Source organism: Lotus japonicus, unplaced genomic scaffold (genome assembly GCF_012489685.1).
Source record: "Lotus japonicus ecotype B-129 unplaced genomic scaffold, LjGifu_v1.2 AP026983.1".
NCBI lineage: Eukaryota > Viridiplantae > Streptophyta > Magnoliopsida > Fabales > Fabaceae > Lotus > Lotus japonicus.
This window is the reverse complement of record NW_026645414.1, coordinates 612984-685072: the sequence shown is the minus strand read 5'-3', so window position 1 is coordinate 685072 and position 72089 is coordinate 612984. Positions and strand designations below refer to the sequence as shown.

The 72089-nt window shown below is 40.4% G+C and overlaps 4 protein-coding genes across 4 annotated transcripts; 1 reads left to right on the top strand and 3 right to left on the bottom strand.

The window, feature by feature from the left end:
- Window positions 1-19190: 19190 nt before the first annotated feature.
- On the bottom strand, window positions 19191-20668 carry LOC130727315 (uncharacterized). The gene is made up of 3 exons (XM_057578421.1): window positions 20023-20668; window positions 19427-19830; window positions 19191-19280 (listed from the first exon to the last, which is right to left on the bottom strand). The coding sequence occupies exons 1-3, from the start codon at window positions 20666-20668 to the stop codon at window positions 19191-19193; spliced, it is 1140 nt and encodes a 379-aa protein (XP_057434404.1).
- Window positions 20669-31344: 10676 nt separating this feature from the next.
- Window positions 31345-32113, bottom strand: LOC130727317 (protein AGENET DOMAIN (AGD)-CONTAINING P1-like). The gene has a single exon (XM_057578423.1). It carries the CDS (start codon window positions 31988-31990, stop codon window positions 31556-31558), a length of 435 nt encoding a protein of 144 aa, XP_057434406.1. The 5' UTR covers window positions 31991-32113; the 3' UTR covers window positions 31345-31555.
- A 10449-nt stretch (window positions 32114-42562) lies between these two features.
- LOC130727314 (uncharacterized) lies at window positions 42563-42979 on the top strand. Its single transcript, XM_057578420.1, has one exon. The coding sequence runs from the start codon at window positions 42563-42565 to the stop codon at window positions 42977-42979; it is 417 nt and encodes a 138-aa protein (XP_057434403.1).
- Window positions 42980-45556: 2577 nt separating this feature from the next.
- Window positions 45557-46316, bottom strand: LOC130727316 (protein AGENET DOMAIN (AGD)-CONTAINING P1-like). The gene has a single exon (XM_057578422.1). It carries the CDS (start codon window positions 46222-46224, stop codon window positions 45784-45786), a length of 441 nt encoding a protein of 146 aa, XP_057434405.1. The 5' UTR covers window positions 46225-46316; the 3' UTR covers window positions 45557-45783.
- Between the last annotated feature and the right edge of the window lie 25773 nt (window positions 46317-72089).

Genomic DNA, 72089 nt, shown 5'->3' with positions numbered 1-72089 from the left:
TCAGGACAAGGATTGGATTCTGGCCATGGAAGAAGAATTGAATCAATTCTCCAAGAACGATGTTTGGAGCTTAGTGAAGAAGCCTGAGAATGTCCATGTTATTGGAACGAAATGGGTATTCAGAAACAAGCTAAATGAGAAAGGAGATGTAGTCAGAAACAAGGCAAGGCTAGTTGCTCAAGGCTACAGCCAGCAGGAAGGAATAGACTACACTGAAACATTTGCTCCAGTAGCAAGACTGGAAGCAATCAGACTGTTGATCTCTTTCTCAGTAAATCACAACATAGTTCTACATCAGATGGACGTAAAGAGTGCCTTCCTAAATGGTTATATCTCAGAGGAAGTCTATGTTCATCAACCCCCAGGTTTTGAAGATGAGAAGAAACCAGACCATGTGTTCAAATTGAAGAAATCACTCTACGGTCTGAAGCAAGCTCCCAGAGCATGGTATGAGAGACTTAGCTCATTCCTTCTGGAGAATGAGTTTGTAAGGGGTAAAGTAGATACAGCTCTTTTTTGCAAGACTTATAAAGATGATATCTTAATTGTGCAAATTTATGTTGATGATATTATATTTGGTTCTGCTAATCAATCTCTATGCAAAGAATTTTCTGTGATGATGCAGGCTGAATTTGAGATGAGTATGATGGGAGAATTAAAGTACTTTCTGGGAATACAAGTTGATCAAACACCAGAAGGAACATATATCCATCAGAGCAAGTACACTAAAGAACTTCTGAAAAAGTTCAATATGCTGGAATCTACAGTGGCCAAGACTCCAATGCATCCTACATGCATTCTGGAGAAAGAAGATAAAAGTGGTAAAGTATGTCAGAAGCTCTATCGTGGCATGATAGGTTCACTTCTATACTTAACTGCATCTAGGCCAGACATATTATTTAGTGTTCACTTATGTGCTCGTTTCCAATCAGATCCAAGGGAAACCCACTTAACTGCTGTTAAGAGGATCCTAAGGTATCTGAAAGACACCACTAACCTTGGCTTGATGTATAAGAAAACATCAGAGTATAAGCTTTCAGGTTATTGTGATGCTGATTATGCTGGAGATAGAACAGAGAGAAAAAGTACTTCCGGAAATTGTCAATTTCTGGGAAGCAATCTAGTCTCATGGGCAAGCAAGAGGCAATCAACCATTGCACTATCAACTGCAGAGGCAGAATATATCTCAGCAGCAATATGCAGCACTCAGATGCTCTGGATGAAACATCTACTGGAGGATTATCAGATCCTTGAGAGCAATATCCCAATCTATTGTGATAACACTGCTGCAATCTCATTGAGTAAGAATCCTATCCTACATTCAAGGGCAAAGCACATTGAGGTAAAGTATCACTTTATTAGAGATTATGTGCAGAAGGGCGTACTTCTTCTGAAGTTTGTTGATACTGACCATCAATGGGCAGATATCTTTACAAAGCCCTTAGCAGAGGATAGATTTAATTTTATTCTGAAAAATCTAAACATGGACTTTTGTCCAGAGTGAAGATGGATCAGAACCTCTGACTATGATACTTCTTGATCAGAAGATGTCTAGTCCAGAAGGTAACTCAATCAGAGTGTGTGTGCCCACTGGTACTGACTCTGAAGCTGAGACAACAACACGTGCGTCAGAATTTCTGATGCATAGTTCCTTGTGCCCGTGTGACAATCTGTTATGATTGCGTGTAGATATGCTTATCTCCTGTGTGTGATTGTGTATTTTACTGTTACTATCTATCTTTAATTTTCAACCGTTGATCTTAAAGTGCTTTTTGAATCAACAACGGTTATTTGATAAAACCCACTATACACACACGTTTTCGTTCACTTCCGGTTTTCACTCTCGCACTCTCTTTTTTTCAAAACCGCTCTTCTCGATTTCTCTCTCGATCTCTCTTCATCTTTCAACCTTCATCTTCTACCTCAAACCTTCAACCTCTTCAAAATGGTGAGACAAACCAGAAGATCTACTGCAGATGCACCTCAGTTCCCTCACATGGTAGTTGGTTTGGCAACGGGTCAAAGGGGCTCTGAGAACCCGGCACAAGAACAAGTTCAAGCTCAAGAGCAGTTTGTTCCAATTGCAGAATGGGGCTGTGCCGTTCACTGTGTTTATCCTCCTGAGGAACTCCAAGTCCTGGCAGAATGGAGATTCAACCTCGACAACTTGGCTGCAAATGGGTTTGATCTTCGTCCTGAAGTCCAAGCTCAAGGTTGGGGAAATTATTTCAACCGACTTTGAGGACCGGTGTATGAGAAATTGGTAAAGGAATTCTGGAAGCACGCCGACTGCGATGATACTCAGGTGGTCTCTCACATTCTTGGAAGGAAGATCATCATCACTGAGAAGTCATTCGTGAATCTGCTAGGTGCAGAAACTGCTTATGGGTATCGGTTCCAACTGACGGAATCGAAGCTGAAACCCAGCACCAAGGACATAGTCAACCAGGCTCTGTACACCACCTTCAAACCGGGCAAGACGAGTTACAAGGTGATGGATCTTCACCCCAAACTCAGGATCTGGCACAAGATTCTGCTCAATTGCATAAACCAGAGACCAAAGGGCAGTTCCCCAGACTACATCAACTTCAACCAGAAGGCGATGTTGTTCTTCATCCAAAATCAGGAGAAGATCTGCCTTCCCTACTTCCTGTTCTCTTACTTGAAGGAATGCATCCGGAAGTCTCGCACCACCGCCTCCATCAAGTCTGCAATCAAATATATCCCTTTTGGGAGGCTGCTCTCAGACTTTCTAATTGAAAGCAACTTGGTGCAAGATTTGATCAATGCTGGTTGCACAGAGGATTTGAGCACAATTGTCAGTGATGTCTTCACTGCAAACTCCCTGAAGAAGATGGGTTTGGTCCAGAAGAAGATTGCTCCTGCTCATGAAGACACATCTACTGAAATCAGAGGAAGAAGAATGCCTCTGAATGACTACCCTCTGTGGACACAAGCGGACAATCCTGACGCCATCAGATGCTATGTTGAAGACCTCAGGGCTCAAGGTTTCGAAATTGACCTTGATGATTTCGTCAGCAGACTACCGCCAGCTCCAGAGTTTCCTTCTCCTCCAAAGAAGAAAGCTCAGAGGAAGATGGTTCTGGAAGAATCCTCTGAAGAATCTGATGTCCCTATGGTCAAGAAGACAAAGAGAAAGCCTGATGATGGTGATGATAGTGATAGTGAGGATGGTCCTCCAAAGAAGAAGCAGAAGAAGGTCAGAATCGTGGTGAAGCCTACTCGGGTGGAACCAGCTGCTACAGTGGTCAGAAGGACTGAACCTCCTGCCAGAGTGACTCGATCATCAGCACATTCAAGTAAGCCTGCACTTGCTTCTGATGATGATTTGAATTTATTTGATGCACTTCCTATTTCTGCCTTGCTTCAACACTCCTCAAATCCCCTCACTCCTATTCCTGAATCCCAACCAGCCGCACAAACCACCTCTCCACCACATTCCCCAAGATCCTCCTTCTTTCAACCTTCTCCTACTGAAGCACCACTCTGGAATTTGCTTAAGAACCCAACCTCTAGGTCAGAAGATCCAACCTCTCTCCTTACCATTCCATACGACCCATTATCTTCTGAACCAATCGTCCAAGACCAACCTGAGCCCAACCAAACAGAACCACAACCGAGAACGTCTGATCACTCTGTTCCCAGAGCATCAGCACGTCCTGCTGCCAGAACCACGGATACAGACTCTTCAACAGCCTTCACACCTGTATCCTTCCCAATCAATGTTATTGACTCTCCTCCCTCCAATACCTCTGAATCGATTAGAAAATTCATGGAGGTTAGAAAAGAAAAGGTATCTGCCTTGGAAGAGTATTACCTTACCTGTCCAAGCCCTAGGAGATATCCTGGCCCTAGACCTGAACGTCTAGTTGACCCAGATGAACCTATCTTGGCCAATCCTATCCAAGAGGCAGACCCCTTAGTTCAACAAGCTCACCCTGTCCCTGACCAACATGAGCCTATTCAACCAGACCCTGAACCTGCACAATCAGTGTCTAACCAATCCTCGGTTAGATCACCTCACCCTCTGGTTGAAACTTCAGACCCTCACCTTGGAACCTCTGAACCCAATGCTCCCATGATTAACATTGGTTCTCCACAAGGTGCCTCTGAAGCCCATAGCAGCAATCACCCAGCCTCTCCTGAACCCAACCTCTCCATAATTCCCTATACTCACCTTCAACCCACATCTCTCTCTGAGTGCATCAATATTTTCTATCATGAAGCCTCTTTGAGGCTCCGCAATGTGCACGGTCAGACTGATCTTAGTGAGAATGCTGAAAATGTGGCTGATGAGTGGAACAATCTGAGCACTTGGCTAGTGGCTCAAGTTCCGATTATGATGCAGCTCCTGCATGCAGAGGGCAGTCAGAGCATTGAGGCTGCAAAGCAACGGTTTGCTAGAAGGGTGGCTCTTCACGAACTAGAACAGAGAAATAAGCTTCTTGAGACAACAACACGTGCGTCAGAATTTCTGATGCATAGTTCCTTGTGCCCGTGTGACAATCTGTTATGATTGCGTGTAGATATGCTTATCTCCTGTGTGTGATTGTGTATTTTACTGTTACTATCTATCTTTAATTTTCAACCGTTGATCTTAAAGTGCTTTTTGAATCAACAACGGTTATTTGATAAAACCCACTATACACACACGTTTTCGTTCACTTCCGGTTTTCACTCTCGCACTCTCTTTTTTTCAAAACCGCTCTTCTCGATTTCTCTCTCGATCTCTCTTCATCTTTCAACCTTCATCTTCTACCTCAAACCTTCAACCTCTTCAAAATGGTGAGACAAACCAGAAGATCTACTGCAGATGCACCTCAGTTCCCTCACATGGTAGTTGGTTTGGCAACGGGTCAAAGGGGCTCTGAGAACCCGGCACAAGAACAAGTTCAAGCTCAAGAGCAGTTTGTTCCAATTGCAGAACGGGGCTGTGCCGTTCACTGTGTTTATCCTCCTGAGGAACTCCAAGTCCTGGCAGAATGGAGATTCAACCTCGACAACTTGGCTGCAAATGGGTTTGATCTTCGTCCTGAAGTCCAAGCTCAAGGTTGGGGAAATTATTTCAACCGACTTTGAGGACCGGTGTATGAGAAATTGGTAAAGGAATTCTGGAAGCACGCCGACTGCGATGATACTCAGGTGGTCTCTCACATTCTTGGAAGGAAGATCATCATCACTGAGAAGTCATTCGTGAATCTGCTAGGTGCAGAAACTGCTTATGGGTATCGGTTCCAACTGACGGAATCGAAGCTGAAACCCAGCACCAAGGACATAGTCAACCAGGCTCTGTACACCACCTTCAAACCGGGCAAGACGAGTTACAAGGTGATGGATCTTCACCCCAAACTCAGGATCTGGCACAAGATTCTGCTCAATTGCATAAACCAGAGACCAAAGGGCAGTTCCCCAGACTACATCAACTTCAACCAGAAGGCGATGTTGTTCTTCATCCAAAATCAGGAGAAGATCTGCCTTCCCTACTTCCTGTTCTCTTACTTGAAGGAATGCATCCGGAAGTCTCGCACCACCGCCTCCATCAAGTCTGCAATCAAATATATCCCTTTTGGGAGGCTGCTCTCAGACTTTCTAATTGAAAGCAACTTGGTGCAAGATTTGATCAATGCTGGTTGCACAGAGGATTTGAGCACAATTGTCAGTGATGTCTTCACTGCAAACTCCCTGAAGAAGATGGGTTTGGTCCAGAAGAAGATTGCTCCTGCTCATGAAGACACATCTACTGAAATCAGAGGAAGAAGAATGCCTCTGAATGACTACCCTCTGTGGACACAAGCGGACAATCCTGACGCCATCAGATGCTATGTTGAAGACCTCAGGGCTCAAGGTTTCGAAATTGACCTTGATGATTTCGTCAGCAGACTACCGCCAGCTCCAGAGTTTCCTTCTCCTCCAAAGAAGAAAGCTCAGAGGAAGATGGTTCTGGAAGAATCCTCTGAAGAATCTGATGTCCCTATGGTCAAGAAGACAAAGAGAAAGCCTGATGATGGTGATGATAGTGATAGTGAGGATGGTCCTCCAAAGAAGAAGCAGAAGAAGGTCAGAATCGTGGTGAAGCCTACTCGGGTGGAACCAGCTGCTACAGTGGTCAGAAGGACTGAACCTCCTGCCAGAGTGACTCGATCATCAGCACATTCAAGTAAGCCTGCACTTGCTTCTGATGATGATTTGAATTTATTTGATGCACTTCCTATTTCTGCCTTGCTTCAACACTCCTCAAATCCCCTCACTCCTATTCCTGAATCCCAACCAGCCGCACAAACCACCTCTCCACCACATTCCCCAAGATCCTCCTTCTTTCAACCTTCTCCTACTGAAGCACCACTCTGGAATTTGCTTAAGAACCCAACCTCTAGGTCAGAAGATCCAACCTCTCTCCTTACCATTCCATACGACCCATTATCTTCTGAACCAATCGTCCAAGACCAACCTGAGCCCAACCAAACAGAACCACAACCGAGAACGTCTGATCACTCTGTTCCCAGAGCATCAGCACGTCCTGCTGCCAGAACCACGGATACAGACTCTTCAACAGCCTTCACACCTGTATCCTTCCCAATCAATGTTATTGACTCTCCTCCCTCCAATACCTCTGAATCGATTAGAAAATTCATGGAGGTTAGAAAAGAAAAGGTATCTGCCTTGGAAGAGTATTACCTTACCTGTCCAAGCCCTAGGAGATATCCTGGCCCTAGACCTGAACGTCTAGTTGACCCAGATGAACCTATCTTGGCCAATCCTATCCAAGAGGCAGACCCCTTAGTTCAACAAGCTCACCCTGTCCCTGACCAACATGAGCCTATTCAACCAGACCCTGAACCTGCACAATCAGTGTCTAACCAATCCTCGGTTAGATCACCTCACCCTCTGGTTGAAACTTCAGACCCTCACCTTGGAACCTCTGAACCCAATGCTCCCATGATTAACATTGGTTCTCCACAAGGTGCCTCTGAAGCCCATAGCAGCAATCACCCAGCCTCTCCTGAACCCAACCTCTCCATAATTCCCTATACTCACCTTCAACCCACATCTCTCTCTGAGTGCATCAATATTTTCTATCATGAAGCCTCTTTGAGGCTCCGCAATGTGCACGGTCAGACTGATCTTAGTGAGAATGCTGAAAATGTGGCTGATGAGTGGAACAATCTGAGCACTTGGCTAGTGGCTCAAGTTCCGATTATGATGCAGCTCCTGCATGCAGAGGGCAGTCAGAGCATTGAGGCTGCAAAGCAACGGTTTGCTAGAAGGGTGGCTCTTCACGAACTAGAACAGAGAAATAAGCTTCTTGAAGCAATTGAAGAAGCCAAGAGAAAGAAAGAACAGGCAGAAGAAGCTGCACGTCAAGCAGCAGCTCAAGCTGAACAAGCCAGACTTGAGGCAGAGCGTCTTGAAGCTGAGGCTGAGGCAGAGCGACTTGCACCAGTTGTATTTACTCCTGCTGCTTCTGCTTCCATTCCAGATCCTCAAGCTGCTCAGAATGTTCCTTCCAGCTCTACTCAGACAAGCTCATCCAGACTCGACATCATGGAACAACGTCTTGACACTCATGAATCCATGCTGATTGAGATGAAGCAAATGATGATGGAACTTCTGCGACGCACTGACAAACCTTAGTTTAGGATCTCTTCTTTTTCCTTCTTTTTATTTAACGTTATTTTATTCAAACTCTGTTTCCTTTTATTTACTTATTCTATTCTATTCGTTTGTGATTATATATGCATATCCTTATATATATTTGTGTCACATATGTTTGCAAAAATCTCGTTTTATTCATAATCTTTTTGTGTTTACATCATACATCACTTCTCTAAAAAGTCTAGAATGGAGGATCTCTCCTCATTCTTCTACACTCCTGGCGCTGCTCTGACCTATCCTTCTCCAGACGATCCAGTACATGCTGGATGTTGCTGAGCCTGTTCTTTAGCTCATCCCTCTCCAGAATCTCTTCTGAAGTCTTGAGCTTCTCTTCCAAACACTCCTTCTCTTCCAGCAGCTTGAGTTCAAGCCGGCTGAGTTCTTGCACCTCCTCCACGAAGGCAAGAAATTCCTTCAGGTCTCTCTCCAACTCTAGACGCAGGTCCTCTTCCAGCAGTGTCCGTGTTAGCTCCGAGATGGTCGTTGCACCCTCTGGATGCCTGATGTTCAGGAACAAGTCCTCTTCAAAGGCCTTCTTCCTCAGCTCTTCTAGTGCTACGTTGTATGATGCCATTTTTTTTTACTGAAAATTATTCGAGGTATGAAGCTTACCTTTCTCTCCAACGCTTTTTATAGGCTTCACTTTCTCTCTGCAAGTTAATGCTCCTACAGTTTCTCGAGGTTAAGTTCTTGGTAACTGACCCTTCTATTTACTCACTTGACCGGTGGTAAACGTTCATCCCTTGCATTAACTCTTCTATTTATTTTCGCCTAACTCTGATTCTTACATCGTTTTCATTTTCTTTTAAACTTAGACCTTCTCTAAGGGGGAGTACCTTGTACTTCAAGCTAAGTTTTTCACACCCCAGGCTTTTTGCTTATGACAAAAAGGGGGAGTAAACCCAGTTTTTGATGTGTAAGATGTGTTAGTGTGATTTATTTTTCTTTTGGAGAATTTAAGAGTTCCACCTTCATGACCATAGATGTGTCACTGGGCAAATACAAGGAATACATTTCACTTCTTCTGAAGTGATTCTAAGTTGACTCTGATACCCAAGACTCTGATACCTTGTCCATGACTCTGATCACTTATGCGCTCTGATTATTCGTTTTTCATCTATGTCATAAGTTTTTCACTCTGAACTCTTACATCATTTAGCTCAGAATCTAGACTTTACTAACGTTTTCATCAAGTATTAGATTCAGGGGGAGCTAAGCTCAGAATCAAGCAGTGACTTGAATTCAGAATGAGCAAGATAAACTATTCACATCAGGATAAGTCTTATTCTATATCTCTAAACTCTGAGTGAATTCAGTTTAATGTTTAAGAATTGTTCATCAAAAATTTTAGTTTTGTCATCATCAAAAAGGGGGAGATTGTAAGATCAAGTTTTGATCTAGTAGTACAACTCTATGTTTTGATGATTACAAGTTAACCTTTTGATATGAACAATTGTGGTACTCTAACGTGTTTTTCTGAGTGTGCTATTTACAGGCTCTGACCTCAACTCAATCTCACACAAATCAGAAGCACTGTGTATAAAGGGTAACCCAAGCAACGCTTTCGCATTCACCATGTTCAGTATGAACAGTGGAAAAGCTTCAGAAGTTCTGAAGCTATACAAACTCTGATGTGGACTCAGTCGCTAGAAGCTCTGAAGATCCAGAAGTTCTGATAACCAAGAAACACTGAAGGTTCAGATGTTCTGATGGTGTAGAAGACTCTGAAGATCCAGAAGCTGAATAGTGGAAACTCTGAAGTCCAGAAGCAAGAAACTCTGAAGGCCATGTTCTTCCCTCTGAGTTCAGAATCAGAAGATACAATGGTCAGAGGATCTGTGCTTTCCCTCTGACTCTGATCAACCGGCTTCACAAGTTCCAATATGAAGTATTCCCCTGATCAGAAGTCTCCTAGGTTAAAAGGTCAAGTCGCTATCCAAGTACAAAAGCAAGTGTACCTTCCTGACGACCTACCTAACGTTCTCAGCCACAGCAGAAGCTGGATTTTCCAGAACTGCCCTCCAACGGTAGCATTTCCCATGCAACGCTCAACCCTAATCCTTGGAGTATATATAGAGGCTGAAGATTGAAAGAAGCGGCTAGAAGAAGCATTCACACGCGCAAGACAATCTTAAATTCTTCTAAGTTTTCTTTCATCTGAAATTCATTGAGTTTACTATTAGCTTTTTAGAAGCAAATCTCTTGTAAACATTTCTTTGATAAACAGTTTGTTTAGTTCCTTTAGGAGATCAAGGTTGATCGGATCCTAGAGAAGACTAAGAGAGTGAATCTTAGTGTGAGCTAAGTCAGTGTAATTGTTAGTCACTTGTAGGTTTCAAGTGCAGTTGTAACTCTTACCTGATTAGTGGATTGCCTTCATTCTAAGAAGGAAGAAATCACCTTAACGGGTGGACTGGAGTAGCTTGAGTGATTTATCAAGTGAACCAGGATAAAATCCTTGTGTGCTTTTCTATCTCTTATCTTTAGCACTTAAGTTCTCGAAAGATTTGTCAAAATCTTTAAGGTGGAAGTTTTGTTCTGAAAACGTTATTCAAACCCCCGCTTTCTACCGTTTTTCATACCTTCAAAATTCAAGATCGGAACTGACGATATCTTAAGATGCAAGGACAGAGTTTGTGTACCCAACAATCCAGAATTGAGAAGACTGATCATGGATGAAGGACACAAGAGCAAATGGAGCATTCATCCGGGAATGACAAAGATGTATCAAGATTTGAAACTGAATTTCTGGTGGCCAGGAATGAAGAAACAAGTGGCCGAGTATGTGGCTGCATGTTTGACTTGTCAGAAGGCGAAGGTAGAGCATCAAAGACCTGCTGGTATGCTACAGAGTTTAGACGTGCCAGAATGGAAATGGGATAGTATATCCATGGACTTTGTGGTGTCTTTGCCAAGAACACAGAAGAGAAACGATTCGATTTGGGTGATTGTAGATCGTTTGACCAAGTCAGCGCATTTTCTACCAGTGAGGACTACCTACAATGTAGAGAAGTTGGCTGAGATTTATGTGGCGGAGATTGTGAGACTACATGGAGTTCCGACGAGTATTGTGTCTGATCGGGATCCAAAGTTTACTTCGCACTTTTGGGGAGCTCTTCATGATGCGTTAGGAACCAAGCTGAGATTGAGTTCGGCGTATCATCCACAAACTGATGGGCAAACAGAGAGAACTATTCAGTCGCTAGAGGATCTACTACGAGCTTGTGCGTTAGATAACAGAGGAAGCTGGGATGATCTTCTGCCATTGATTGAATTCACCTACAACAATAGTTTTCATGCGAGCATTGGAATGACACCGTATGAAGCTTTGTATGGTCGAAAGTGTAGGACACCGTTGTGTTGGTATCAAGATGGGGAGAGTTTGTTGATTGGGCCAGAAATGCTGCAACAGACGACTGAGAAGGTTAAGCAGATCAGAGAAAAGATGAGAGCTTCACAGAGCAGACAGAAGAGTTATGCTGATCAGAGACGCAGAACTCTAGAGTTTGAAGAGGGCGACCATGTGTTTCTACGAGTTACTCAGACTACGGGGGTTGGACAAGCTATTAAGTCAAGGAAGCTCACGCCAAAGTTTATTGGGCCTTATCAAATCACTCGACGTGTTGGACCAGTTGCATATCAGATTGCACTACCACCATTTCTTTCCAACATTCATGATGTATTTCATGTGTCGCAGTTGAGGAAGTACATTCCAGACCCGACTCATGTAATCGAGCCAGACAACGTTGAACTGAAGGATGATTTGACTTTTGAGACACCGCCAGTGAGTATTGGGGATAGAAGAGTGAAACAGCTTAGAGGGAAGCAGATTACGCTAGTAAAGGTGATATGGAATAATGATACGGGGGACGCTACATGGGAATTTGAAGACAAGATCAAGGAACTGTACCCCGGACTTTTTGCAGAACTCTGAGTTTCGAGGACGAAACTTTCTTTTTGGAGGGGAGTATTGTAAGACCTGGATTTTCGGAGCAAGTTAATTTCCGACTCACGCGTAGAATCAGTGTAAGCGTGACAGGAGTTTGATGTTTGAGAAAGATTAATGAAGAAGAAAGTTCAGGAATTGCTTGAGGAATGTTGCGTAGTCGCAGTAGGAATTAGTGCGAGTCGTCTGCACACCTGCCTTATGGTGAGCGTGTCTAGAATAGGCTAATTCGCCTTTAGAGTAACGTTTTAAGTGAGATTTTGAACTCTTGGAAAATTTAAAGATTCTATTTATTTTTCCTTCGACCAGCGTTTCATTTCGGAACTCTGGACTGTACGCACGATAGTATTCACTTTTCGGAAGTCCGACGACGCTAATTTCTTTGCTTCAAAACCCTAGATTCAAGCGCTGGATGAAGACTTTTTCTATTCGGGACTTCTAACGAAGTTTCCGTCCGTGTTGCCAGATTTGTTTCGACATTTCCAATCTTTCTTCAGAAGGAAGTTTTGTCATCTGACCATCACAGCAAAAAGTAGTTTTTCGGGACAGATTAACTTACACCGCTTTTGGGATTTTAGATATCGTTTTTCCCAAATGTCTGAGATTTGTTTTGAGTTCTGGAATTCTGACGCCAGAATCTCTCTTAGAATTCCTCGGTGAACGTGCTGCAAAAATCGGAATCGCGAAATTTTCATTTTCCCGCGATTTCGCCTGCCTATAAATAGCTTAAAAATAAAAAATCTCTCCATTTCCATCCATCCAAAGCCGCGAGTTTGAGGAGAGCTTGGGGGAGAAGATTTTTCGCGAAAACTTGACCGATCTTCGTGCAGTTCGTCCCTACTTCGAGGTACTGAGGTAACTAGCATGATTCTTACCTCTGATTACTGTTTCTACTACGTTTCTAAAGTCGTTTCTGTGCTCACAGTTTTGAGCTTTTTGTAAAACTGTCCGTTTTCTCTGATTTCTTGCTTGGGTTATCTTCCCTACGTTCCCAAGAGTCTAAAACCTCTGTCAGTAATCACCGATTGCGATCCAGTTGTCAAGGATCTGAAAAACTGATTCAAAACCCTTTTTGTCTCACATTTCGAAACTTTATTGTCGAAAGGACGTAATCTGACTTCGTGCCTTTAGGATTTGTTGTCACGGATGTCGTTAGGATCATTGCTGTCGAATTTGTTTTCCGAACTGATAACTTTGAGGTTTTGAGCTATAATTTTGGACCAAAATGCCCCTGAACGGCCGTATTTCGATCCGATTGTCTGAAAATTGTTCCGACAGTTTCTTTGCCTTAGTTTTACCCTAAAACTACCTTGTAAACTGATTTGATCGAAGAAAAAGAGCCGGAGCCCTTTTTCTCTTATGGCCGTGAGCTATGTAGTGTGGGGGGGGAGTTTTTCGTTTTCGAAAACTTGTCTTTTCGCATTCGAATGTTGTATTCTGAAGCTTTGATGCTTTGTCTATCGTTTATGAGTTGTATTGTGATCGAACTAATCGATATTGTTTGGATTCTGCTTTGTTTTTCTCCGAGGTTCAGTTGACGGAACTTTGGAATATTCAGAGCATTTGCTTGAAGAAAACTTTGATTACGAGACTTGGATCAGCTCGAGGTTAGGGCAACTTACATATTAGCTATGATTGCATGATAGGCGTCGATAAATTCGACTTATGTTTTGTCTGATGTTGATTATGATGATGAGTTGATGTTATGATGCTTTTCCATAACTTGTGATGTTGTGATATTGATGGATTGTGCGTTTTGACGCAATTTCGTAGTGGGGAACCTCTGAATTGGTTAAAGTTGGTGTTTCGGGTTGGATGAGCAACCCTAGGCAAGTCCAAATGTGGGGTTTGAGACTTGACCATTTGTTGGTATTCGTTGGAATTCTTAGACTTTCCCCGGGAAATGTATTTTGGGTGGTTGATCTTTGAAAACTTAGAATGATAGAGCTTTGAAAAACTAAAGACTTGGGAAACTTAGACTTTGAGAAATAAACTCATAACCTGATTAATGTGAATTGAAATCATTTTTATTAACGTTTAAGCATAGGGAAACTGAAGGGAAAAATATTTACGAGAGACGGGGAAAAGTCGACCTTTGTTGTGGGTTTTGGTATTGGGGAAAGCCACTGAGGTGAGCTACGGTGATGATTGAAAGTCACCGAGTACCTTACGTACTCTTTTTGTTGGGGTTGTGTTGTATTGACCGACACTAATCCCTTGGGTTCTCTTGTTGTTGGAGCTGTGTTGTATTGACCGACACTTAGCGCTCTTGTTGCTTGGGCTGTGTTGTATTGACCGACACTAGACCCTTGTGTACTCTTGTGGGTGGAGTTGTGTTGTATTGACCGACACTTGACCGACACTAACTCTTGGGTTGTTTTGAGTTTGGGTTTGAGCTAAACACTTGTGTGGGAGGACGATTCGATGTTTGGCTAACCATATTGCATCAATCGGGTGAATAACGGGAATGGTTCACCTGTGCATCTCATGGTGAATAACGGGAATGGTTCACCAATGCATATAAGATGAATAACGGGAATGGTTCATCATACGGTGAAATACGGGAATGGTTCACCAAGGATGAATAATGGGAATGGTTCATCCAGGATGAATAACGGGAATGGTTCATCCATAGTGAAGAACGGGAATGCTTCACTTGTGGCGAACGGGAACGCGTCACAAATCCGGATCATGATTGCATTTCACGCATACATTCATTCTGACTGGAATTGTATGCTGTTTGATTTATTGAAGCATTGTTAGAGCCAATAACATGCTAGGATTGCTTATATATATGTATATCAACATATATTTATACCCCATATCACATGTTGAGTGTATATCTACTTATTTCCGTGAGTTGACCCTAGCGCCTTGGCTTTGGTTTCATGTTTGTGTTTGGGCGGTCGTCTGCTGCCAGATGTCGATGGCCGACTGGTTCTCGATGGTCTCTCCCTCGGGGGGGATCAGATATGAGTTGGTGGATAGGGATGCCCCACCGCTTGGGTGATCGATGTTGCTGGTCACCGAACGACGTACAGGGGAAGGGTCATGGAGGACCGGACGGATGAGCGAGGACGCTTGACGAGAGGAGTGCTACGGCGTATGGAGCTGAGTTTTGACTTGCCGCCCTCAGTTCACTGTGGACCAGGATCTGGTCGAGGGCCACCTGCACCACCTCCGACTTCACCTTCGGATGATGAGGACCCAGTGGAGATCGAGCCTGCTGCCGCTACACCTGTTGTGCCACCTCCGGCTACTACCATTGCTCCTACCGACGTGGCGTCGTCCTCTAGGCTTGTGCGGCCGAGAAGGGAGTCTGTCGTCCCATCTGCCTCACGTCTCTTTTCTTTCTCTTCACCGCACGGCTACCGTGTGGACCCCTTGATGAGGGTGGTGGAGGAGGATGTTCTTACAGGAGAGGTGGATGTGGAGACCGACTCGACTAGGGCGGTGCGCAGGACAGTTAGGAGGGAGGTCATGGATCTGGACACCGAGATGATTACGGTGGATTCTGACTCTGACTCCGAGAGCAGTGGGGAGAGCTACTCGCCGAGCAGCGATGAGGAGGAGGAGGAGTACTGAGCTGAGCTGGGAGGGTAGGTTAGGCTAGCGACATTTTTTTGTGTAGAGCTTTGATCGTCTTACTTTTTGGGATCGGGTAGGTTCCGATGTGTGGCTTTTTGTGTGGTTCTTTTGAGGAGGATCACAGAGAGTCTGTCGGAGTATAGGGGTCTTTTGTTCAGGCCATTTTTGGGTGCCGACTTTCTCTCGGATGACTGTACTTTTGATACTCTTACTTACAGTTCTGGTTTGTACATATTTGCCTACGGGCATACTACTTTGGAGTCACTGCGGGTTCGCGTGACATGGGAGTGCAGCTGAGGCTGTACAGATGTATATATTGTATATCGGTTAGTTTAGTTGTTGGGTTTTGTCTTTGGGTTTTGTCTTTATTTCTTTATCGCTTTTATTTAAAGGAATCAAACGAAAAAAAAAATTACTTGTTTTCCGTGTAAAGTTTATTTTTGGTTACTAAAGTGACATCCGGAAATCGGGGTGTTACAGACCTTAGGGTCTCCCCCAGTCCACAAGACACCGAGCTCGAAGCATGAGAGCTGAGTGTGTCTTTAAGAAGAAACCTGAGGCGACAATCATGAGTAAACTAACTAACGCCAGAGCCTAATAACTTAAAACAATTGCCAACATGGCTTGATAACTAGAGCCTAAGACTAATTTTGGTTCTCTTAGCAAGTTTCTTCGGTCTCCCGAGTCCGCAAGTGGGCTGGTGGCGACAGCCATCAATAACGCTTGGTTTTCTCGCCCAGTTGCAGTCTTGCATGTGTCATGAGTCGCGGTAGCTTGACACGCATTGGGCCTATGTCTCAAGTGCTTGAATCCGAGTTTCGCGTGAATAACCTTGAGAGTGTGTTGTGTATAACTAGGACTTTTGCTCAGTCTTTGACCGAGGCTTTGTTCACATGCTTTTCCCGTAAGATCAGGTGTGGCCCCACCAGCCTTATTAGGCGGGGACTTATGGTTGCTCGGGACCCAATAGCCATGTGGGTTGCGAAAGGCTTGGCCTGGTTAAAAATGCTCGCCCGCGTTTCGGGGAGACTTGACTCGCCCATATTTCGAGGAGGTTCTTGGGATAAGAATCTTATCCGCACACGTCGCCAACGGGTGGCTACGGTCAGCGCCGAACTTTCTGGAGCGATCCCCAGACATCAAGGTCGTGTTGGGATCGCCACCTTCAGGGAATTTTTCCTACCAGGCTGCCTTCTAAATTCAGTTGAGGGTTAGGAGTATTGCTGAGAATATCCTTGTATATTTGATTTGTAAAAAGGTTTTACATTCGAGGGATGCCTCGTTAAAAAACTCATGTGGTGGAGAAAAAGAGTGCATCTTTATTTTTATCCTAGTTCTTCAGTCTCCTCGCTGCGCCCTTGTTCTGTCGCCGGTTCCCTTGATCAGAGCACCACACCTAACACCCCATCCTTCAGCTCGTCGCCCTGCTCGACGACGAGGCTTTCCTTGCTCGTTCTCTCGCCCGACGCGTTGGTTCGCCTTTGTTGGCCTCATACCCACGGCCTCCGCTGGGTTCTTGCACTTCATATTATTCCTTCTCTTATCCTGACGGCACCGTGACTGATCCCCTTCTACCTCCGTCTTCCAGTTACCCTAAGCCAGACCAATCTCCCTGCCTGCCCTCTGTAGCTCCGCCCTTTTCACCTTCCTTCCCGCCAACTGTACTGGCCTGTTAAAAAATGTAAAAATATTTTTACAATCAAATATAAAAGGATATTCTCAGCAATACTCCTACAAAACAACTGAATTGTAGCGGTTGCACGGTGGGAAAACTTCCCTGAAGGTGGCGATCCCAACACGCCCTTGATGTCTGGGGATCGCTCCGGAAAGTCCGGCGCAATCGCTACAACCCGTTGGCGACGTGTGGGATAAGCTTCTTATCCAAAAGGTCTCCCCATATAAGGGTGAGCATACTTAACTCGGCTAAGCCTCGGGCAACCCAAATGACCATTGGTACCCAAGCTACCGTAAGTCCTCGCCGAGTAGGGTTGGCGGGGCCACACATGCTCTTACGGGAAAAACGTGTGAACAAAGCCTTGGTTCAAATAAACAAAGCAAAAGTCCTAGTTAAACCCTACACATTTTCCTTGTCGTTAAAAACGTAATTCAGATTTAAGTTCATAACATACAAACTAGCAACATCTGACGCGCCAAGAAAGCGAGAAGAACGTCAGACAAATGAAGTTGAAATAGCAACTATTTTCCATTAAGAGTTATCCCCAAAGGGCGGTCAAAATTACAAACGAAGGTAAACAACAGTTACTGAAATTCAAGTTCCCTTAGAACAGATGTGTTACGCGATGCTGGGACAACAGGTTCGACAATTGACTAACAATAACAACAGAAACTAAAAACACAAGTAAACAAGACACAACAATTGTTAATCCAGTTCGGTGAAACTTCACCTACGTCTGAAGGGTTTGCACCCAAAAAAGGAAATTCACTATCTCAAGATTCAGGAATTACAGACACTCATGAACAGCACAGTTCATAGTTCACTTCCAAATCTACCCAGTGTATTTCTACTTAGTATCTCAACCTAAGTATGAGAGCCCCTCTCACTTTCTCTCAATCACTGCCATAGTGATTGGTAACAAACAATCTACAATCAGAGTTTGCAGAATCACACAACACATAACACAATTTTGCTTTATTGTATCAGTGAGCTAAGTTTGTTCACAAGTAACAAAGACAAAGAACAATGAACAATCCTAAAACACTTGATCTCTCTCTATTAGCTTCGGTGGTCTTCATGTTTTAGGTCTTCGTCCTTTTATATACTTCAGTAGCGGCAGCATAGGCACTAGGGTTTGCATGGGCTGAGGAAACAGATTGCAACAGCAATTCAAACAAAACGCAATCTCCAAAGATCTTGTTGCGTTTTGCACAAGTAAAGATAGAAACAAATCTTTTATCAAAGATTGTTTCAACAAATAACAACCCACACTTAAAACCCTTCTGTAACAGTTACAAGAATCCCAAGTAACTTAAAAACATATCTGCATAACAACTTCAAGGGCCCACACTTACGTTCCAAGCAGAGGACTGATGTTCTAGCAAAACAAAGTCAGATGCCACGACATCGGCTTCGACAACCAGTTGTTTTTGACAAAATGCAGGACAACAAAGTAACAACAATCTCCCCCTTTGTCAAATTTTGTCTAAAACTACTTGAGAGTCAGGGAGGGTAAAAATAGAGACGCAAAGCTCCCCCGTAGTAGCAGAACTTCCCCTCAAATGATGCACCCAAACCAATAACAAGTATACTTCATAAGGCATAGTTGGAACAAAGAACATAGTAGCAGAACATACTATCTATCCAACAAGTGCAAACCAATAAACCAGCAGCAACTTGAACAAAAGCTAATCAAGTGGACCATACAATAGCTAAAACAACCAGTTACTTGCCTTGTATTGAACTTGTCTTCAACTTATTACACACCAAAGCTACCAACAGAAAAAAATAGTCTTCACAGCAACAGAGCCAACCAAGAGTCTTCAGCCCAATACAACTCCCCTTTTTAACACAAATTTGGCAAATGGTGCACAAACTACAACCAAAATACAAAAGAAAGAGTTGCAAAAACACAAACTACTGCAATCAATCTTCAGAACTGGATTCCTCTTCAGTTTCTCCTTCACTTTCTTCAGATCCTCCCTCTTCTTCAGTGCTTGCATCCTGAGCAGCAGTAGCAGCAACACTTGGCTCACCCCCTTTACCTTCTTCCTCTTCAAGCTTGAGGAGCAAAGCATCAACCTTTAGCTTCCTAGCAGTGCTGATCTTGATAGTCTCCTGCAAAGCCTTAGATACTTCCTGCAATTCAGCAATAAAGGCCTTGGTGCCAGATTCACTTACAGGGGCAGGGGCAGAAGGCCTGCTAGATGGCACAGCAATCTCTGGGACATGCGACTCCAGGAACAAACGATGATCCAATGTAATTGGAACACCCTTGGGCATAGCTACTTCATCAGCCCTTATAATCTAAGGATGTTGTTGAAGGATGATCTCTGTAAGAAGAGATGGAAATGAGAATGGCAGCTTCACAGCACAAGTGTCAGCATGTTTCAAGGTCTGCTCAAACACAAAAGCACCAAAGTCCAAATCAGTAGAAGTGCCAATTTGTAGATCAACTTGGCAAGAGTAGCAGAAACTCCAAAAGTATGTTGGGTAGGAACCCAATTCACAGAACCAATCCTGTTAAGGATTGCATACTTCACACTCAGATTTCCAGTGGACAACAACTTCTTGATAGGCCACTTCTTGACTTGGCCAGCAGTAAGTTCCTTGGCAATCACATCCAAGGAAAGTTCCTCATCAACAACTTCACCATCACTTCTTCCAAGTGTTTTGTTGATCACAGCATGAGAGAACTCAACACACTTAGCCCTTACATAAACCTTTCTGAACTCAACACTCTTCGGAAGTCCCACTTCCTCAGAAAGTTTCACCAGAAATTCCTTCACCAGCCTTTCATAACACCTTCCAACTTTAGGAATGGTCTTCATTAGCCCAACCTTCTCAATTAGTGCCACCACTTCCTTCCACTCAAGCACATCAGAGCCAACTTCCCTTTCCTTGGCAATTCTGCGTTGACATACAAACTTCCACTTCTGAACATTTTCTTCAGCATGGAAAGACACATTATCAATAGGAACAGCAGGGACATTCTGAGGAATGCGTTTTCTTTCATACTTCTTCTTCTCGGAAGGTAAGATGTCCTTGAAATCCTCCTAAACATCTGACCCATATTCCTCAGCAGCAACAAGGACCTTCTTTTTCTTGGCACTCTTGGCTTTAACATCCTTTTGCTTACCTTTTCCCTTCACATATACTGGCTTAGACTTGAAGGTTGATAGAGTGGATTTGGACTTCTTCTGAGGGGCAGAAGATTCTTCAACACCAGATGCCCTTCTTTGTCTCTTTATCCTGGAAGCAACACTATCTGGGAGAAAACCAGCCAAAGGAACATCATCAGAATCATCATCAGAGATGTTCTGAACAGAGATTGGAGCCTGGCTTGACTCCTTGGACTGGGTGTATGTAGTGGACACATGCACTGGATCATCCTCCTTCGAAAGCAAGGAGGAACCATGAGATTGAGTGGGTAATCCTGAATCTTCATGAGCAGAGGATTCCTTTTCAGGAATTTCTTGATCATGGATGTCTTCAGGAATAGACGTCCCAACATCGGGCACATCATCTTGATTGGAGCCGGTGGGAGAGTTTTCTGCACAAATCACCTCTTCATCAGAAACATCCTCACAGGGAGGAACAATCGAGAGAGCCTTATTGCGAACCTTGGACTTGTAAACCTTTCTTGCAGGAGTTCTTGTCTTCTTCTTTCCAAAATCTTTCTTTGATTTGGAAGAACCGCTCTTTAGACCCATGCACTTCACACCAAGTGAAGTTCTTTCAATCTTGGCCTTGACAAAATCCTTCTTTCCTGATGCTTGAGACATGATGAGATGGGAACAAAAACAAATTGAACATAGAGAATGTAAGAACAATTGAGAATGAATGAGGATGAGGGTTGTAGAAATAAGAATCACAAGCGGTTGAGATGAAACAATTTGCCCGTTGGAGGTAGTTATATGACAGTTGGGAAATGATGCAATCCTCTCTCTGCTGATGTCACAACGGCAGTTAATGATGATCAAGATAAAACTAGCCGTTAGCACCTTTAGGAGCGTTAATTTCTATGCACCTTCAAAGAGGCAAATCCCAAGATTTACTCGTAATTTGTAAAAAGTACTTGCATCAAGGGGTTTTGTAAAAATGTCAGTCAATTGCTTCTCAGTAGTAACATGCTCCAAAGTGACAATTTTATCCTCCACCAAATGCCAGATAAAGTGATGTCTTATGTCAATGTGCTTGGTCCTGCTATGCTGTATTGGTTTCTTGGAGATATTAATTGCACTGAGATTGTCGCAATACAATGTCATGACATCCTGTTCAACATCATACTCCTTAAGCATCTGCTTCATCCACATGAGTTGTGTGCAACTACATCCAACAGTAGTGTACTCAACTTCAGTTGTTGGTAATGAAGCACAACTCAATTTCTTGCTAAACCATGAGATCAAATTTTTCCTAAGAAGAAACATCCTCCTAAGAAGAGTTTGTATCATGAGTGTAGAGAATACCATAGTCAATACTAGCATTGATGTACTTGATAATCGTCTTCACTTGCATTAGATGACCTGTATTAGCCGCAGCTTGATACCTAGCACACACACCAACAACAAAGGTGATATCTGGTCTGCTAGCAGTAAGATACAACAAGCTTCCTAGCATGCTTCTGTAGAGACTCTGATCAACATCTTCTCCCTGCTCATCCTTGGTCAATTTGATATGAGTTGCAGCTGGAGTTCTTTTGTGACCTGCCTTCTCTAAACTAAACTTCTTGACTAAGCCTTTAGCATACTTTCTTTGTGAAATGAACATGGAGTCCTCCATTTTCTTGACTTGCAGTCCTAGAAAATAGTTCAACTCACAAACTAAGCTCATCTCAAACTCAGATTTCATTTGTTGGATGAAATTCTCCACCATCGTGTTCAAAATTCCTCCAAAAATTATATCATCCACATAGATTTGTGCTATCATGAGCTTCCCTTTATCATTCTTCACAAACAAAGTCTTGTCAATTCCACCCTTGCAGTAGCCATTGCTAACAAGAAACTCAGTAAGCCTCTCATACCAGGCCCTAGGTGCTTGTTTTAAACCATACAATGTCTTCCTTAGTTTGTACACATGATCTGGATGATGTGGATCTATGAACCCTTTAGGTTGCTCAACATAAACTTCTTCACTCAAGTATCCATTCAGAAAAGCATTCTTAACATCCATCTGATATAGTCTGAACCTCATAAGACATGCAACTCCCAACAAAAGTCTTATAGATTCCAATCTAGCTACTTGAGCGAAGGTCTCATCAAAGTCTACTCCCTCTATATGTGTATATCCTTGAGCAACCAGTCTTGCTTTGTTTCTGGTGACAATCTCATTTTCACCAGACTTGTTTTTGAAGATCCATTTGGTACCAATGATGTTTACTCCTTCAGGTCTTGGTACTAACTCCCAAACTTCATTCCACCTGAACTGATCTAGCTCTTCTTGCATTGCATGTATCCAATACTCATCAGTAAGAGCTTTCTTGACATTACTGGGTTCTATTTTTGAAATGTAGCATCCATGAGCAATGAGACTTCTGGATCTACTTGTCACTCCTTCCTGAAGATCACCAATAATGTTTTCTTGAGGGTGGATCTTTTGAATCCTAATGGATGGGGCTTTGTTTGGTGTGGACAACTTGTCTTCTTGTTCATCAGCACTTGTCTTAGAGCCATTGTCGATGACAGTTGCTGCAGCATCGGCTGGAACATCTGCACCATCATCATCTTCACTCAGATTGGTTTCCTTCCTTGCACTTGGCTCATCATCTACAAACATTCACTAATTCCATCATGAATTTTGTGCGAGAGTTAAACACCCTATAAGCTTTGCTGTTTGTTGAGTACCCCATGAATATTCCTTCATCACTTTTTGGATCAGGCTTCCTTCTTGGCTCACGATCAGCAAGAATATAGCATTTACTTCCAAATATGTGAAAGTGCTTCATTGTGGGCTTCCTTCCTTTCCATAATTCATACTGAGTAGAGGAAGTTCCTGATCTAATAGTGACCCTGTGATGAATGTAGCAAGCAGTACTCATAACCTCATCCCAGAACTTAAGAGGAATCTTCTTGGCATGCAACATGACCCTAGCTGACTCCTGCAGAGTTCTATTCTTTCTCTCAACAACTCCATTCTGTTGTGATGTGATGGGGGTTGAAAATTCATGATTGATTCCTTCTGATTCACAAAACTCAGAGAATTTTTAATTTTCAAACTCCCTTCCATGATCACTTCTGATTCTTACAATCACACAACTCTTCTCATTTTGAAGTCTCAAACAAAGATTCTTGAAGATTTCAAAGGTATCTGATTTTTCTCTCATGAAATCTACCCATGTGTACCTGGAAAAATCATCAACACAGACAAACACATACGTTTTTCCTCCTAAGCTTTCAACCTGCATTGGACCCATGAGAATCTGAGATCCATGTGTAGCAGTTCAAGTACCTTTGTTGGGGTCTGATGCTGGAGCGTCTTGTGGGACATCTTGGTTTGCTTTCCAATTTTTCATCCTCCACATAGCTTTCCTTCTCCTATCCTCAGTCTAGGCAGACCTCTTATGGCTTCTTCAGCAACTATCTTTTGCATACTCTTCAGATTAAGATGCCCCAACTTTCGGTGCCATACATTTAACTCATCTTCCTTAGTCATCAAGCATCTAGAGACTTGAGCTTTCTCCTGAGATGTCCACATATAGCAATTATCTTTCAAAGGGGGGTTACAAGAAGAAAGAAAGCCATTTTCAACGAGTAGCTGGCGCTCCAGCGCCGGCACTCCAAAAGCTTGGATGCTGGTGTTTTTTCTAGGGCGCCTGAGCGGCCCAGAGCAGCGCTTGAGCGCTCTGGCTCGACCATTTTGCCTATAAATAAGGCTTTTGTCATTTTATTCAGAACTTTTGATCATTTCCTTAGAATTTTATCAAGTTTAGAATGTGAGGAAGAGCTTTGGGGCTTGTGGGAAGCTTCCACCTTCTTTACATTTCATTGTATGGATTTCCTAGCCATGAGTGGCTAGTTTACTTTTTGCCTTGGGTTTAAGTGATTTCATGAACCTCTAGTTGTTAAATTCCTATCCCTTTGTTTTTGTTCTTGATTCTACCTTGAGTTTCAATTCTATATTGCATGATTAGCTTGAGTGCACACTTGCTAAAGGCTAGACTATAATCATATCGGAAGATTGTTGTGTGTTGTTCAATCTGAAAGTGTACAGAATCTACCCGGTTTTAATTTATCGAACCATAGGGAATTGGTATGTGAATTCAGTTTAAGCCTCGAGTTCACGGTAGGAAAGCGAGTAAAATTCAGTTTTAAGGTTGATTTCTAGGTGATTAATTAACAAGCAATTGAAATATAAGTGTGTGAGAACAATGGTGAGCATGCCTTGGATTCTTCCTTAACTAATTCAGTTTTAGTCAACCTATTCTATCCACAAAACTCTGAGTCTCTCCTTGATGCTCTAGCCTAATTAATCATCTATCGATGCCTCGCATAGACAATCTTCTCAAGCCAAAAGATAGGCACAACTCCGTGACAACCTAAACATTTGCTAAAGGCACTAAGCATGCAATTCAAGCCAACAAACCCCAACTCTTCCTCTATTCCTAGTAGCAAGCATAGAAGGGGTAATCCCACAACAAGTCCCTAATCTATAACAAACTTCCGTTATGATTATAGAAAAGCATGAAGCAAAGATATGGGATTCAAGGGTTTACTCAGAGAATTCATGAATAGAAATAGGAATTATAACTAAAACATCCAAAGTCTTACAAAGAACCCAAAACAAAAGGGGTTTAGCCAAGCATGGCTATGGAATCCATACAAGAAAAGAAGGATAAAACCTAGAACATGGACTTGGAGAATGCTTCTCCTCAAGCTCCAGAGCTTAACCCTACTTCTAACTTATTTAGAAATGTATAGAAATGACAAAAGTTACAAAAAAATGACAAAAAGCCTATTTATAGGCAAACAGGTTGAGTCTGGGTGTAAGGCCCAAGTTTTTCAGTTTATACCAAGTGAATAAATTCTTATTCACCAGTAGGTTTGATGCATGGCGAAGGGAAACCTGAACAAGAGTTTAGTAAATGAAATAAATGTATGAAGGAGAAAGTTCAGGAAAAGTCTGAGGTTCGTATTGAAGTCGATAAAAGTTATAGCACGATCGTTTTACGCTTAAACCTAGGTCAGAAACCCTAATATATAGCTAATTTTCATTTATAGGAACGATGGAAGTTAATTCCAAAAATCTTCAGAGAAATGTTAGAACTTCTCTTTTTCCATATATCACAATCGTTTCGAGGCGAAACTCTAGGATCTACGAACGTCCGATTCCAATCATCGGAAGTTTGCCGAAACCGAATCCCTGGTATTTCAAAACCCTAGAATTTCTCGACGATGAAGAATTTTTCTATTCAGAGCTTCAAATGAATATTCTACATGCGTACACCCATTTCTCTTGATGATTTCAATCTTTCTTCAGAAGGAAGTTTTCCATTCCGACATCCGATGCAAAAAGCAACTTATCGGGTAAAATAGTTTTATACCGACTATGCTTTAATTGCCAAAAATACAAAGAGACCTCATTTTAGTTTTGGAATTCTTTCGCCAAAACATATCTATTAATTCACGGAGTATGACGCCGGAAAAATCAGATTCGCGAAACTTTCATTTTCCCGCGAATTTCCAACCTTTATATATAGCAAAGAAAGGAAGAAAAACTCAAATTTTCCTCCATTTTCTTCATCAAGGCCGCGAGTTCTACAAGGGAGGGAGAAGAGAAGATTTTCTTCATCGTTTGCTTGATCGTCGATCAATCAGTTGCTACTTCAAGGCTTCGAGGTATAGTCGCTAATCCTTACCTCTGATCGCTTTTTCCATAGCTTTTCTGTAGAGTTTTCTGAGTGGATAGTTTATGGGTTTTTGCAAAACTATCCTGAATCTTTCATTTCTGATTCTAAACCTCTTCCTTATGCGCCCAAGATCACTTCTGCCGGGTTAGATTTTCCGTTATGTCGCCGGAATTCCACCGGAATCAATTTGAACCTAAAATACCCATTTTTGGAGTTTTTGGTGTAAAGCTTCAACCTTTAGGCTGAAAACTATCGCCTTAGCTTAGTGCTAGTAGGATTAGTTGTCATAAACGTCGTTGGTGACGTCCCTGCAAAATTTTATTTTTGGGATTTCAGTTTTGAAAATCCTAAGTTAAAAATCATGACCAAAATACCCCTGCGACAGTTTTTGATCCGATAATTTTTTCGAGTTCAGAATACCCTTAGTTACGGCTAATGAAAGCATAGGAACCAAGTTTGATCGAAGAAAAATCGAGCCCCACAATTGTGAAAAGTGGCCGAGCCCTATAAAGGAGGAGGGGAAAAATTCCTTTTCCGAAAACTTGTCCTTTCGCGCTAGATTATCGTACCTCGGAGTATGAACTACTTCGTGTAACCTTAGTGAGCATTGATAGCTTAGTTTCCGATAGATTTTGATAGAATTCTGTGGTTTTACTTTAAAGGTTCTTTTGAAGAATTTCCTGAAGATCAAGGAGCTCATTGTGAAGGAACGTTTGAGGAGAACGCTGGAATAACTAGAGGTAAGGGCAACTTACCTTACTAGCTAATGCTTTAGGTGTCGACGAATTCGACTTGATTTATTGTTTATGCACTTGTTTGTGATTGACTGGGAAAAGTTTTCTGAGGCTTCGGCTGACAATGTAGATGATTCATCTACTGAATGTTTTTGGAGATTGACTTACATGCTATGTGCTATGTGGGTAATCTAGGATGTGTGGTGCATGCTTTATATGCTAAGTGCTATGTGTTTTATTCTGAGATGTATTGATATATGAGATGTTGTTGACTGTGATGAGTATTTATGCTTTTGCAATGAGATCTGAGTTTCTGAATGGTGAGAATAGCGGGCAGGTCATGCCGATTTTATTTTGAGAGTTTTGAGAAAGTTTGATAGGACGAATGAGATTCGGGCCTTGTTATGGTGTTTTATGGATCGAGACATTCTCTGGTGTCATTTGGGGATTAGGAGATCCCGAGAACTGATAGGATTTGCGATAAGACTAAAAGGATACTATTTTGTAAAGAAAACTCATAAGACATTAAACAACCTCTAAATCTTCAAATAATGATAATAAACTCGAAAGGAAGCTTGGGATGCAAATCTTAGTTTTTGGAAAACGAGAAGTGTCGTCGGATCCAAGTGTTGAGGAAGTTGAGAAGTTTCCGAGTATGTTGATACTCTTGCTCGTTGAGCAGTTTTGACCATCGGATGGAGATGAGTCGGATGATTTGGAGATCATCATGAGATAATGTTTATGCCTTCGGGTACAGTTTATGCCTTCGGGTACAGTTTATGCCTTCGGGTACAGTTTATGCCTTCGGGTACAGTTTATACCTTCGGGTAATTCGGACATCGACGGGGGATATGATCGACCGTGAGGTTAGGATCGACCTGTTGATTGTCGGGCATAGCGGAGGGAAAAGTCGACCCGCAGGGTTAGGACTGATCCGGCTATGTCAAGGTTGTAAGTGACACTCGGGGGTTATGGTCGACACAATGCCAGTGTTAGGACCGACTCAAACGTGCCCAGCCTACTCTTTCCGGAATCGTCGAGATTGACGTTGCATTGACATATCATGCACTCTAATTATATTCGTTGGGGATTTGGATGAGTAGATGTTGATAAATATCGTATGTGCTTTGATGATTGAATTGTACTAGAGATTTGATAACATGCTATGTTTAAACCTTAGGGTAGACAATGCAGAACTTATATGTATATAGACAACATATATATATATATACCCCTTATACTTTATCTGGTGTCTTGTATTCTCTATCCTATATTTCGTAAGTTGACCCTTGCACGTGCTACCTGTGTTTAGGGGGCTATGTATGCCCTTTTTGTCAGATGTCGTTGGCGGATTCTTCCGTGATTCCTCGTCGTTCGGGGAAGACCCGGAGCGAAATGACTACTATTGAGCCTTCGACGTGGACCCGGACTTCATGCATGACCAGATGGGAGTCGATGATGGAAGTATGGGGGATGGGTGATTAGAGTCTATTAAGGTTGGGTGTTAGTGTCCTAGCTCTGACTTATTCTTATTTTTGAGGGCTTGTGTTGCTGACACTTGACCTAACATTTTGGGATTGTACATTTTGCCTACGGGCGTTACACTTTTCTACTTTCCGTCATTGGAGGTTACTCATGACGAGGTCGCTATTTACAGCGGGGGATGCTATATATATTGTATATTAGTTCTGTTGCCTTTCGCATTTGGGTTTTATTTAATTCAGTCTTGTCTTAGTTATTATCAAAAAAAAAAATTTACGTTTTTCCGCATTAAGTTTACTTTTGGTTACTAAAGTGACGCCACCGAAATCGGGGTGTTACACTGGGCGCTCAGGTGCCAATTAAGCACGCCTGAGCGCCAATTCCAAGTGGAAAAAGCAGCTTCTGGAGGTAATTGGCGCTCAGGCGCTCAACAGGAGCGCTCAGGCGCCAATTCCTTTCTAGCATGACAGAAACTACGAATCAATTGGCGCTCAGGCACTCGTAGAGCTCTACACGAACGCCTGAGCGCTCTCTACATGCTAGAAAGCTTCTTGAACTTCTTCTTAACTCCTCTTAATGCCTCCCTTCAATTCTTCAAGCCTCTTGACCTTCTTTCTTCATCAGTTTTCAGACCTACTGCTTGGGAACAAAGCAAGGAAAATATCTAGGATTTCCAAGAGTTTATTAGCATAAAAGATACTCAATTCAAGTAGAAAAGATATGCAAGTCTTAAACTTACTTAAAATGCAAGAAAGGTCCCTATAAAACTATGAAATTACCAAAACAAAGTAAAAACACAACTGGCCTACTCATGTGATCCCGATAAATTAAGAGATAGAAATATTAGCAAGATAGGATAAAAAAAATAATAAGTCGCGTTGCTCGCTCCTAAGTGATGGAGTTGGGTGGGATCGTCACTCATGGAAGGGGGACGTGACATAGGCACTTGGGCAATAGGCTGGACCTCGACCGTGCGGCCCAACTGGCCCATTTGGTGCTAGTTGGTACGCAGGCTCAACCCCTGCACTTATAAATAGGTGACAGTTACCAATTGTAAGGGACTTTTGCTCATTTGATCAATATACTCATGAAATACAGTAACACTCTCTTTCTAACTCTCTATCTAGTGCAATCTCTCTACACTCTATGGTACTACCCTACCACACAATGTTCACAGCAAGAACAGTTATGTATTTTCTCACTTACATTTAATATCAGAATTTGAATGATGATAATCGTGAACATGTCTGCAAATGTAAGTTTGAATCCATAGTTTGAATATATCTCTTTAGTTTACAAATTTCATTAGAATGTAATGTATTTTCTCAGTAACATTTAATATCAAAATCTGAATAATGATAATCATGTAAATATTTTTTCTTATCACTAACTTTACATAACTTTTATCAAAATAATTTTTCACTTTAGATAGAATGGATAAGTATTAATTTGAGTTTGTGGATATACTGTCAGTGTAAATTTTTTTTACACATAACACATTACAGCATGTCACATAGGTGTAATATTTAATTTAGTTTAAATTTTAATTAAAACCATAATATATTTGTTAATTTGGCGGAATTCAATTTGATGATTGTATAAACAATATTACACCGACAATGCATACACATTAATTTCTTCGGTTTTTAGTTTGAAACAAAATGAATTATATCCACTAACACATGTATATTTAATTTTTAATTTACATGTTATAATATTATTAGTAAAATAAAAAAAATTGGCAACCGTGCATCGCACAATATACTACCTAGTTAGTTCTCATAGGAACCCAATTTTTTGCAGCTACTTTACCGGTTTTCCCTTGTCTCATTGGTGGTCTCTAGGGTGCAAGCGCACCTTAGGTCTTGCACCAAGCAAGAGCAAAAATTACCCATAGTAGTAGGTAAGGTGACCTGTTAATAAAAAAAATAAAAAAGACATTACAATATAGCCCTCACCTTTATCCTAATTCCCTCAACCTCAACTTCTCCCCTGACCATCGTAATCAAATCACCAACCTCAGGCAAACTTCCCCTTCCGGTTGTCAATTCGGTAACAGTTTTGGGTGTTTGCTGGAGAAACGAGAGGAAGAAGACGATTGCCGGCGAGAGGAAGAAGATGATTCTGCCATAGGTGTTGTAAAGAGTGGTCGATTAGTGAGGGTTTTGGGTGCTATAATGCAGGGTCTCTTTGGGTGCCGACACACCTCTTCTACCTCACTCCTCTCTTCCACCGAAACTCCAGCACCGGCAACCGCCGATGCCACCTCCATCGAAACCCAGGTTCCAATCAGAACCATATTGCCCAAACCACCATTCAAACCACATCAACCTTCCATCAAAAACAAATTGAAGCAGCTCAACGATTGAAGACACTATCCAAACCTCATCAACCTTTCACTAATGAGAGATTTATGCATCATAATACTTAAACGTATCTGTTACTTTTCAAAGAAAGATGATTGTTACCATGGCTTTGAATCAAATTGAAGATAAACTTGATTATTTCCTCCTTCTTTACTCATCGTTGCTTGAGAGAATCATATCAAAATCTCACTGTGATTTACTACTAAATAGAAAGATCTCATTTTGATTATTTACCAGGACAGATCAGAAGAAAAGGGGAAAGTTGGTGGGATTTGATTTCTGTGTTTTGCTTGCTTTGAGATAATGATGAGATCTGATTTTTATGGTTTGGCTGCTTTGGCCATGTGAGTGGAAATCTCAACGTTTTATATTAATCAAGAGAAGCCCCAATATGATAAAGTAATTGAAGATCTGTAATCATCGACCCACATCAAACGTTATGGAGGGAAGAAGAAGGTGGCTCTTGATGAACAACAGCGAGCTTGCAGGCAACAGAACTCACTTTGTTGAACCAAGTGCAGGGGCTTTTAAGTCATTTACTTATTAAATTTCAATATATTAAAAATCTGAATTACTAGAAAACCCGGTTTTCAATTCCACTCAGTGACACGTGTTATGTTCCTATTGAGCCTTACATGTCTTGCAGCGGTGCAAGACCTATTGCATATTGCACCTTATACTCCACCATGCACAAACATAAAGTAATTAACTCATCTTTTAAGAATACAAAAGGTCAAATAACCACGACAAGCACACAATAATGAAAAAAACCTTATCGTGTAACGGTTGCTGGTTTTTCATTTGTTAATTTTCAATAAACCGCACCCCTTTTACCCAGCCCCTGGTATTGAAAATTTCAGTCCTCTTCTTGTAATAATACAACATATTTATTTATCTCACTGAAATTAAGGTGAATACTGAATTCTAACAGTAAACGCACAAAATCAAACATAATCATAGAAAGGAAACCAAAAAAAGAAAACCAAGAAAAACCAAAGAAAGCAGAAAGAGACAGAGAGACGATTGTAACTGAATTGAAATTAAAGGAGGATATATACTACTGGTATTAATTTCCAATTGCCAATTACAAAATCAATCACAGACATAATAATCTCACTACAGAGGAACAAGAACCACCATACCAACTCCATTATCCAAATTCAAAGAAAAAAGAAAACCCATATATACACAATTGCAAGAACACAAAATTGGGCAATTGGAGGAGGAAATTGATTGATTGATCAATCAATTAATTTGATGCCAGTCTCCATGAATGAAGTCATGGTGAACCCTAAGGCGAGAGCAGTGGTACGGAAGCGTCTCATTGGTAGAGCTGAAGTACACGTAGTATCCCTTCACGCCGGTTAAGCCGATGATCTTCCCGTACCACCACCCGTCGTTGTCGAACACGTTCACAGCCTGGTACATTTCGTAGTGGCCACCGCGTGTCCGGACACACGGCGGCACAGGGCGGAGGTCCTTTGGAAGCACCGTCTCTTTCAGCGGAATCTTGGTCTCTTCGTCCACGATCAGCGTCTTGTACTGGACTTCATAGCGGCCGTCGGCGAGGACGGAGATGACGGTGGCCTCGTAGTACGAGCCCAAGAAGCCTTCGTCCTTACCGATGACTTCGACGTTGTCGCCGACGTTGTAAGCAATCATTCTCTGCGGTGGACGCATTTCAAGAAGGAAACGGTTTCTCTGGCAGAGGGAGAGAGAGAAATTGAGAATTGGAGTTACGGTTGGTTTGGTCCGTGAGTCTTGCACAAGGAGTGTTTGGTCATTTTATACTAGTTTTGGTGGGGTAGGGTGTGATCCGTGTGAGTCTTGATTTTTTTTTTATTTAATAATTTTTAATATTTATTTGAACAAAACATTCTATTGATTCGTTTTGAATATATATCTTTTTGGCTAATGATTTGATTGCTGGACTTTTTTCTTGCATTCTGATTAATAAAATAAAATTGTAATCCCTCCGTTAAATAAGAACATAATAACTGGAAAAAAATTTATTAATACCCACAATATGTTGTTGGTCTATTTAGTAAACTAAATTGAAGTGTGCCTGTTTTTTTCATCGGCAAAGTTATTAAAGTGTACCGTCAATTTGATTCATGTAATTAATTTCAAAAATAAATTAGAAAGAAATGTAAATTCATAACATCAGAAAAAAATATGCATTTAAGGTGTAATTTTTAAATACACAAAAATCAATGGTTACATGGAGCAATTTGACACTCATGTTTTTTTCCTTATGAAAAGGATCCAAACCAATCCATACCTTTACCAACAACAAATAAATCCTACCCATCATCATATCTTTCCGGTTAAGACGTCTAAAGGTGTTTCACACAAGCCTCAACAACCTCCATTTTCGGGTTAGGGAAAACAAAGACGCAAATTTTCCCACTCATTTGCCGCTTACGTGGCCACACACTCCACATTATGAGCATTAGGCAACTTCCTACTCTCCAAACAAGTAGGTGTAGCATCCAATAGAGCCAGCAATTGCAAATCCACAAAAATTATGTGCCCAAACTCCTTTTTGCATCAACGTCTAGTGAAGCCTAGGACAATTTTGTTCCATCCACGATCAATATTCTTTTTTGGGCGGCCTCTCTTATGATGTGACCGAATTTTGACATCTTCTTTAGAAACGGGCCGGTGCCGTTGTTGCACCCCTCAGATGACAAAGCATGAAAATGAGAAAAAACAACACACGTACAACGGTACATTCGAAGGAACTCAATATTGATATGAGATTCCATTATTACTTATCTACTCATACTCCAACTCCCTGCTAACACATTCGGATTCAGAATCAACAACTTCAGCCCCATTTGGACCCTCAAGCTCCACCAAGCAAACATCCACTACTTCACCAAGCTCACTATCAAACATAGGTTTACAAGAAATATGTACCACAATTTATGTTTTAGCAATGAACTTCGATGTCAGTGTTTCTCTCAACTCATTCATTCTTGAATCAAAATAAAAAACAATAGCTTGATGAGTCGCCATCGGAGTGATTCTGATTCCCTAAAAGCCTTTCTAAATATTTCTCAATGTGTCGACTATCCATGCAATGAGAAATAGATGATTCCGGAAGAAGTTGAAGAATTTCTTAGGAACCCTACTAGAGCCAATCATTTTTTTTCTCTGGCAGATGATCAGAACTTCATCTAGGTTCGAATCCTACTTAACGTATGCTAGTCTACCTCATCTATTTCGCAAACAGAACCAACTTTCATGCTGAATTTCAATTCATCGTCAATGTAGACCTTAAAATCTTCTCTGGGTGTTCCGGTATAGAACTCAAGAAGCAGGGCTAAGCAAATCAAAGGGCGAAGAGAGAAAAAGAGAAAGTCAGAAATTGTGTAAAGAGTTGGATCCCCCACCGCTTGGGTGGTGTCTGATATTTATAGATTGAGTTTCGGTCCGCCCGGACCATGGGTTACCCGACCCATATTTACATTAGGCTGATAAGCCCAACTAATCAATAAGCCCATATCGGAACACAAGCCCACAAAACACCAAGTCTTAAAAGCTTTAAGATGAAGTGTGTCTTCTTTTCGAGTCCACAAGTAATCAACTCACCCAACACTACACAAAGACTAACAAGTAATTAACACGCCCAAAATGTGCAAAGGAAATAATGGGCACACAGGCTCCAAAATCAAAATTTAAAAGACATAAAAGTTATGTAGTCATTCCTTTGTCATTTCAACTTTTGTTGTTACTTCTTGATCTTGGTGTAGCATGTGCAAGTTGACCCAAATCGTCTCTTCGCATCAATCACAGCCTCACTGTCATTATCATGAATAATTTTCTCTTCCCCTAAACCATGATTACAACCTGCTCTCATAATACCACAAGTAATAATGCACAATAATTTGAAACTTGAACAAAATAAAAGTGTAAGACCCAAGTTTTTAAGCTTAGAATAAGTGGAAGAGATTTCCATTTACGATTAGGCTTGACGTATCGTGAAGGAAAAACCTGAACAAGAGTTTATCGAATGGAATAAATTTATGAAGGAGGAAGTTCAGGAAAAGTCTAAGGATTGTACCAAAGTCGATTTAAGTTATAGCACGACTAATATTCGCTTTAAAACCTAGGACAAGAACCTTAGGAAATAAGACTATGTTCCACCCTTGGAACACTGTAGGAATTTCTTCCAAAAATCTTCAGAGAAATTTTAGAACTTCTTTTTTTTCCATATATCACAATCGTTTCGAGGCGAAACCCTAGAATCTACGAACGTCCGATTCCAATCATCGGAAGTTTGCCGAAACTGAAACCCTGGTATTTCAAAACCCTAGAATCACCCGACGATGAAGACTTTTTCTATTCAGAGCTTCAAATGAAGATTCTACACGCGTACACCCATTTCTCTCGATGATTTCAATCTTTCTTCAGAAGGAAGTTTTCTATTCCGACATCCGATGCAAAAAGCAACTTATCGGGTAAAATAGTTTTACACCGAGTTTGCATTAGTTACCATAAATACAAGGAAACCTTTTCTTAGTTTTGGATTTATGTCGCCAAAACCTATCTTAGAATTCATGGAGAATGAAGCCGGAAAAATCAGATTCACGAAACTTTCATTTTCCCGCGTTTTGCCAACCTCAATATATAGCATTAAAAACAAGCCTCGAAAACCAAAAATCATACCGATATTTCTTTGAAGAATTAGAAGATTCAGCGGGGAGAATATCGTGTCTAGAATACCTTGGAATCAGTAGGAAGAATCGGAAATCACTCTCATATTTTTATCTTAACTCTATGAGCTAAATCCTCCGATATCTAAACAAATCTGTACCGGTTTACAAAATATCTTCTCAAAAATATCTTCACAAAATATCTTCTCAAAATATCTTTGATAAATATCTATCCATCCTTATCCAATCTTTACAAAATATCTTCCATTTCATTCCCTATATATATATATTGAAGCTTGAGACAAAACCTCACAAACACACACACACAACCCGCGGCCAAGAGGAGAGGAGGAGAAGAAGATTTTCTTGATTTCTTGCTTGATCGTTGATCCGACAGTTGCTACTTCAAGGTGTCGAGGTATAGTCGCTAATCCTTACCTCTGATCGCTTTTTCCATAGCTTTTCTCTATGTCTTTCTGTGCTCATAGTTTTGAGGTTTTTACAAAACTATCCTGAATACTTCATTTTTGATTCTAAACATCTTCCTTACGTGCCCAAGAGCACTTCTGTCGGATTAGTTTTTCCGTTATGTCGCCGGATTTCCGCCGGAATCAGTTTCTGCTTAAAATACCCATTTTTAAGCAAAGTCTCAACCTTTGAGCTGAAAACTATCGCCTTAGCTTAGTGCTAGTAGGATTAGTTGTCATAAACGTCGTTGGTGACGTCCCCATCCAATTTGCATTTTGAGATTTCAGTTTTGAAATTCTGAGCTAAAAATAATGACCAAAATACCCCTGCGGCAGTTTTCGATTCGATAATTTTTCTGAGAGTTTCCTTGGCCTAGATATCGCCTAAGAATACCTAGGAATCGATTTAGATCGAAGAAAAAGTTCGGAAACCCTATTTTACATAGTGGCCGAAACCTATTGCTTAGGGTAACGTGTCCAAAAATAAATTTTGGGTCTCTATGACCTGAGCCATTGCGTAGCTCTTTCGATTGTCGAAATTTTGGCGCTGGTTTCGTGTCATTCCGAGTTCTGTAGCTCGAGTTATGCTCGTTTTAGCGAACGAGGTTCTGTCGTCTATCCATGCTTAAAAAAATTGTACTCTGAAGCTTCTTAAGCTTTGTCTAAACGCTAGTTAGTATTGTATTGACCGAATTGACTTGTTTTGATTGACCTTCGCTTCGTTTACTCAAAGATTCGTTTGGAGGAACACTTGGAGCAGGAAAAGAGGATTGTGAAGGAGCCTTGCTTGAACACACTGGACGAGTTCGAGGTTAGGGCAACTTACTTGCTAGCTAATGCTTTGTAGGCGTCGATAAATTCGACTTGATTTATTGTTTATGCATATGAATTGTCTGGATTGAAAATGTTTTCTGAAGGCTTCGGCCGAGTGAACTGATTGAGACGTGTGTCTCCGTTTTCTGGGCTTCGGCCGACATGGGAGATTAGGATTTATCGCATTGATATGTTGATAATTGACTCGGATGCTTAATTGTTAAAATGGTTAACTATAGGCTATGTGATTATTTGTTCACATGATATTTGGATTATATTGATTATAATGTGTCTTTCTATTACGCACTTGAATTGCTGACTATATTGAATATACCGTGCAATTGTGCGAATGAGTGAGGAACGTCAAGATAGTGGATAACGGGTAGTTATGCCAGACTCCTGACGAGTTTTTAGATAAAGTTTGATGGGACGGACCGAGGTTCGTACCCTATTATTGTTTTATGGATCGAGACCTTCTCAAAGGAAAATTGAGTTTGAAAATGATATTGGAAAAACCCCATTTGAATTCACGTAAGAACTTGGGTTGTTCTGTCTAAGGCAAGAAGGGCTTTTAATGAGGCATTGTGCCCGGCCAGCTTACCTGGGAACTTCTCGGGCCATTACTTGGGTAATGATGGACCTTTTGTTTTGAGACCTTCTCCAGGGAATCATTGGAATTATGGGATCTTTGAAACTAATAGGATTAGAGACAAAACATAAACAATTTCATAATGAACCTCCATAATGTATTAAACAACCTCAAAACCCTTAATATAATGATAAAAGACTCAGACGAAAGTTTAGGGCTTGAACATTAAGTTTTGAAAATGAGAAGTGTCGTCGGATCCAGGTTTCTGGGGAAACCATTGTGCGTTGGCACTTTGCTCGATGAGCAAGTTTTATTGGTTGGCCAATCCAAGGGATAAGCCGGGGAACTAGTCAGTTCTGAGTATGTTGATACTCTTTTGCTCGTGGAGCAGTTTGTTTGGCCATCGAGATGGTGAGCCATGGTAAGTTGAAAGGTCACTGAGTGCGAGATGCATTCTTTTGCTCGTGGAGCAGTTTGGTTGGCCATCGAGACGGTGAGCCAAAGTGACTAGGAAAGTTACCAAGTGTGACTAGCACTTTTTTTGTTTACCTTAGGGTATTGTAGAGACGATGTACTCTAGCTAGATACGTGTGCCTTGGTGAGGACGATTCGTTGTTTGGCTAACCATATTGCATTCATGCATACATTTCTTGGAAAGTGTGCTGCTTTCCGAAGGACGATCTCAGATCGGACTTCATTGGAGCGAGATGCTTCACAGGAGTGTGCAGCTTCATAGGAGCGAGATGCTTCACAGGAGTGTGCTGCTTCACAGGAGCGAGATGCTTCATAAAAGCGAGATGCTTTATAGGAGCGAGATGCTTCATAAAAGCGAGACGCTTTAGCGGAGCGAGATGCTTCGAGTCATCGTGAGGGTGACATTTTATCCGGATCATATTTTGAGCATGACATTGCATTGGCATACCATGCATTTAACTATATTCGTTGATATATTGCTTATCGAGTTTTCGAGATATAACTTATTGAACTGTTGAGATATTGAATATTGAATTGTTATTAGAAATCTGATAACATGTTATGTATATACCTTAGGGTAGACGATACAGAACTTATATGTCTATATACAACCTATATATATATACCCCTTTATTCATCACATGTTGCTTGTATTATCTATTATATTCCGTGAGTTGACCCTAGCGCCTTGGCTTTGTGTGTATGGTTGTGTTTGGGCGGTCGGCCTGCTGCCAGACGTCCAACCGCTGATTCAAGATGGTTCGTCGTTCGGGGAGGATCCTGAGCACAATGACTGCTACTGAGCCTTCGACGTGGACCCGGACTTCATGCATGATCGGATGAGGGTCGATGTTAGGAGTGTATTATATGGGGGGATTGTTTTCACAGCTCTGATTGTCATTTCCCGTTGGGGCTGACTTATCTTCTTCAAAACTGTATTCACAAAACTCATGGCTCTGACCATGGGATATACTTATTCGCCTGCGGGCACTATCTCCAATTACTTTATGTTTATTATCTTTGGGTTGAGTCTTCATTATGTTAAGTCTTCTATTTGAAAAGAAAACCAAAAAAAAAATATTTACGCATTTTCCGCACTATTGATTTAAAGTCACTAAAGTGGCACCACCGAAATCGGGGTGTTACAAAAAGTTGAAGACTTAAATGTAAATCAATAACATGGAACACACTTACTTCATATTGCTTGCACATTCATCTATGCTTAGTGTAGTGTATCCTTTGTAAGATGAACTTTCCATCAGAATCATTCTGTGTTTCTTTACTTTTCATCAGAATTGATCCGCCTTCATCATTATTCAAGCACATCGCTTTCTTATTTTACTGTATATAGTAAAATACTCTTGAGTGAATCTCAAAATTTTTGTAAAGTTTAAACTTAATCAACTACTTTGGAATCATAAGGCCTTCATGTATATAACTTAGTCAAATTTTTCATATTTTGACGTAGTTACTCATGGAAATCAAAGTCACGATATTTGATTTCATTAATATGCTCGCGTGGAGACTTGTGCTTAGTTTGGACAAGCTTAAATCCAATTTAAGGCTGTGCTTATGAATTCGTGGCCAAATGCTCTTATTTTAAGAGACTTACTCTTTTCTCAATTGTCTGACGTCGCCCAATTGATAGACCTTAGTTGATAAGTTTCCGCTATGGGAAAAAATAAAATGTTGCACACTTGAACATTTTTTTTTGAAAGGTTATGCCTCCTTAAAAACTCTCCCGCCTGGGGTAGAGAAAATAGTGCATAATGCTGAGTTTTCTAAAAACTCTCCCACCCAGAACTGGGCAAGCTTGCTTGTTCTGCTTTTTCTATTACAAGGAAAACATATGTTTAATTCTTCTTAATCTGCCATGCTTCTCTCTCCATTGTCAAACCATTCCATCTCAGAAACAACTACTGTCTCCGCAAGCTAGTCACTTCTGATTCAGAAACACAGTAGAGAAAATTATACCAATAACAATATATCAAAGTTACCCATTCAAACTTATTCTGCACCAAAAATTAAAGACATTTGATCTTCTCAGCATGTAATAATGAGGCAAACAATATTTCCACTTCTTACATCACAATGCGCACACATACTTATGACAATTCCATCTCACAACTCACTAACCAATACAAAATCAAAACCTGCAGCAGGTAATTTCTAAAGCAACTTGTAGTTAACCGGGAGTAACAGCACATGGAAGGAGCATACATTAGCTAAGTCTTAAAGAAACAATGGAATATTTCCCTTTAAACACTTTTAAAAACTGTTCAGCAAGCATAAAGCATAAGAAATATGCAGTGTTTAGGAAAGAAGGTTAACATTTTTCTTCAATTATCAAAATCAAATGATCACTCATTCTATTTAATAGCTTCTCAATACAGATAAGATTAATTTCACCATAATTTTCACATAATGAACTCAAACATGTCAACATACATTCAGACTCATATTCAATTGCTGATTAACACAACCACATAAACATTTCATCCAGATTTAAAGACATAACAATTTGCTGCTACTACATTCACTATACCCCACTGGAAGATATAACAATTTGCTGCTACTACATGCCATATTCATATCTAAATGACAAATTAAGTTTCCTTTTGAATCATTTCACCAAGCACCTTGAGCGCAAACTATTTTCACAAGTCCATGGCACAGCATATATATATCCAGAAGCAAACAATTTATCAAGAATAAATTCAGTCCAAACGACATATCTAGCACGTTTTCAAAAAAAAACAGCATGATAGAAGAAGTTTCAGTCATTTGCATATGAGTCATGCACATGTTATAAGCTCATTTTGATATTGACCATTCAAACATATCATGATAGCAAAAGGGTAACAAATTCAGAAATTATTGCAAACCCAATGCGCTGCATCTCATGTTGTGATTGGAGCCTGCCAAGGTAATTTAAGAAAGCTCCTCCTTATCCTGCTTTTTCTTCAAGTCTTTCCCTCATGGTTGCATTTTGTCATAGAAATATGAAACAAGTAACAATTGTAAGAAAACACAATACATGGCAAGGGGACATTTGTATAGTTCATGATTTCATTACAAAATAAGTCCACAATAAGGTGCATGTCCACGTCTTACATAAGACATAGCAAATCAAAGGATCACCTAAGGTCAAAAGCATACTACACTTTGAAAATCATGCATGATTCACATGCTTATTTTTTACAGAAGTAGTGTAATTACAGTTCCAAAGAATTGCATGTTAAAGAGCCAAGTATATGCAATCTGGTTTCCAAGTAAGCATACAACCATCTAAACAATACTTATTAATGCTTCAAGCAAAACTAACAATCAATGAAGCCTTTACACCTTGTTATAGGCATTGCAGGTCATAATACTAATTATAAGCAGTTAGCTACGAAACAATTCTTTTATTCCAATCATCACCAAAGTTATATAACACATCATACTGTCATCTAACATAAACATCTTCAGGACGCGAAACAGAATGCGAAACCATCAACACATAAAAATTCAAATAAAGATAAGTTAGATTGTGCAAACCCAGCGTGTCATTTCGACTCCAGTTTCTTAGCCTTGTTCGAACACTAATATCATTCAGTTCGACTAGCAACCATCGCCTCAGTTTGCTCAACCAAAATCAGTAATCTGCCATTTTGCTCTACAATCACTCGCTGCAACGCCGATACTGGATGTGCCACCACCAGCATCAGGGAAGAAGTCATCCTCCTTGTGCCGATTCTAAAACTGTGGCGTTCAAAGAAACAACGTTTCTCTGAAGCATTTCGTCGAACAGTTGGCATGCCACTCCGATTCTCCATTACTTCTTCTTGATTTGATCCAATTTCTCCATCTTGAATCAACACAGAAGAGAATAAAGAAATTAATTTCGAACTATTGGTAATGAAAGTGCAAAACTATTAGAATCAAAACCGAACAGAAGGTAGAAGAAAATTTCAAGGAAAAAGGATCAGTTTCTCTGGTCTTGAATTAATTTGGTTTGATGTAACTCATAGTCGAGCATGGAAGAATTCGATTCAGAGGTGGCGGTTGAGACAACATGAGCGGTTGTAACTCCAAAGTAGCAGTTGAGACAAAATGACAGTTTAAATTCTGGGCGTGGCGATTGAACTTGTGTGGGCGGTTTTAACCCAAAAGTAGTGGCTTCATCTCTTTAAGTGGCGGTTGAGCAGTTTCAAAATTGAATGAATTGGGATTTGTTGACGGTTTTGAATCAGGTCCGGACACAGGGGCGGTTCTCCATCTTGATTTTCAAGCCCAAATTGTGATCCTCCAACCTTCAATCCACTTGACCTCTGTCCTTTGTGAAGTTTGGGAACTGCAACATTGAAAAAGGATTGAAAGAAAAGGAGCATGGATGATGACAAAGGCGAGCCAATGCGTTCAACCCTGCCACCGCTCACAAAACGCATCGCCCCAAGCACCATGGAGTTCCACGACCTCCGTTCACGTCCTGTCGCCGTTTTCTCTTCTCTGCTCCTTCACGTTTCCTCAATCTGTTTCCTGATGTTCTATGCAACCATCTTTTGAATCTGACATTTTGACATAAATTGATTGCATGGCTTCCCCTTCAATTTCGTTCGCCCTCCTCTCTCAGAAGTAGAAATCACATAGCCTCTTGTTCGTGGTAGTGGGGATTTGTTTTACAGAAGCCCCACGGTGGGCGCCAATGTTCCGGTATAGAACTCAAGAAGCAGGGCTAAGCAAATCAAAGGGCGAAGAGAGAAAAAAAGAAAGTCAGAAATTGTGTAAAGAGTTGGATCCCCCACCGCTTGGGTGGTGTCTGATATTTATAGATTGAGTTTCGGTACGCCCGGACCATGGGTTACCCGACCCATATTTACATTAGGCTGATAAGCCCAACTAATCAATAAGCCCATATCGGAACACTGGGAGAATCGACCATCAAGTTCATCTCACCAAGCTTTGCAGAAGAAACAACAGTCAAGGCATCAATAGACATAGGTGTGGTAGAATTAGAAAGAATGGACGCAAAAAGAGAAGAAACACAATTCAATTCCTCTGTTTCTAATTTAATTTACATACCAAGTATATTTTGGAAATAAACCTCTCATTTTAAAATAAAAAGACGCATCTTTGATGATAATTACTCTCAATTGTCGCAACCACGCTGCGTCTTCCGGAGGATGGGGGGAACACGCTGCCATATTTGCCCCCCTTTAGTGTGTATGTTGTTGTGGATGGGAGTTGGGATCCTCAAGTGGGTCGTATGGGTTGTGCAGCTGTGTTTCGTGATAGCCACGGAAAATGGATGTCTGCAAGTTCTCTGAGTTACGATAATGGCAGCAGCTTCCTTTCTGAACTTAAGGCTGTGGAGTTGGGTTTACAACACGCGCTCGAGCAGGGGCACAACACTGTGGATTGTAAATCAGATTGTTTACAAGTGGTGCAAGCATTACAGGATGGGGGTGATACTAGCAGCTTTTGGGATAGAGAGGAGATCAGGCAGGTGCGTGGTCTTTTATTGCAGTTTCAAAGTTTTCGGTTATCTCATGTTGATCGGAATAAGAATAACACGGCGGACAAATTAGCGCGGGAAGCATGCCGCCTGGGTTCACCTTTGCAAGTTTGGGCTAGACCTCCCTCTTTTGTTTATGCATCATTGTATTTGGATGCAATTAGTTAGTCTTTCTCTTTTGTTAATTTTCCTCTTGTAACAAAAAAAAATTACTCTCAATTGTATTTTATAGTCGAGTCTAGAAATAAATGTTATAGCACATGTTATTTTAATATAATTTCAAGTTCAATAAATTAAATTATGGGTATCTTAAAAACACAATTCAACTCAATTTCTTGTGTTTTCAACAAAGAATAGGAACAAATCAACTGTGATTTTTAAATTTAACTATGAGAAGGAAACCGACTCGGTAAGTTGAGAGTTCCTTCTTTACATGATGCACCAGATGAACTTTGATGCTCAATGGATACGATGGACTAAAGGATGCCATGAATATGCCATTGTTTCAACTCTTGTGGAACCGAAGCCCTTGTGAAGAATTCAAGATGGGAAAGAGTGTTAGAAGTCTCACATTGGCTAGAGATAGAGCACAGATAGTCTTTATAATGGTAGTACAAACCTCAACTCTTGAGCTAGCTTTTATGGTTGAGTATAGGTCTCCCAATTTCTAATAAAGAGTTTGAGGCAAGGGAATCCGGTAGCTTCGTTTCTCTTTCTTATTATGGCGGAAGGTCTAGATACGCTTCTTAAACGGGTTTACTCCTTCAACAAATATACTAGTTTCAAGGTGGAAAATAAAAGTGCCAATAATCCAATTTGCACATGACACAATCTTTCTTGAGAAGATTCATTTTCATAATGTAATAGTGCTTGCTATTAATTTTGAGATGGTGTGAACTTGTCTCCGAGCCCAAGGTGAATTTCATTAATAGTAGGATCGCCGGAATTGCTAGAAAAGGATGTTAAATTCATAACTTACCCGCATTGTTTCATTGCAAAATCATGTCTCTGTCGTTCACTTATTTGAGGATACTTATAGGTGTCAATCAGAAAATTACTGCTATGCGGAAGCCTATGATAGATAAGATGAGAAAGAAAATGTCAAAGTGGAGGAGTAAATCTCTATCCTTCAGAAGTAGGGTATGCTTGATTAAAAGTGTCTTATCTTCTCTACTTTTTTTTTCTTTTTTCATTCTTCAAAGTTCCAATGAGGATTAAATCAACTTGTAGGAAATTAACAAACGATTTTCTTTGCTGTCTTTCTCTAATAAGTAGGGATGACAATGGGTCTTGGACCCATAGGGTACCCGTAAAAAATATCCACTATGAGTAGGGTAAAAACCCGCTAGATGGGTATGTGGTTGGGTATGGGTAATTACCCGCAAAAAGTAATGGGTATGGGTGCGGGTATGGGTACTACAGTACCCAACCCGCCCCATACCTACCCATATCCGCACCCATACCCGCACACACATAATATTATTATTATTATTATTATTATTTAGTATTATATGAACAAATTAACTTAAGCTATAGCTTTCAAACTTAATTATTTTAAGAAATAGGTGACTATTTAAAGTATTCATAATCATTGCTAATTTACTCCCACTTATTTTTAAAATTAGTAAGTTAATAACCTATAACTTTAGGACTATATTATAAATCCAAAATTAAAAATTAAGTTATATCTTTCTTGCTTATTCGTTCTAAAAAATATATTCTTAGTTGAATGATTTTATTTGTTACGTAGATAATTTTTTGTATTTATATTAGTGTTTTTTATTTAAAAAATTAGTTGTATTTTTTGTTTTCTATTAACAAAAATAGTGAAAAATATATTTTGGTTAGCTAAATTGCGGGTATTGGGCACGGGTACGGGCATATAGGTACCCAGAGGGTACGGAGACGGGCATTCAAGTTGCTACCCACGCGAGTATGGGGACGGGTACGGGTAATTTTTTAAAACGCGGGTATGGGGATGAGTACTATAGTACCCTACCCAGACCCTACCCATTGCCATCCCTACTAATGAGTTAATTTATATCATATTTTCTCTTCATCTTATTTTTAATTTATCATTTATATCTCTTATCCTAATACAATATCTACCTTATTTGGCATTTCTTTCACTTTTGTTCCTATCTGGTATGATAGGAATAATGTGGAAGAACTTATTAAGAAAAATTAATAATACTCCAACCCATACATACACCTTTGTGATATCATTTTTCATATTTATCTCATTCCAATCAGATCACAACATATATCACATTTATAATCAATTATCTTTTATCTCTGATCCTATCTCGATCTCTATACTAACCCAATTTTTCGCAGTTACTTTAGTTTACCCTGTCTCATTGGTGGTGCTCAAACAAAGAGTAATTAACTCATCCTCTATCATTGCAAAAGGTCAAATAACCGCGACAAGCACACAATAATGAATAAAACCTCATCCTGTTACGGTTGCAGGTTTTTCATTTGGTAATTTTCAATAAACCGCACCCCCTCTACCCCAGCCCCTGGTATTGAAATTTTTAGTCCTATTCTTCCAATAATAATGCATAGCATACATATTTTTTCACTGAAATTTAGGCATTTGAGAGAATAAAGGATTTTTCATTCCAACTGTCCAACAACAACTCACACAAAATCAAACATAAACTGAGAAAGTAAACAAAAGAATAATGAAACAAAAACAAAAGAAAGCAGAGAGAAAAGTACAGAGAGAAAGCAGAAAGAAACTGAATTGAAATTAAAGGACTTGTATTAATTTCCAATTGCCAATTTTACAAAATCACAGACGAAACATAATAATCTCTCTACTCTCTAGCATCCATTAATTGAAACAGAACCCATGAGCCATAACCCCATTATCCAAATTCCAAGAAACCGAATAAAGAAAAAGATCTATAAACCCATAATTGCAAGAACACAAAATTGGGCAATTGATGACAGATCGATGAATAATACTAATCAATTTGTTGCCACTCTGCATCAAAGAATTCATGGTGAACCCTGATGCGAGAACAGTTGTACGGAAGCGTCTCGTTGGTGGAACTGAAGTAGACGTTGTAACCCTTGCCGCCAGTGCAGCTGATCCTTCCAACTATCATCCCGTACCACCACCCGTCGTTGTCGAACGTGTTCACCGCCTGGTACAGCTTGTACTCGCCGCGGGTGTTGACAAGCGGCGGCACAGGGCGGAGGTCCTTCGCCAGCACCGCCTCCTTCAGCGGAATCTTGGTCTCCTCGTCCACGATCAGCGTCTTGTACTGGACTTCATAGCGGCCGAAAGGGAGGAGGGAGACGACGGTGGCCTCGTAGTATGAGGTGTAGAAGCCTTCTTCCTTTCCGATCACTTCCACCTCATCGCCGACTTTGTAAACCACCGTTCTCTGCGGAGGACGCATTTCGATCGCCGCCGGAAAATTCTTTCTTTGAGAGAGGGAGAGAATTAGAGAATTGCAGTTGGTTTGTTTGTTTGGTTTGGTTTGTGAGTCTTGAACAAGGAGTGAGTGGTCTTTTTATACGATGGGTTAGATTTCATTTTATTTGAAGATTTTGTTTATTTTGGGATTCAGAGTGAAAAGATTGTAATCGTTTTTAATTTTCTACTATAATTGATTGGTTAATCTTTTCGCTAACTATTTTTAAAAAAAAATTTAAACTAAATAATAATTAATTAACTTCTTCCCGTCAAAAAATAATTAATTAACTTCTTTCCATTTTCAAAAAAAAAAAAACTTCTTTCCATCAATCAATATTACATTACATCGAACTTGAGCTAAAAGTATCCGAGCTAATGCATAATATTTGGTTTTTGTTTGACTTAATTGCACTTTTGGTCTCCAACGCTACTTTGATGTGCGATCGGAGTTTCTAAACTTAAAAAATTGCATTCTTGTACCATGATGTTACATTCCGTTAACACTTTTAGTCCCCCGTCCTTTTTCCGTTCAAAAAGTAACGGTTTCTGGATTTCCTAGAAAAATTTGTGGAGTTCTTCATCTTCTTCACCATATTCTTCATCTTTGGACTGGCGTCGACCAGGGTTGTCCACCTCGTGCGGTCACACAGGTTCAGAGTTGGGTCTCTCCTCGCGAGGCCCAACTGGCTCAATAGGGGTAGTCAAACTTGCAAGGCCCAGCCCCTAGCCTATAAATAGGGAGCGTTTACCACATGTAAAGGACTATTGACTCATTTGATCAATAACAAACTCTAAATCCAGTTATTTTATCTCTCTAAGCGGTTACACTCTCTCTCTCTAGGCAGCAACACATTTCCCTCTCTAGATTCTCTCTCTTGTTGCAATCCTTCACTCTAGGTACTATACCCTATCTCTATGTTCTTGGCTGGAACATTTGGCGCCGTCTGTGGGGATCGGTGAATTTCGATTCCCATACTACGTGGATTGCTTTTACGAACGAGAGAAGTTCGGAATTCTGTTGAATCCCCTGGTTTTTAGTTGTTTTTGGATTGAGTTTCTGGTTTACGGTTGATTTTTGATGGAAACTCATCGTCGTCGACGCAGGAGCAGAGGCGCGGTTCACCACCGCGTTGTGTGAAGGGAAGACCGCGTCGTGAGGAGGTTCGTCGCGAGCAACCAGAGCAACTGACTCCTCCTCCTCCTCCACCGCCTCCTCCTCCTCATTCTCATACGCCTCCGCTGCCTACTCCGCCATCCTCACCTTCGCATCAAGGGGCTCCGGAGAACTCTCCAGTCCTTTTAGGAAAAGGGATCCCCGCTGCCTCAGATGCCAATTACTTATAGAGATTGGCGGCGTTTGATACGCATTGTTGACAACATTCAGCACCGGAATAACTATTTGCAAGAGCAGCTTGACTACTTCCGCCATGAGCAACATGACGAAGGAGTGCGAGAGGCGGAGGCCGTAGCGGAATTCGAGCCTTTCTCAGCGGCGGTGAGGGAGGTTGCAATTCCGGACAACATGAAGAATCTCGTTTGGGAATCTTATAGCGGAAAGAAGGATCTGAAAGATCACCTCCTTTATTTCAACACGAAGATGGTGATAAGCGCGGCTTCGGATGCGGTGAAGTGCATAATGTTTCCATCGACATTCAAAGGCACATCGATGGCGTGGTTCACGACTCTGCCTCGTGGATCTATCACGAACTTCCGTGATTTCTCCTCAAAGTTTCTTGTTCAGTTTTCTGCGAGCAAGCTCAAGGAAATAACGATGGATGACTTGTACAACGTTCGCCAGTTGGACGAAGAGATTTTGAAGAAGTATGTCGCGAGGTATAGTGCAGCGTCTGTCCAGATCGAGGAGTTGGAGCCGCATGCTTATACGAGGGCTTTCAAGAATGGACTGTTGCCTGGGAAGCTGAATAGTAAGATAAGTAGGAAACTGGTTCACTCAATGGCGGCAATGCGCGCTTTGTTGAGCGCGTATATCCTGGACGGGTAAGACGATGCACTTAAGCACAAGCGGGCGGCACGGGAGAAAGGTGCGAGTAGCGGCGAGGGGCGAGAAGAAAGCCGGTAACCAATCTTACAAGGGAGCAGCAGGTGCCATTTTGGTGGCAAGGGAGTTTCGATCAGCGACGCCGTCGGGGGACAACGAGGCCCCAGTTGGTGAACGAAGGCAGCGCCGGTGCCAAGCCCAAGCCATATGGAGATTTTTCAGGTGATGAAGGCGACGCATATGATTGGCGGGCCCAAGTCACCCAAGCGCCCGCCACGGGATGACGATGCAGACAAATAGTGTGAGTACCACTGCGCGACATGCCATGACACTAATGACTGCCGTACCACTACGCGACATGCCATGACACTAATGACTGCCATGCCCTAAAAAGAGAGATTGAGAGGTGGATGGTGGCGAGGCGGTCGAGACGGGAAGGCTCATCGGTTCGACGGAGAGGGACTGAGAGTACATCCGTCGGGAACAGGAGGCCGCCGACCGAACTAATCAACACAATAGCTGGGGAGTTTGGCGATCAAATACCCGTTGCCCGGCGGACGCATTGAGAGGATCAGAGTGGACCAAAAGAGTGCTAGGGAGTGCTACAAAAGCTCGGTAAACCTGTATGGAAGGAAGAACACCCCAGCTGGTCATAGGTGCCACGAGATAGACATACCGGAGGAGAACCTTGACCCAAGGGGAGAGGGACGTCTCAATAGACCTACGCCAATTCAGGAAACTAAAGAGTTAAAGTTTGGCGATAGAATTCTGAAAACTGGAACCAGGCTCACTAAGGAGCAGGAGAAACGGCTGGGAAGATTGTTGGAGGATAATCTGGATCTTTTCGCTTGGAGCCATAAGGACATGTCGGGGATAGATCTGAACTTCATCTGCCACAGGCTGGCCTTGAACCCAGAGATCAAGCCGGTATCCCGAATGCGTCGGCGGATGGGCGATGAAAACGAAAAGGCCACACAGCAGGAGGTAAATAAACTGCTGGCGGCAGAGTTTATCCGAGAGATTAAGTATTCCATGATGACCAGAGGTTTATTTTATGTTTGTCGAGTCCTTCTTGTTTCTTTATTTTCCTTTTTGAGTCATTTTTGAGTTTTAAGTCAAGTTGAGTCCCTTTTTAATTCATATTTGCATCTACATTAGTTTAGTTGTTTTTAGTATATTTATTTGGTCTTTTTATTAGTTTTAGTTAGAGGGTAATTCCTATGGTCAGTTTTGAGCTGAAGTCCTTTGAATTCAAGAGTGTTGATTGCATATTGAGAGTTTTGTTTGATGAATTGAATGGATGGTTGCTGAATTATTGTGATTAAATAAGTGTTTCCATGATTAACATTGGTGGAATGATGGTTTGTTGAGATTCTTTGAAGGTTTCAGGTGTTTTTGATGGCTAATGATGTTGATTGAAGACCAAGTAATGAGCCATGATGATAGTTGAAGAAGGAGTTACAAAATTCTGAGAAGAATCTGATGAGCCACGCATGTGCGCCGCCTATGCCACGCACATGCGTGGCAGTTCTGTGAAAAGAAAGGTAGCAAGGGTTGAAGGCCACGCATGTGCGCCGCCTAGGCCACGCACATGCGTGGTGGGCTGACTTGAAGGTTGCGTTTGGACAGATTGGCCACGCATGTGCGTAGAGGAGGCCACGCACATGCGTGGCGGACCGCTGAGAAGTCTATAAATTAGGTTTTTTGTCATTTCATTGGGTATCTTGTAACTTTTTGAACAAAACTTAGAGTTTTAGTTTCTTGGAGCTTTTGGGAGGCTTCTTGGCACTCTTAATTCAGGTTTTTGTTCTTTTGATTTGGATTATGAGTTCTCTAGCCATGTTTGGCTAGTTTACCTTTGTACCTTGGGGATTGTGGATCCTAGGTTAAAGTTATGTTATGAACTTCTGAGTTTCTTATATGAATAAAGTTTCCTTTCTATGTATCTTTTCTCTGTTTCAATACCCTCTTGAATGCATGCAAGTGTTTGGCTTTCTTCTTGCACAACGACAGTTGGTAAGGATTAAGGGACTTGGGATTAGATTTATTTGTTTGCTATCACTTAGGTATAAGGGTGAGAACTTATTGTGTTGGCCTGAACCTACCAGCTTCATTCTTCAATTGAATTGACTAGGTACTAAGGCATTAGGCTTAGCAACTGAAATTGAATGATTTACTTGATTAAGCTATTAACAAGTGAAGGTACTGGCTACATCACCATAGAAATGTTCCTAAGAGTTCATATATGAATTAGATTGTGAGGAACATAACTGAATTAGGTGATACTTGACCCAGGGTACTGTTTTCTCATAAGTTTTACAAGATTCTTGTTTATGCTTTTGTTACAATTTCTTCGAACACAACAAACTTTAATCTTTAATTCTTTTTCTTTTCCATTCCAAACATTAATCTCCAAGATCAAATCAACAAACAACTATCCCTGTGGTTGGACAATCTTTTGTAATACTTTGGTCAAGCCGTACACTTGCGGAATTGCTATCAAGTTTTTGACGCCGTTGCTAGGGATAGTTCGTTTTGTTGATTGAGTCTTGAGTTTTATTGTTTGTAAATTTTATTACCATTGCTTCATTGAATCGGTGCTACTAACCTGTGTGTGAAAGTGATTTTTACAAGGTTCAATGGATGCTTTTGATCTGAGTGGATTCCATGATATGACCCACATCAATACTATGACCAAGGATGGGAAGGACAACCCGATATCTTTTGGGAAGGTGATGACAATTTCAATCCATGGGATCTACCAAGTCATCAATACTATGGAGAGTTTGAACATCAACCATTTGACTAAGAACAACCCTATCAATATCAAGAGAGCTTAGAAGAAAAAAATAGAGGAGTTGGCACTCACCATTCAAAGCTTCATGAATGAGACAAGAAACATCTTCAAGAATCAAGAAGCTTCCATAAGGAATTTGGAGACTCAGTTGGGTCATTTAGCCAAAACCATAGCTGAAAGAGTCCCAGAATATTTCTGCCATGAAGCTTTGGAGGAGGGAGAGAAATCACTTACTATCCTTGAAAGTGACATTGTGGAGAAAAGTGAGGAGCCACAGAGTGAAGAATCCTCAAAAGGAGACTTCACCAATGTTCTTGAGACAGAAAGTGATAATACAATGGGTGAACAAATGAAAAATGTGATTGAATGTGATGATGTTCATGATTTATCCATAGAGGATTTTGTCTTTGGAGGCAAAATGCAGAAAGATGAGGAGGAAACTCCAAGTCTTAGCATCAATCTCAAGGACATGTGGATCAATGGAAAGCATGGCAATGAACAAACAAGAGGATGAAATCTTCTCAACACACCATGGAAGCAAATCAGTGAGAATTTTCTTAAACCCTCTACTCTTAATTTGATTTATGTTGCCATGATATATGGAAATGAAGGTAATATGATGATGCAGTTGTGTCAAAATTTGCATGATTTAAAGGATCTAATGCAATTTTCTATAAACCCCGGCTAGAACTTTGAGTCCGGGGTAGTCTATCAGAGACTTAAATATTGAGCTTCTTGGGAGACAACCCAAGTCCAGGTTTGCTTTTCTTTAATTTGAGTTTGCTTTAATTTTGTGTTCTTCTATAAAATAAATAAATCGTTTTCTTTTTCTTTTTAGGTAGTTAGTGCATCGAGGTTTTTGCATGTTTTTTTCTTTTTACGTTTGAGTCGGTATGAATATCCTTGGGTTTCTTGCTGCTATGCTGAACTTGCTTAAGTGGTTTCACCCTTGATTTAGCTGCTTCTTATTGATAGTTGATGATACTTCCAAGTTTTTATCTTGTGGTCTTTGTACATGCTATTGTGATTGGAATGTGAGGTAGCTTTATCTTACTCGCTTGAGTTCATAAGAAAGGGTGTTTCACTTCAACACCCCATTGTTTTTGTTGAGTGCTGAGAGTCTCAATGTTTATTCCTAACATGCTTATACATGCTTAGCTCTGCTTTGAAATGCATAATACTTGTTCTTTGAAGAGACTTGGTAGGAGTTCTTTGTTGGCCTCAGACTTTGGATTGTTATCATATTCCCTTAGTTGCCCAAGTTGAGCCTTAAGAATGAATATCTTTCTTGGTCCCTGAATTTTGGTGAATTGAGCTTTGGTGAGTGATTTGTGGTTGTGATTGAGCAGGGAAAATAACAAAAAGACTTATTTCCTAAAAGTAAAAAAAAAGAAAAGCATGCTTAATTGTCAAAAGAAAGGCAAGTGCCTTGACAATTGAAAAAGAGAAATGAAAAAAGTTGAAAAGAAAAAAAAAAGAAGAAGGAAGGAGTCCCAAAGTCTTAAAAATTCTGCTCAGGTCTTGTTGAATAGAAGAATCACTCACCCCAAAATCTGTTTTGAGCCCTTGTGTTCCCTTTTCTTGGCATCCCTACCTACGCTTTACCTTAGCCAAAGTTACAACCTTTCGAAGTCTCTCTTGTTCTTGTTATTGTTGCAACTAACTTTGAATTGATTGATTATCAGGGCTGAAGTATTGTGTTTGTATGTTAGAGCACCCAAAATGTAAGGAGAGTGCTTGATATGTGAGGAAGTTGATGAGCTCTTGCTTGGAAGTCTTGCTTACTCTTACTGACCTCTCATCTTTAGTTGTGTGCATTTGACCTTTCTTTTGTTTTGTGAAGTATCTTGTTTTGAAAAGCTTAAGGAGCTGAAGAAGTGGTGATTTATTCTGTGCTTGAGGACAAGCAACCTTGAGTTTACGCTTGAGGACAAGCTGCCATTGAGTATAGTGGTGTGATGACCCGAGGTTTATTCTATGTTTGTCGAGTCTTTCTTGTTTCTTTATTTTCCTTTTTGAGTCATTTTTTTAAGTTTTAAGTCAAGTTGAGTCCATTTTTAATTCATATTTGCATCTGCATTAGTTAAGTTATTTTTAGTATATATATTTGGTCTTTTTATTAGTTTTAGTTAGAGGATAATTCCTATGGTCAGTTTTGAGCTGAAGTCCTTTGAATTCATGAGTGTTGATTGCATATTGAGAGTTTTGTTTGATGAATTGAATGGATGGTTGCTTAATTATTGTGATTAAATAAGTGTTTCCACGACTTACATTGGTGTAAGGATGGTTTGTTGAGATTCTTTGAAGGTTACAGGTGTTTTTGATGGCTAATGATGTTGATTGAAGACCAAGTAATGAGCCATGATGATAGTTGAAGAAGGAGTTATCAAATTCGGAGAAGAATCTGATGAGCCACGCATGTGCGCCGCATATGCCACGCACATGCGTGGCAGTTCTGCGAAAAGAAAGGTAGCAAGGGTTGAAGGCCACGCATGTGCGCCGCCTAGGCCACGCACATGCGTGGTGGGCTGACTTGAAGGTTGCGTTTGGACAAATTGGCCACGCATGTGCGTGGAGGAGGCCACGCATCGCACATGCGTGGCGGACCACTGAGAAGTCTATAATTTAGGTTTTTTGTCATTTCATTGGGTATCTTGTAACTTTTTGAATAAAACTTAGAGTTTTAGTTTCTTGGAGCTCGTGGGAGGCTTCTTGGCACTCTTAATTCAGGTTTTTGTTCTTTTGATTTGCATTATGAGTTCTGTAGCCATGTTTGGCTAGTTTACCTTTGTACCTTGGGGATTGTGGATCCTAGTTTAAGTTATGTTATGAACTTCTGAGTTTGTTATATGAATAAAGTTTCCTTTCTATGTATCTTTTCTCTGTTTCAATACTCTCTTGAATGCATGCAAGTGTTTGGCTTTCTTTTTGCACAGCGGCAGCTGGTAAGGATTAAGGGACTTGGGATTAGATTTATTTGTTTGCTATCACTTAGGTATAAGGGTGGGAACTTATTGTGTTGGCCTGAACATACAAGCTTCATTCTTCAATTGAATTGACTAGGTACTAAGGCATTAGGCTTAGCAACTGAAATTGAATGATTTACTTGATTAAGCTATTAACAAGTGAAGGTACTGGCTACATCACCATAGAAATGTTCCTAAGAGTTCATATATGAATTAGATTGTGAGTAACATAACTGAATTAGATGAAACTTGACCCAGGGTACTGTTTTCTCATAAGTTTTACAAGATTCTTGTTTATGCTTTTGTTACAATTGCTTCCATCACAACAAACTTTAATCTATATTTCTTTTTCTTTTCCATTCCAAACATTAATCTGCAAGATCAAATCAACAAACAACTATCCCTGTGGTTCGACAATATTTTGTATTACTTCGGTCAAGCCGTACACATGCGGAATTGCTATCATCCCACGTGGTTGGAGAATGTGGTGATGGTGAAGAAGGCCAACGGGAAGTGGCGCATGTGTGTAGATTATACAGACGTAAACAAGCATGCCCGAAGGACTCTTACCCATTGCTGAGCATAAATAAATTGGTGGATGTAGCGTCCGGCAACGAGGTTTTAAGATTAATGGATGCTTATTCAGGTTGCCATCAAATCATGATGCACCCGTCTGATGAAGACAAAACTGCTTTCATGACCGGCAGGGTAAATTACTGCTACCAGACGATGTCGTTTGGACTGAAAAATGCGGGGGCAACATATCAAAGATTGATGGACAGGGGCATCGCCAACCAGGTTGGGAGAAACATGGAGGTCTATGTGGATGATATGATTGTAAAGTCGGTCCTAGGAACGAGCCATTATGAGGACCTTCCGGAAGCTTTTGGCGTGCTCCGGAAACACAACTTGCGGCTTAACCCGGAGAAGTGTTCCTTTGGAATACAAGGAGGAAAATTCTAAGGTTTCATGATTACATCAAGAGGGATCGAGATCAACCTGGACAAGTGTAGGGCGATACAACAAATGAAGAGCCCTAGCAACGCAAAAAAAGTCCAACGCCTGACAGGAAGGATCGCAACCCTTTAAAGATGAAGGTATGAAAAACGGTAGAAAGGGGGGGGGGTTTGAATAGCGTTTTCAGAATAAAACTTCCCACTTAAGATTTTGACAAATCTTTCGAGACACAAGTAAAGTGCTTAAGATAAGAGATGAGAAAAGCACACAAGGATTTTATCCTGGTTCACTTGATGAATCACTCAAGCTAGTCCAGTCCACCCGTGAAGGTGATTTCTTCCTTCTTAGAATGAAGGCAATTCACTAATCAGAGATTTGTTACAACTGCACTTGAAACCTACAAGTGACTAACAATACACTAATTTAGCTCACACTAAGATTCACTCTCTTAGTCTTCTCTAGGATCCGATCAACCTTGATCTCCTAAAGGTAAACTAAACAACAGTTTAAAGAATATTGTTTACAAAGAAGTTGCTTCTTAAAAGCTTGTAGTAAACACAATGAATTCGATGAAGAAAGATTGCTAAGAAGATTTGAATATTGCTTGCGCGTATAAGTTTCTTCAACAACATCTTTCAGTCTTCAGCCTCTATATATACTCCAAGGATTAGGGTTTGAACATTGCAGATCTGTGATTTCCAGCTTCTGCTGTGGCTGAGAATGTTAGGTTAGGTCGTCAGGATAGTACACTTGCTTTTGTACTTTGGATAGTGACGTGACCTTTAACCTTGTTGACTTCTGATCAGAGGAATGCTTCGTGTTGGAACTTGTGAAGCTTGTTGATCAGAGTCAGAGGGAAGCATGGATCCTTTGACCACTGTACCTTCTGATTCTGAACACAGAGGAGAAGTACTTGGTCTTCAGAGCCAGTTTTCTTCTGGACTTCAGAGTCTCCACTTTTCAGCTTCTGGATCTTCAGAGTCTTCTAAACCATCAGAGCTTCTGAACCTTCAGAGTGTCTGGGTTATCAGAACGTCTAGATCTTCGAAACTTCAAGTGAGCTGAGTCCATATCATAGCTTGATTAACTTCAGATCTTCTGAAGCTTTTCTACTGTTCAGATTGAACATAGAGATTGCGAAAGCGTTGCTAGGATTACTCTTTAAGCAAAGTGCTTCTGATTTGTGTGAGATTATGTCAAGGTTAGAGCCTGTTAAGAGCACACTCAGAAAACACGTTAGAGTACCATAATTGTTCATACTAAAACGTTAACCTGTAATCATCAAAACATAGAGTTGTACTACACGATCAAAACTTGATCTTACAATCTCCCCCTTTTTGATGATGACAAAACCAAGCATTATGATGAACAATTCTTAAACAATAAACTGAATTCACTCAGAGTATAAGGAATAGAAAAAGACTTATCCTGATGTGAATGGTTTATTTTGCTCATTCTGAATCCAAGTCACAGCTTGATTCTGAGCTTAGCTTCCCCTGAATCTAAGACTTAATGAAAACATTAGTGATATCTAGATTCTGAGCTAAATAAATAGAGGAGTTCAGAGTGAAAACGCATGACATAGATGAAATGAAATAATCAGAGCGCATAAGTATTCAGAGTCATAAGTAGGTTATCAGGGTCAACCAATGTCACTTCAGAAGAAGTGAAATGTATTCCTTGTATTTGCCCAGTGACACATCTACGGTCATAAAAGTGGAACTCTTAAATTCTCCAAAAGAAAAAGAAATCACACTAACACAGCTTACACATCAAAAACTGGGTTATACTCCCCCTTTTTGTCATAAGCAAAAAGCTTGGGGTGTGAAAAACTTAGCTTGAAGTACAAGGTACTCCCCCTTAGAGAAGGTCTAAGTTTCAAAAAAAATGTTGAAGGGATTAATGATGAAAAAGAAATTAGCGAATTAATGAAAGGAGTTAATGCATATGCAGAGCGTTTACCACCGACTACGGGAGTAAAGAGAAGCTTCAGTTACCAATAACTTATCCTCGAGAAACTGCAAGAGCAATAACTTATGGAGAGAGAAGGATGCTTATATAAAGCGATTAGGAACAAAGTAGGCTTCACAACAAGACTACTTCCGAATAACAAATGGCATCATACATCGTTGCATCAGAGGAGCTCAGAAGGAAGGCTTTTGATGAAGATATTTTCATCAATGTTAGGCACCCAGAGGGTTCGATAACCATACATGAGCTGACTACAAAGCTGCTTGAGAATGATCTTAGTCCAGAATTGAAGAAAGATCTGAAGGAGTTCCTCTCCTTCGTGGTGGAGATTCAGGAGCTTTGCAAGCTGGAGCTGGATCTGCTGGAAGAGAAGGAAGCAGTGGAGAAGGATCTGGAGACGATGGAGGAGAGTCTAGAGAGGGATGAACTGAACAACAGGCTCTGCAACATAGAGTACATACTTGATCGTCTGGAGAAGGAAAGAGTAGAGCAGCGCCAAGAATGTAGGAGAATGAGGAAGGATCCTCCATTCTACAGTAATGCAGAAGAGAGATGATGTAATATGTAATATGTAATGTTGAGTTCTTATAAATTTTTTTTCCAGATATATGTTGTATGAAATGCAAGAAGAAAAACTGAATAAGTAATCACATAAAACAATAACGAGACGTAAAAAAAATAGAAGCAAATAACTTAAAAGTTTATCAAACACGAAAGAAAACGAGAGAGATCCTAAAACTAAGGTCTTTCAGTGCGACGAAAGAGTTCTTCAATAGCGTCATTCATGGTGAATAAGAGAGTCTCATGAGAATTAAGACGTTGTTCCAAAGTAGCAAGTCTGGAAGGTCTTGTCCGAGTAGAACTGGATGGAATATCCTGAAGATTGTCTTGAGCAGAGTGAGGAGCTTGAGTGGAGTGAGAAGCAGCACTTGTGAAAGGCACTGGTACAAGAACTTGACCTCGGAGGGCTCAGCTTCAGCCTGTAGCCTCTCAGCTTCTTTCAGAGCTTCTAACCTTGCATTCTCAAGTCGTTCAGCTTCTAGACGTGTAGCCTCATCTTCTTGTTCTTTCTTCTTTCTAGCTTCCTCAATGGCATCAAGTAACTCAACCCTTAGTTGTTGTTCATGCATAGCCACTCTTCTGTTGAAGCGCTGCCTAGCAGCTTCAATCCTCTGATCCCTTTCAGCTGTGAGATGACTCATCAAGATAGGAACTTGAGCAATCATCCAGTCACACAGATGATCCCATTTTTCAGCAACAGAGTCAGGGTTCTCATGAAGGTCAGTGTGACCTTGCACATTGCGAACCATTAATGATGCTTCATAATTAAACACACTGATGCACTCAAGAAGGGAGTTGGGTTTAAGATAAGTATAGGGAACAATGGAGAGATTAGTTTCAGGAGAAGTGGGATGATTACTGCTATTTGCTTCAGAAGCACCTTGAGGAGAACCAACATCTAGAGTTTGGATGTTTGAAGTGTTTATCTCAAGGTTAGGCTGAGAGGTCTCAACCTCAGGGTTTGGAGATTTAACCGAGGAATGGTTTGAGACCGAGTTTTCTGGTTGAACATTTTCTGGTTGTGTATGAAGGGGTGAGGGAAGTGCTGGTTGTACAGGAGAAGATGCTGCATTCAGAGGGACCACTGGAATAGGATGATCTGGATCAACTAGACGTTCTGGTCTAGGTCCAGGATATTTCCTTGGGCTAGGAATGGTCTGATAGTGGTCAGGGATAGCAGACTCTTTCTATTTCGCAATTTGAGCAAATTGGCGAATGGACTCAAAGTTATTTGAGGGTGAGGAGTCGGCAACATTTGTGGGAAAGGATACAGAGGGACAAGGAGCAGTATTGTCTGTATCAGTTGTTCTGCGAGCAGTATGATCAGATACTCTGCGGACAGAGTGATCAGAGATTCTGGGTTCATGGTGAGACTGGTCAGAAATGTTGGGTTCAGAGACTTATGGATTATATTGAATGGTAATAGGTGAGGTAGGTTCAGAGAGTTTGGAAGTCTGAAGCATATTCCAAAGAGGTGCTTCTTCATCAGAGGGTTGAAAGAATGAAGATCTAGGTGAGGTAGTTGGAGAGGTGATTTGGTCAGCTGGTTGAGACTCTTGAATGGGAGAGAGTGGGGTAGCAGTGCAATTTAGAAGGGCAGAAATTGGTAGTGCCTCAAATGAGTTTAAATTATCATCATTAAATGAAATAGCAAACTTACTTGATGATTTCACTGCAGACCGAGTAACCCTGGCAGGAGCCTCAGTTCTGGTTACCTCAACAGCTGGTTCCACACAAGTTGGCTTCACCACAATTCTCACTTGCTTCTTCAACTTCTTTGGTGGAGGAGCATCATCATCATCACCATCAGATGGAGCATCTGGCTTAGAGGGTTCCTCATGTTTCCTCTTAGGCTTTTCATTCTTCTTCTTCTGATCAACACCATCAGAGGGATCAGTCTATTCAGAGGATTCCTCTACAATCATTCTTCTCGTCTTCTTCTTCTTTGGAGGAGAATCAAATTCTGGAGCTGGTGGCAGGGTTCTGAAAAACTCATCCACATCAATTTCAAAACCTTGTTCCCTCAGATCAGCTAGATAGTGCAAGATAACAACTGGGTCATCAGCTTTGGACCATAGAGGGTAATCATTCAAAGAGACTCTTCTCTGTCGGACTTCATCAGAGGTGTCTTCTTGAACAGGTGCAACCTTTGTTTTAATCAATCCCATCTTTTTCACGGAAAAGGGAGTGAAGACATCACCAACAACAGTCGTCAGATCCTCTGTGCAGCCTGCTATAGTCAGATCTTCTATCAATTTGCTTTCTAGGAAGAGATCTGAGAGCAATCTTCCAAAAGGAATGTATCTGATTGCAGATTTTGGAGAAGCAGTTGTTCTGGACTTCTTGATGCACTCTTTGAGATAAGAGAACAGGAAGAAGGGAAGGCAGATTTTCTTACGGTCCTGAATGAAGAAAAGCATCACTTTCTGACAGAAATTGATGAAATCTGGGGAGCTTCCCTTTGGCCTTTGATGGATGCAATGCAGAAGAATCTTGTGCCAAATCCTTAGCTTAGGATGAAGTTCTACCACTTTGCAGTTATTCTTGCCTGGCTGCCAGTTTGTGTAGAGAGCTTGGTTAACAACTTCTTTGGTCTTGGGTTTCACCTTTGATTCCAACAGTTGGAATTCGTAGCCTGTACTGATATCTTCACCCAGAAGATCAACGATTGATTTCTCCGTGATGTAGGAGGCCACTTGGTTATCATCACAGTCGGCATGCTTCCAGAATTCCTTTACCAATTTGATGTAAATTGGACCAGGAAGCCTGTTGAAGTATTCTTCCCAGCCTTGAGCTTTTACTTCAGGACGAAGATCAAACCCGTTGGCAGCAATGTTGTCAAGATCAAATCTCCATTCAGCAAGAACCTGGAGTTCATCAGGAGAGTAGACACAAGTAACAGCACAAACCCTTTGTACGAGAGGAATTATCTGACCTGTAGCTTGAATTTCTGGTTGATTTCGCTGAGTGTCAGTGCTTGATTGACCGGTAGCCTGACCCACCACCATGGTAGGAAATTTCTTTCCGTCAACAGTTTCACCTTTGGTGGACTTCACCATTTCTGAAGCGGTTGAAGGTTTGGGTAGGAAAAAAGGATGAAAGGAGAGAGAGAGAGAGAGATCGTGGGGATAAAGGGTTTTGCAAACAGGAGAGAGAGAGAGAGTAAAGCAATAAGTAATGGAGAACGTGTGTGCGTAGTGGTTTTTGAAAATAACCGTTGTTGATTAAAAAGCAAAGTAAAATCAAAAGTTAAAAATTAAAAACATAATTACAAACAGTTAATACACATATCACACGGTGGAGAGAAGCACATCTACACTCATTACGACAGATTGTCAGCACGGGCACAAGGAACGATGTATCATAGCTACTGTCACACATTTACTGTCTCATCTTCAGAGTAAGCACCAATGGGTACTTAACTTCTGATGGAGTTACCTTCTGAACTAGACATCTTCTGATAAAGAAGCATCATAGTCAGAGGTTCTGATCCATCTTCATACTGGACAAAAGTCCATATTCATATTTTTCAGAATGAAATTAAATCTATCCTCTGCTAAGGGCTTTGTAAAGATATCTGCCCATTGATGGTCAATATCAACAAACTTCAGAAGAAGTGCGCCATTCTGAACATAATCTCTAATGAAATGATACTTTACCTCAATGTGTTTTTCCCTTGAATGTAAGATAAGATTCTTACTCAGTGAGATTGCAGCAGTATTATCGCAATAGATTGAGATATTGCTCTCAAGGATTTGATAATCCTCCAGCTGATGTTTCATCCAGAGCATCTGAGAGCTGCAAATGGCTACTGAGATGTATTCTGCCTCTGCAGTGGAAAGTGCAATGGTTGATTGCCTCTTGCTTGCCCATGTGACTAAGTTACTTCCCAGAAATTGACAATTTCCAGAAGTTCTTTTTCTCTCAGTTCTATCTCCAGCATAATCAGCATCACAGTAACCTGAAAGCTTATACTCTGATGTTTTCTTATACATCAAACCAAGGTTAGTGGTACCTTTCAGATATCTCAGGATCCTCTTAACAGCTGTTAAGTGGGTTTCCCTCGGATTTGATTGGAAGCGAGCGCATAGATGAACACTAAACAGAATATCTGGCCTAGATGTAGTTAAGTATAGAAGTGATCCTATCATACCACAATAGAGCTTCTGACAAACTTTACCACTTGCAACTTCTTTCTCTAGGATGCATGTAGGATGCATTGGAGTCTTAGCTATTATAGATTCTGTCATGTTGAACTTCTTCAGAAGTTCTTTTGTGTCCTTGCTCTGATGAATGTACGTTCCTTCTGGTGTTTGATCAACTTGTATACTGATGAAAGGATATTTAATGAAGAGGTTTTCCTCCACTAACTACTATCAAATCCCTTTCAAGACTCAATCGTAGTATAGTATCGGGTTTTGTCGTCTCCACAGGGATTGTGTTGCTACGTATTAATCTCACTAGCTAGATGTTGGATGATCGATTTAACAAGTAAAATGTGATTTTATGTAAATAAAAGAGAAAATATATTTAAAGCCATAAAAGAAGTTTCACGGAGGCAAACAAAGAAGAAAGTGTATTTGGAAAATGAGTTCACTTGATTTACTACTTATTATCAACCAATATACTCTTATAAGATGAAATTAACATTTAAGATGCCGATAAGAGCTATTCACCCACTAATTTCTTAGCTAAGTGAATCTACCAATTAAGAACCTAGCCTTAATTTCTTAAGCCCTAGTGATCATAAAAGGAGCATTATAGCACATACCTACTCGATAAGACATTCCCAAGCTCTGTTCCTAACCTAAGAAGTTCATGTCCTAGCGGATAGAATCTCTGACTGTCACTCAAGAAATTCCAATAGTTCCTACTAGATAATCATATCCTAGAGAGGTGAGTATCCAGACTAGTCACTCGGTTTAGACCTCTTTTCCAACTCATGATATTCATACCTAAGAGTTAATGTCTCCTATTGTCACCTAGAAAACCTCAACCCTACCTAAGACATGTCTTTCTTAAGATGACTGATGCAAGAGTGGTTTCTCTCATTAACTAAACTCACACCAACTTTTCAATTGTCATGCAAATCCTAAAAATCATCATATTGGCAAAAGATACATGAACGCGCAAAGAGAATTAATAACCTAAGACATAGGAATTTTTCCCCTTTTATGAACTAAGCCTACATTAACCCATATCAATTTCCCAATCTATTTATGAATTAATATAAACTCTTTAGAACACCAATTAACCAATTGAAGCATTAATCATAGAGAGAAACACCAAATAATGAAAATCCATACTTATAATTGCATAAAAGTATATTGAAGAAGAGAGAAAATCAAATTAAGTCATCCCAAATACTAAAAGAGAGTCAAAACACAAAAATAGGTAAAGAGAAAAGCAAAACCCAAAATAGAACAGAGCCATGGACATCCGGAGAAGCTGTCACCTCCTCCATGGCCCTGACACCGGCCCTCAAGGGCCTAGCCTTCCTCTCCACCCAGAAATTGCCTCCAAGTCTCCCAAAGGTTTTTTATTTGGTTTAGGAGAAAAGAAAGATGAAAAGGATCCAAAAAAAATAGGTTAAAAGCTGATTTTATAGTGATTTTCGTGTTCTGTGCCTATTTTGTCTTTTCTGGCGCAGGAGATGATCTGGTGCGGTCAGGTACACCGTAACACGGTGTACCCGCGTGCATCTGGTGCATTTTCTTCCTCATCTGCCACGTGTCGCGATCCCACCGTAGTTGCATTGTAAGCTCGTGCACTTGCGCATCGCATGATTTCAGCCTCCAGAATTCTATTTTAATTCAGAATTTTCTCTGTCTTCTCCTAAAATAAAGCAAATAAAAATAGATAAGAGATAAAAATAAGATAACACCTTAAAATAAAATTATCTAATACTAAATTAAATTAAATAAATCCTAATAATAATTAAATAGAATATAAAGCTAATTTAAATCCTAATAAAATCTAGAAAAATAATATAAAATGTAGAAAAATACTAAAACTAAATAAAAATATTAAAACGCATGAAATAAGCCTAAAGTGTCCTAAAATGACTAAAATATCTTAAATAATATATCAAAATGCATGCAAATAAACTAGGAAAATAGCCTTAAATCTCAGGTCATCATACCCCTATACTCAACGACAGCTTGTCCTCAAGCGAAAACTTAAGGTTGCTTGTCCTCAAGCTCAATAAAATAGTTCAAAGTAAGATGCTAGTATACATATTTTCACAAAAGATACATGAGATGAGTTCCTCAAAATAGTTCATGCAGAGAATCAAGCTTTAAAAACTGAGTAACCTTTAGTAAGGGCAAGTAAGAATTATAGAAAATACCAAGATGTGGGGTTTCACATTTTATTCCTAATTCCCCAACCCCATATTGAGAATCCACTAATGATGGCCAACAGTCTTATTTTATTAGGAGCACACACATGTTTTCTTTCCTTTTCAATTTAGCTTTTTCCCAACCCTTCACAGTTATTACCAACTCAGGGCGAAATTCTTTTCTTTTATTTAACAAGGTCAGAATATGATTGGGGGTATGCTCAGTGGTGCAAATACTTCCCATTCCCTTACTCACATCCTTTCCCTATTTTTTTCTCATTTTTAGCACTTTAGCTTTACTTTCACATGTGTGCCCCTTTTTTAACCTCACAGCCAAAAAGAGTGTAGACTCAATATAAAGATTAAAAGGAAAACTACATATTTTATGCTTTATCCCCACTAACCTGGAATCTTAATAACCTTACTGCACTTACCCAAAACTCACTCAAGTCTCTATCACCTAACTCTCCACATGTTCCACAAGTTTCACTCACACCCGTGCATCAAACTCATTTTATTATAACAACTAGCATCAAACTCAGAACATATATTAAAAATAACAACAAGCATTATTCAAGCACAAAAGTGTGAATACCAAGAATCCAAGGCATGTGCATACTAGTGTGTGCAATCTAAATAACTAATGCTAAATGCATGATCATGAAATTAAATGAGATGAGTGGTTCAGAAAAACTCCCTGTACTCAAATTGGGTGCAAACTTGAAAGCACCAGGACATGGTCAGTTGGGCCCTTTAACTCAGATTAATTCCTGTAAAATTACTTAATCCTTCCAAAAACGAGCACACAAATTAAAACACCACAACACAACTCAAATAATTTAATGAGACACTATGACTCAAAATTCTATGCATCAAATCATCAATTCCTTACTAATGAACTTAATTCTCATTAAATCCACTAGCTGATTCATTCTAAGTCAGGTTCCCAGAATTCCAAACCTCATATCATGTTATAGTTGATCAGGCCACAACAAGCATTTAGCACAAGAACAAATCAATTGAATAGACATATAAGATCATAACAAAAAAAATGCATACTATAATAATGCTCTAAACAACACCCGGCTAGCTTAACTAATAGAAGCGGAAGCACAATCCCCGGCAACGGCGCCATTTTGATGAAAGGATATTTAATGAAGAGGTTTTCCTCCACTAACTACTATCAAATCTCTTTCAAGACTCAATCGTAGTATAGTATCGGGTTTTGTCGTCTCCACAGGGATTGTGTTGCTACGTATTATTCTCACTAGCTAGATGTTGGATGATCGATTTAACAAGTAAAATGTGATTTTATGTAAATAAAAGAGAAAATATATTTAAAGCGATAAAAGAAGTTTCACGGAGGCAAACAAAGAAGAAAGTGTATTTGGAAAATGAGTTCACTTGATTTACTACTTATTATCAACCAATATACTCTTATAAGATGAAATTAACATTTAAGATGCCGATAAGAGCTATTCACCCACTAATTTCTTAGCTAAGTGAATCTACCAATTAAGAACCTAGCCTTAATTCCTTAAGCCCTAGTGATCATAAAAGGAGCATTATAGCACATACCTACTCGATAAGACATTCCCAAGCTCTGTTCCTAACCTAAGAAGTTCATGTCCTAGCGGATAGAATCTCTGACTGTCACTCAAGAAATTCCAATAGTTCCTACTAGATAATCATATCCTAGAGAGGTGAGTATCCCGACTAGTCACTCGGTTTAGACCTCTTTTCCAACTCATGATATTCATACCTAAGAGTTAATGTCTCCTATTGTCACCTAGAAAACCTCAACCGTACCTAAGACATGTCTTTCTTAAGATGACTGATGCAAGAGTGGTTTCTCTCATTAACTAAACTCACACCAACTTTTCAATTGTCATGCAAATCCTAAAAATCATCATATTGGCAAAAGATACATGAACGCGCAAAGAGAATTAATAACCTAAGACATAGGAATTTTTCCCCTTTTATGAACTAAGCCTACATTAACCCATATCAATTTCCCAATCTATTTATGAATTAATATAAACTCTTTAGAACACCAATTAACCAATTGAAGCATTAATCATAGAGAGAAACACCAAATAATGAAAATCCATACTTATAATTGCATAAAAGTATATTGAATAAGAGAGAAAATCAAATTAAGTCATCCCAAATACTAAAAGAGAGTCAAAACACAAAAATAGGTAAAGAGAAAAGCAAAACCCAAAATAGAACGGAGCCATGGACATCCGGAGAAGCTGTCACCTCCTCCATGGCCCTGACACCGGCCCTCAAGGGCCTAGCCTTCCTCTCCACCCAGAAATTGCCTCCAAATCTGCCAAAGGTTTTTTATTTGGTTTAGGAGAAAAGAAAGATGAAAAGGATCCAAAAAAAAATAGGTTAAAAGCTGATTTTCTAATGATTTTCGTGTACTGTGCCTATTTTGTCTTTTCTGGCGCAGGAGATGATCTGGTGCGGTCAGGTACACCGTAACACGGTGTACCCGCGTGCATCTGGTGCATTTTCTTCCTCATCTGCCACGTGTCGCGATCCCACCGTAGTTGCATTGTAAGCTCGTGCACTTGCGCATCGCATGATTTCAGCCTCCAGAATTCTATTTTAATTCAGAATTTTCTCTGTCTTCTCCTAAAATAAAGCAAATAAAAATAGATAAGAGATAAAAATAAGATAACACCTTAAAATAAAATTATCTAATACTAAATTAAATTAAATAAATCCTAATAATAATTAAATAGAATATAAAGCTAATTTAAATCCTAATAAAATCTAGAAAAATAATATAAAATGTAGAAAAATACTAAAACTAAATAAAAATATTAAAACGCATGAAATAAGCCTAAAGTGTCCTAAAATGACTAAAATATCTTAAATAATATATCAAAATGCATGCAAATAAACTAGGAAAATAGCCTTAAATCCCGGGTCATCATATACCCCGAAAGTACTTGAGTTCTTCCATCATAATCATTTCAAATTCAGCCTGCATCATCTCAGGAAACTCTTTACATAGAGATGGATTAGCAGATCCAAATATAATATCATCAACATAAATTTGCACAATTAAGATATCATCTTTGTAAGATCAAAGTTTTGATCTAGTAGTACAACTCTATGTTTTGATGATTACAAGTTAACCTTTTGATATGAAAAATTGTGGTACTCTAACGTGTTTTTCTGAGTGTGCTATTTACAGGCTCTGACCTCAACTCAATCTCACACAAATTAGAAGCACTGTGTATAAAGAGCTACCCAAGCAACGCTTTCGCATTCACCATGTTCAGTATGAACAGTGGAAAAGCTTCAGAAGTTCTGAAGTAATACAAACTCTGATGTGGACTCAGTCACGAGAAGCTCTGAAGATCCAGAAAGTCTGATAACCACGAAACACTGAAGGCTCAGATGTTCTGATGGTGTAGAAGACTCTGAAGATCCAGAAGCTGATTAGTGAAGTTCTGATGTCCAGTAGCAAGATACTCTGAAGACCATGTTCTTCCCTCTGAATTCAGAATCAGAAGAAACAATGGTCAGAGGATCTGGGCTTTCCCTCTGACTCTGATCAACCGGCTTCACAAGTTCCAATATGAAGCATTCCCCTGATCAGAAGTCTCCTAGGTTTAAAGGTCGCGTCGCTATCCAAGTACAAAAGCATATGTACTATCCTGACGACCTACCTAACAGTCTCAGACACAGCAGAAGCTGGATTTTCCAGAACTGCCCTCCAACTGTAGCATTTCCCATGCAACGCTCAACCCTAATCCTTGGAGTATATAAAGAGGCTGAAGACTGAAAGAAACGGCTAGAAGAAGCATTCACATACGCGCAAGACAATCTTAAATTCTTCTAAGTTTTCTTTCATCTGAAATTCATTGAGTTTACTATTAGCTTTTTAGAAGCAAATCTCTTGTAAACAATTCTTTGATAAACAGTTTGTTTAGTTCCTTTAGGAGATCAAGGTTGATCGGATCCTAGAGAAGACTAAGAGAGTGAATCTTAGTGTGAGCTAAGTCAGTGTAATTGTTAGTCACTTGTAGGTTTCAAGTGCAGTTGTAACTCTTACCTGATTAGTGGATTGCCTTCATTCTAAGAAGGAAGAAATCACCTTAACGGGTGGACTGAGTAGCTTGAGTGATTTATCAAGTGAACCAGGATAAAGTCCTTGTGTGCTTTTCTATCTCTTATCTTTAGCACTTAAGTTCTCGAAAGATTTGTCAAAATCTTTAAGGTGGAAGTTTTATACTGAAAACGTTATTCAAACCCCCCCTTTCTACCGTTTTTCATACCTTCAATTGGTATCAGAGCGCAAGTTCTGATTACCACACCTAACAGTGTTCAGTGATCCGGGCCGGTGTGAAAAACATGTAAGATCAAGTTTTGATCTAGTAGTACAACTCTATGTTTTGATGATTACAAGTTAACCTTTTGATATGAACAATTGTGGTACTCTAACGTGTTTTTCTGAGTGTGCTATTTACAGGCTCTGACCCTGACTCAATTTCACACAAATCAGAAGCACTGTGTATAAAGGGTAACCCAAGCAACGCTTTCGCATTCACCATGTTCAGTATGAACAGTGGAAAAGCTTCAGAAGATCTGAAGCTATACAAACTCTGATGAGGACTCAGTCGCTAGAAGCTCTGATGATCCAGAAGTTCTGACAACCAAGAAACACTGAAGGTTCAGATGTTCTGATGGTGTAGAAGACTCTGAAGATCCAGAAGCTGAATAGTAGAAACTCTGAAGTCCAGAAGCAAGAAACTCTGAAGGCCATGTTCTTCCCTCTGAGTTCAGAATCAGAAGATACAATGGTCAGAGGATCTGTGCTATCCCTCTGACTCTGATCAACCGGCTTCACAAGTTCCAATACGAAGCATTCCTCTGATCAGAAGTCTCCTAGGTTAAAAGGTCAAGTCGCTATCCAAGTACAAAAGCAAGTGTACCTTCCTGACGACCTACCTAACGTTCTCAGCCACAGCAGAAGCTGGATTTTCCAGAACTGCCCTCCAACGGTAGCATTTCCCATGCAACGCTCAACCCTAATCCTTGGAGTATATATAGAGGCTGAAGATTGAAAGAAGCGGCTAGAGAAGAGAAGTGAATACAAGAAGCAACACACGCGCAAGATATTCAAAATACTCTAAGCTTTCTTTCATCTTGTAATTTATTTAGTTTACACTCAGCTTATTCAGAAGCAAACCCTTGTAAACACCAACCTCAAACAGTTGTTTGATTTTCCTTTAGGAGATCAAGGTTGATCGGATCCTAGAGAAGACTAAGAGAGTGAATCTTAGTGTGAGCTAAGTCAGTGTAATTGTTAGTCACTTGTAGGTTTCAAGTGCAGTTGTAACTCTTACCTGATTAGTGGATTGCCTTCATTCTAAGAAGGAAGAAATCACCTTAACGGGTGGACTGGAGTAGCTTGAGTGATTTATCAAGTGAACCAGGATAAAATCCTTGTGTGCTTTTCTATCTCTATCTTTTGCACTTAGTTCTCAAAAAGATTTGTTAAAATCTTTAAGGTGGTAGTTTTGTACTGAAAACGTTATTCAAACCCCCCCTTTCTACCGTTTTTCATACCTTCAATTGGTATCAGAGCGCAAGTTCTGATTACCACACCTAACAGTGTTCAGTGATCCGGGCCGGTGTGAAAAACAATGGCTGCCACCACCAGTGAAACTCAAAGAGATGGTTACAACGCAAAGCCTCCTATGTTCGATGGTCAAAGGTTCGAATATTGGAAAGATAGACTGGAAAGTTTCTTTCTGGGTTTCGATGCAGATCTCTGGGATATTATTGTGGATGGCTATGAGCGTCCAGTTGATGCAGATGGCAAAAAGATCCCAAGGTCAGAGATGTCTGCAGATCAAAGGAAGCTGTACTCACAACATCATAAAGCAAGAGCAATTCTTCTAAGTGCTATCTCCTATGAGGAGTACCAGAAGATTACAGATCGTGAGTTTGCTAAAGGCATTTTTGATTCTCTGAAGATGTCTCATGAAGGAAACAAGAAAGTCAAAGAATCAAAGGCATTGTCTTTGATCCAAAAGTATGAATCCTTCATCATGGAGCCAAATGAGTCCATTGAAGAAATGTTCTCCAGATTTCAACTGCTTGTAGCTGGCATACGTCCTCTCAACAAGAGCTACACAACAAAAGATCACGTCATAAGGGTCATCAGGTGTCTTCCTGAAAGTTGGATGCCTTTGGTGACTTCAATAGAGCTCACGAGAGATGTTGAGAATATGAGTTTAGAAGAACTCATCAGCATTTTGAAATGCCATGAGCTGAAGCGCTCAGAGATGCAAGATCTGAGGAAAAAGTCCATAGCCTTGAAATCCAAATCTGAAAAGGCTAAGGTTGAGAAGTCAAAGGCTCTTCAAGCTGAAGAAGAAGAATCTGAAGAAGCATCAGAAGATTCTGATGAAGATGAGCTGACTCTGATCTCCAAGAGACTCAACCGCATCTGGAAGCACAGGCAGAGCAAGTTCAAAGGCTCTGGAAAGGCAAGAGGAAAGTCTGAATCCTCAGGTCAGAAGAAGTCATCAATCAAGGAAGTCACTTGCTTTGAGTGCAAAGAATCAGGGCACTACAAAAGTGACTGTCCAAAATTGAAGAAGGACAAGAAGCCAAAGAAGCACTTCAAGACCAAGAAGAGTCTGATGGTGACATTCGATGAATCAGAGTCAGAGGATGTTGACTCTGATGGTGAAGTCCAAGGACTCATGGCTATTGTCAAAGACAAAGGAACAGAGTCAAAGGAAGCTGTTGACTCTGACTCAGAATCAGAAGGAGATCCAGACTCTGACGATGAGAATGAGGTATTTGCTTCCTTCTCTACCTCTGAACTGAAACATGCTTTGTCTGATATCATGGATAAGTATAACTCCTTGTTGTCTAAGCATAAGAAGCTGAAAAAGAACTTATCTGCTGTTTCTAAAACTCCTTCTGAACATGAGAAAATCATATCTGATTTGAAAAATGATAACCATGCTTTAGTTAATTCTAACTCTGTGCTTAAGAATAAAATTGCAAAGTTAGAAGAAGTTATTGCCTGCGATGCCTCTGATAGTAAGCATGAATCTAAGTATGAAAAATCTTTTCAAAGATTCCTGGCTAAAAGCGTAGATAGAAGCTTAATGGCTTCAATGATCTATGGTGTAAGCAGAAATGGAATGCATGGCATTGGCTATTCTAAACCAATTAGAAATGAGCCTTCGGTGTCTAAAGCTAAATCCTTGTATGAATGCTTTGTTCCCTCTGGTACCATATTGCCTGATCCTGTACCTGCTGAAGTTGCTAAAAACCCTCTTAAAAAGGGATCTTTCTCTATGACTAAATATCATGCAAATATTCCTTTAAAATATCATGTTGAAACACCCAAGGTGATCAGAACCTTTGGGGTAACTAACAAAAGAGGACCCAGAAAGTGGGTACCTAAGGACAAGATTATCTATGTTGCAGATATCCTTGATAGCTCCACTGAAACACCAATCATGGTATCTGGACAGTGGATGCTCGCGTCACATGACGGGAGAAAAGCGTATGTTCCGAGAGCTGAAACTTAAGCCTGGAGGCGAAGTTGGCTTTGGAGGAAATGAAAAGGGTAAAATTATTGGTACTGGTACTATTTGTGTAGATAGTAGTCCATGCATTGATAATGTTTTATTGGTAGACGGCTTAACACATAACTTATTGTCTATAAGTCAATTAGCTGACAAGGGTTATGATGTTATATTCAATCAAAAGTCCTGCCGGGCTGTAAGTCAGATCGATGGCTCTGTTCTGTTTAACAGCAAGAGGAAGAACAACATCTATAAGATCAGATTATCTGAGTTGGAGGCTCAGAATGTGAAGTGCCTTCTGTCTGTTAATGAAGAGCAGTGGGTATGGCATAGACGGTTAGGGCATGCCAGTATGAGAAAGATTTCTCAGCTGAGCAAGCTAAACCTTGTCAGGGGCTTACCCAATCTGAAGTTCGCTTCAGACGCTCTTTGTGAAGCATGTCAGAAAGGCAAATTCACAAAAGTCCCTTTCAAGGCAAAGAATGTTGTCTCAACCTCAAGGCCGTTGGAACTTCTGCATATCGACCTGTTTGGACCAGTGAAAACTGAGTCTATAAGTGGCAAGAGATATGGGATGGTCATTGTTGACGACTATAGCCGCTGGACATGGGTAAAGTTTCTAACCCGCAAGGATGAGTCTCATGCTGTGTTCTCTACCTTCATTGCTCAAGTGCAAAACG

Bases quoted from the DNA above. Each gene is read 5' to 3' on its own strand.
- LOC130727317 (XM_057578423.1), bottom strand. From the start codon at position 31,990: ATGCGTCCACCGCAGAGAATGATTGCTTACAACGTCGGCGACAACGTC.
- LOC130727314 (XM_057578420.1), top strand. From the start codon at position 42,563: ATGGGTTGTGCAGCTGTGTTTCGTGATAGCCACGGAAAATGGATGTCT.
- LOC130727316 (XM_057578422.1), bottom strand. From the start codon at position 46,224: ATGCGTCCTCCGCAGAGAACGGTGGTTTACAAAGTCGGCGATGAGGTG.
- LOC130727315 (XM_057578421.1), bottom strand. From the start codon at position 20,668: ATGTCTCAAGCATCAGGAAAGAAGGATTTTGTCAAGGCCAAGATTGAA. The intron at 19,831-20,022 runs GTAAGCAAAAGG...TCCATGCTGAAG, and splicing joins AGTATATGTGAAGGGAAAAG to AAAATGTTCAGAAGTGGAAG. The intron at 19,281-19,426 runs GTGAAGTATGCA...GTGTTTGAGCAG, and splicing joins TGTCCACTGGAAATCTGAGT to ACCTTGAAACATGCTGACAC.